Here is a 60,948-nt window from a genome sequence, read left to right on the forward strand (position 1 = left end):
TGCTGTCAGACAAAAGCAAAACTCTGAGAAATTAACATGTCATTACTGAGGGAAATAAATCGTACTACCACTCACATCACTACACCAGACATCAAACCTGAGAGATCAAGAAACAACCCCACCCCCATAATGCATGCAGCCCTTCTTCAAAAAGAAGATCTTAACCAACAAAAACTAAGCTAGTGAAAAGAACAGCATAAGAAAAGCGCCCGTCACCCAGAGATGGACAGTTCACCAGAGACAGGTCTGATATTGCTCCACGCCCTTATCCAGACCGCCCGAGACGCCCTGCCCTTCTCAAGACCCCGAATCTTCCCAACCTCACCCAGAATATCGTGCACCACCACCTCAACAGGGAGGACTTTCTTCCGCAGGGTAATCTGACACTGTGCATTCCATGTGAAGTAAAGAACATCTATACTAACTAAAAAAGTGTATCCAAATCAAAGTCCCAGTGAGCTGGGAATGCCCCGTACACCCACTCTGCATAACTCATGCGATAGAGAAAGGGGATGCCCTGAACCCTCCCCACCCTTTTATACACCTCTATGTTAAAGGGGCACTGGAGCAGAAAGTGATCCATAGACTCCACCTTACCAACACACTCTGCTCTAGGACAATCCCGATCATCCACAGGGCAGTGCTTCAGGTTCCCTCTCACATAGAGCCTTCCATGGAAGGCGAGCCAGGCTTGATCCCTAAACTTCAAAGGGATTCTCTCCAGGTTAATTAAACTCAATCCCTCCCTCATTACGGAGCCTGGGCAATCCTTTAAGGCCAGTGACACACTGAAAGAAGAAGCCAAAATCCTCTCCCCCAGAAGCTTCCTGGGAAGGGACCTGATATCATCCACTGTCAGCTGCCACTGCCGAAGTATTTTTAGACAATGGGCAACATAAGTCAGGAGCTTGCCATGTCGGACTCTCAGACTTTTCACTGGCCCGCCATCTTCCCAGCAACGCAGAAAAGGCCTAAACCAAGACTGAAAAATACCTACCCATCCCGGTGGGGTCTCTGCTAACATATTACAAAGATTGTACTTTAAAAAGAGCAAAGAAAAGAAAACTATCGGGTTGACCATTCCTAGGCCACCCTCCTGCCTGGACAGGTAAGTTACATTGCGTTTGATCAGGTTCAGCCTATTTCCCCATAACAGTTTGAAAAAACAGCTGTAGACCCTTGCATAGAGAGATAGCGGCAAGATACAGACGAAGCTGACATAAAAAGATCGGGATCAGGTAAGTTTTGATCAAGTCAACCCTCTCCTTCAAGGAAAGCCTCCATCTCTTCCAGCTTGCTACTTTGGCATTGGCATCTACCAACCTGCTTTCCCAATTTCACTGACCATAGTCACCCAGAACAAATTTGATGCCCAACACTTTAATTTCCTGCTGAGGCTCTGGGAAGGCATCCGGAAGTTCGAAGCTTTCACCCTCATCACCGATCCAGAAAACCTCACTCTTTACATGGTTGACTTTACAGCCAGAAGCCTCTATGTACTGCTCTATCACAGAGATCACCTCCTGCACCTCCTCAGTCCCAGAGACAATAACAGACACATCAAAGGCATAGGCCACAACCTTCAAAGTCGGCACACCAGCAATGCCCAAAGGCAATGGTCCACCCTCTAGCCTTCTTACCAAGGGGATGATTGCAAAAGCATATAGCAGGGGGTTCAAAGGACATCCCTGGCACACCACAGCCAGACTCAAAAGGCCATCCAACCAAACCATTAACAAGTGCAAAGCCCTTCTATATAATGTCTTCAGTCAATCTATAAACCTCCCCTACAGGACGTATCTACCAAGTAACAACCACAGATATTCATGATTCACTTGATCAAAATCTTTTGCCTGATCCAATGCCAGCAAGTACTTTCTCCATCCAGCAGCCCTGCGTCACTCCAAAGCCTACTGGATAGCCAAAACTGCTGAAAAGGTACTTCTACCTTGGACCGAACAGTGCTGATGGCTGGGCAACATATTGCTTGCTACTGACAAGCGCCAAAAAAGAATCTGCCAAGATCTTTCTATCAACATTGAGAAGACTGATGGGACGCCAGTTCTTAATCATTGAGGGGTCTTTACCTTTTGACAGAAGAATCACAGCGGATTGCCTCATGGAGGGAGGGAACGGACCATCTTCTAGACAGCTGTTAAAAACCTCCACTAAAAGGGAGCCAGAATGGTCTTAAAATATTTGTAAAATTCAGCTGTTAATCCATCTGGCACAGGCGATTTTTTTGGTAGCCATCTTGTCTATAGCACAAACTACCTCATCCACTGAAATTGTCTGTCAAATCCATCAAAAGCAATGTACTATTTCCCAATCCTGGAGAAGAATCCAGAAAGCTTTCCATCCTGTCCCAGCTAAGGTCCTTTCTTATCAGGAGGTCTGCATGATATGACCCGAAGATCTCCAAGATCCCTGATCTGGACTTCACCAGGGGACCTGTACTGTCTTTTAGGCCAATGATCATCTTAACTGCTATGCCTTACTTACAGTTCTGGTAAGGATCAGGCGAGTGATATTTCCCATAATCCCTCTCTGGAACCAAGGAAGCATGCCGGTCATATTGACACTTCCTAGGAAGAAGCTTCACTTCAGACATCCCCCCTGGATCTCCTCCATACGAGACAAGACGATCAAGCCTCCTCCGCAAATGCTGGTAGGCAATATACATACCAAGCTGCTTTTTCTTACTTATGGCCTTGAAAAGTCCAATCGCCCTTTGTTTCACAAGCTCCCACCACTCTGACTTACTGCTGCAAAAGTCCAGAATAGAAACCTGTGCCTGAAAAAAATCCTCAAAGGATTGTCTTACCTCTACATCTTCCAGGAGAACCGAGTTCAGTTTGCAGACACCCCTTCCCCTGGGTGGTGTCTGAGACATTCAGAGTCATAGACAGCATACAGTGGTCAGAGAACTCCACCGCCTTCAACTCAGGAACCAAGAAAGCTGATATCAGGTTATAAAAAAACTATCTATCCTGCTCTGACTATTCCCTCTCTGAAATGTGAACCCCTTGCTGCCAGGGCAGTGCTTAATGTGCACATCTACCAGGCCTGCCTGTCTAACTAAATCTCTGAGAAATACGCTATCATAACCCAGCCTGTCTATGATGCCTCTCCTGTCTTCAGGCCTAATTATGGTGTTAAAGTCACCTCCAAAGACAACCTGCTGGGACATAAAAAGGAAGGGCTTGATCTTTGTGAGGAAGCATTTCTTGTCCCATTTTGACTGTGGTTCATAGATATTGATCAGGCGCAGGTCCTGCCCCCTAACAGAGACATCTAAGACCATGCATCTCCCCATTTCTACCTCAATTACCCGCCGGCACGTTACCATATCGGTTTTAAAAAGGACCGCAACTCCGCTGCAAGGTTCAGCCACAAGAGACCAAAAGGAGGGACCACATCTCCACTCCCTTTTTGCTAGATGGACATCGGCCAAAGTATTGAGCCAGGTCTCTTGCAAAAATAAAATCTCAGCATCAAACTCTGTGAGCAAAAATAAGGCCGTATCACGAGCTCTTGCAGATTTAATGCTGGCGACATTAATGGTCGCCACCTTTAACGGAGCGGGAACTGCCATCAGGATGATTGGGGTAGTCGTTTCTTAACCTCTACCCAGGGGTGGACTGACAACTCATGGGGCCCCCGGGCAATAGGGGATCATTGAGCCCCTGTGTCCTTGCCCATACTCAAAAAGGCCTATAAAAAAAGGTACCAGGGGCATTTCATGGGGTCCCCTACTGACCCCGGGCCCTCGGGCAGTGCCCAAGTGCTCGAATGGTCAGTCCGCCCCTGCCTCTACCACACTCATCACCCGAAACAGATCTCTTCAAAGAATGCGACTCCCCATCATCCATAGATGATAAAGAAATGGATAAATCAGACTCCATCTCATCACCTGACAAAACTGATTAGGTGTTGCCAAGAGGGACCCCTCCTGGGTCTGATTCTGAGGAAGAGAAGACAGCTCTTCTCATCCTATTCTTTTTCTTCCACTTAACTCTCTCCCACCCCTCATCAGCTGAATCCCCTTAGCAGGAGGTCAGACATAGGACATGGACACCCCTCCCTCAGCCCCATTGGCTCCATCCCCATCCAGCATCCCCACACTCTCCTGACCACGTTTGTGCTGTCGTGGGACAGGTAACGGAGGTGGAGTAGGCCAAGAGGGAAGCAGCTTCCACTAGTCTGAAGGATCTACATACCATAGGATTAGGAACAGGAGGGATGACATTACTAGGGGAAACAGACTTTGACACAACAGACGGAACAGACATAGGAGGGACAACAATAGTTTCCTCCCTAGCATTAGCTGCCTTATTTTTATCCAGCTTCTGCAGCTCAGCCTCCAGTCTTGGCAGGTTGTGTAGTGCCTCTGGGCACTGACTATATAATTTACCCAGCTGCTGGCACAAATTGCACAAAATCTGGGTGCATTCTTTGGCCAAATGGCCTAAATTTTGGCAGAGCAAGCATTTCTTGATGGTGCAAGACGATGCAAAGTAGTGGAGGACCTCGCCATATACACACTACCAAATCAGCCTCTGGTATGGATTCATTATGGACCAGGATTGTCACCAATTTTATCAAAGGCTGCCTTGAAACCACCTCTCCACTGCTGAAGGCCCCTGCACTTCCTATACCTCTCCAAAAAAAGATCCAGACCTTCTGGTTTTACAAACGATAAATCATATTCATAATTGACAACTTGGCAGATCAAAGCAAAAACATCAGAGGCTCTAAACCCCATCTCCAAAATCATCTCAGCCACCCTCCCTCTTACTGGTGGGTTTCCCTCCCTCTCCCACTGCAACTGCACAATATTCCTCCTCCTGAACCCACCAACCATCCCACCACCAAACCTCCCCAGATTGTGACCATTAGGATTTCCAACATTCCCTCCACCCCCTTGGTGCAACTCCTCAAAACAGAGGCATAGCTCCCCACATTCCTCCCAACATCAAAAACATTTGTGTGTTTTTGAGCATCGAGTGAAACTTTAGCAGATATCAATTGTACATATTTGAGATTGGACGGTGAATCTGCTGTCTGCTGAGCAGGGGGAAAAATGTAATTTTTACTCTTGCCAGCAACATTAACCCGTTCGCCACCACCCACACATCCATTGCTTTACCAGTCTCACCAGTCATATTACTTGCTGACACATTCATAATCTCCACAGCAATGTCCCGTAATCACTGCTGCACTGATAGAAACTTCAGCTCCAGTTGACATCTCTTCCTCCAGGAAAGGGCTTTCAGCCCAGGCATGTGCATGCTGTTCAGACATACCAACAAGCGAAACATCACTGACACAGGAGACATCCATGTTTGCGGTTTGCTCTCCACATGGTGCACTGTGCTGCTCCCCTCCCCCGCCAGCATCAATTAGCTCTGGAACACACGGGAGTTCAGGTGAAGCAGACTCTTTGCAGGTGGCAGCCATCGTGCCTGTAGAGGGACTACTGGTCTCAGCAGGAACAGCAACAGTAACAACCATCTCTGGGGTGTTTGGTGCAGGCCCATCCACATTCCCCTGATGGTCTGGAGACATCTCTGCAAGGGGTTTTCCCTTCAGGTTGGCTGAGGATTCCTCCACAGCAAAAACTTCCACAGCAGGTTGTTTGCAGAGGTCCTTCTCATCAGCAGTACTCACCACAGCCGTTGGGGCAGACATGTTGGAAGCCGCCATCTTGGTGTACTGGGATTTCTCCACCAGTACTGGCTTTGCCAGTCTGTACCTCCTCTGTCCATCCTCAGGGACTTCTGAAGGGTCATCAGAAAAGGCGAACCTGTCTGCCCTCAGGGGTGACTCCATCTGCTGGATGAGGGTTAAGGTTCCATGTTCACTCTCAATCCCCTGGCTGGTTGCTGCTGACATGAGGGGAGAGACGCTGAGGTTGATGGATCCGGGTCATCCATTACCTGAGGCTGCTGATCCTCAGAACTCGCTGATGTCTGGCTGGCAAATCTCCTCTCATTGTCAAACTTTTCTTTAACTGTTCCACTTCTGGCTTTCAACTTTTACAGTAATAAAGATTGTTGCTTCACCTTTTCCTCCATATGCTGTAATTCTGGCTTCATGGCCAATCTGTTCTTACTCCAGGCCTGACAGTATTCCGCTCTGAAGGATTTATGATCAGCCTTCAAAACTTTACATTTTTCCTCATGTATTCCAATAGCCAAGAATCAATCTATAATCTTCTGTCAGAAGACATCCAGATCCTCATGAGGGCCTGGACCCACAGTCAGGTCCTCCACCTCCTCCTCACTAGGCCTTGTGTCATCAAGGAGATACCTCCCAGGGCCTCCCCCCAGATCAGGCATAGTTCCTGGGCCAAGCTAGCAGGCAAGGCTCAGGCTTAAAATCTCTGGTTTTCAGGGACAGCTCCTTCAGTGTGTCCTCCTCCTTCCCCCACTGACCACCAATGTATAGAGCATTCTTCCCACTGACCACCAATGTAAGGAGCTTTCTTCCCAATGGCCACCAACATAATGGAACACTAAAATATAAGGGAACCTTTTTCCACTGTCCCCTAATATGGTCATGTTTCTACTGATCACCAATATAGGGAGCTCTTCTGCCAGCCACAGATGCATGGGAATCCTTCTACATTGGTCACCAAGGTAAGCAGCCTCTTCTCCATGGATCACCAATGTGAAGGGACCATTTTCTACTACCACCAATAAAAAGCGGTCCTTCTACACTGTCCAGCAATGCAAGGGAGTTCTTCTCTACTAATCAATAATGTAAGTGAGCACTTCTCCACCAAGCACTAATGTAAGGGGGTCCTTCCCCACTGACCACCAACGTAAGGGAGCTCTTCAACACTGACCACCAATGTAAGCTGGGAAGTCTCCACTGACCATCAGTGTAAGTGGGCACTTTGCCACTGACCGCCAATATAAGTGGATACATCTACACTGACCACCAATGTAGGATATCCTCCTCCACTGACCACCATTGTAATGGAACTCTACACTGACCACCAATGTATGAGATCCTTCTCCACTGATCACCAATATAGGAGATCTTTCTCTACTGACCACCAATGTAATGGAACTCTACACTGACCACCAATGTATGAGATCCTTCTCCACTGACCACCAACGTAAGGGAGCTCTTTACCACTGACCACCAATGTAAGCTGGGAAGTCTCCACTGACCATCAGTGTAAGTGGGCACTTTGCCACTGACCGCCAATATAAGTGGATACATCTGCACTGACCACCAATGTAGGATATCCTCCTCCACTGACCACCAATGTAATGGAACTCTACACTGACCACCAATGTATGAGATCCTCCTCCACTGATCACCAATATAGGAGATCTTTCTCTACTGACCACCAATGTAATGGAACTCTACACTGACAACCAATGTAGGAGATCCTTCTCCACTGACCACCAATGTAGGAGATCCTTCTCCACTGACCACCAATATGGGAAATCCTTCTCTACTGACCACCAATGTAATGGAACTCTACATTGACCACCAATGTACATGGTCCTTTCTCCACCGAGTGACTGTGTGCTACTGGCAGGATCACCAGGTGAAATCAAAGGAAAGAACTGAAATATATTAAATTTTTATTAATGGGTTTTGATCTGCTTTAATTACTATTAAATAAAATGTAACTTACCAGCTGCAATGAAGAACAGTAGGATGCAGAGAGCCCCCTGGGGGTTCCCATTGGGTTCCATCATAGAGAATATTCTTCCTCTTTGGCCAGAGTTTTGAATTGCCGACGAGTGACCAGTCTGAGATCCTGAAAGGGTATGTTTCTCAGAGCATCATCCAGGAACTAAAATGACCATTGTCCTGCCATCAGACTCTTTCTCACATCTGATCAGTTATCATATACATTTCTGTCTGCAAGGAAGAATTGTAACCCTCTCCGTCCTCCTTTTGTTCCGCCCTCCAGGAAAGCCTTTCTTCTCATTCTCTGGTATGTTCCACCTCTATGATGTAGACCCGAACTCAGTGACATTTACTTAGCTCTGTGCATTGTGTGTCATAAACAATCGCTTTTATTTTAGACTAATTAAAAAATATATATCCTTTGTTGCACTTGTACTCCAGTGTTTGCTGCATGGCATTTCTCTGGGCGGGTTTCCTGGTGGTGACAACAGTGGACCATGACTGTGTAATGTGTGCTAAACGGCAACTTGTAGCCTCCGTACCCATTTGACAGGGTGACAACACAGGAGCACTGGGATAGAGTGTTGTCACCCTATAAGAGGAAACCTGAACAAAGACCTTCACGGGATAAACCCTTGAGATTTAACCATTTACCATCCAGCCGGTGTTTTACATAAACGGTTGGATGGCTGCTTTCTGCGGACAGGCGGACTTTTGAAATGTCCTTCCCTCTGTGGTGCTCATGTGTGCCCTCTAGTGTGCAAATAAGAATGCTGTGATTGCCGTGTCTATTAGATTAGGGTGCAGAGCCAATGACCAATCACAGTGATCACAATTTAAAGAGAGACTGCATTTTGCAGACACCATTCTATTTCCTCTCACACACACTGATTGGTTATGACTGGAAATAGAATGAGGCGTAACTAAAACCTTCATTGCTCCTGTGCAAGAAACCATGAAGGACCCCACATGACCCTGTCCTGGGTCTCTTTCTCATGTTCTGCAAGGGGCACTCTTCCTGCCACCTTGGGGCCACAACATGGTTGCAGAAATCCAGGGCCCAGTTGCAAATGCGACCTTTGCGACCCTGGTAGTTCCACCACTGACCTTACTATTACTATTGGGCATTTTGGAGGATGTAAGGGAGCACTCTCCTCATCCAGAGTGCCCCCTTAATTCTTTTCAGAGTGCCCCTTAATGCTTCTAGAGTGCTCCATTGGTGCCTTCAGAATGCTCCTTACATCCTCCAGAGTGCCTCCTTAGTGCCTCTAGAGAGCCTCCTTACATCCTCCAGAGTGCCCCCTTAGTGATATGAAGGTCTATATAGAGGAAACAGGACCTCCTGCCTCCTGATGGTGACCCCTCTAGTTACCCCTCTAGTTATATAAAGATTTATATAGAGGAATCAGGACCTCCTCCCTCCTGCCGGTGACCCCTCTAGTGATATAAAGATCTATATAGAGGAATCAGGACCTCCTTCCTCCTGCCGGTGACCCCTCTAGTGATATGAAGATCTAGAGGAATCAGAACCTCCTTCCTCCTGCTGGTGATCCCTCTAGTGATATAAAGATCTATAAGAGGAATCAGGACCTCCTTCCTCCTGCCGGTGACCCCTCTAGTGATATACAGATCTATATAGAGGAATCAGGACCTCCTTCCTCCTGCCGGTGACCCCTCTAGTGATATAAAGATCTATATAGAGGAATCGGGACCTCCATCCTCCTGGTGATAACCCCTCTAGTGATATAAAGATCTATATAGAGGAATCGGGACCTCCTTCCTCCTGCCAGTGACCCCTCTAGTTATATAAAGATCTATAAGAGGAATCGGGACCTCCTTCCTCCTGCCGGTGACCCCTCTGGTGATATAAAGATCTATATAGAGGAATCGGGACCTCCTTCCTCCTGCCGGTGACCCCTCTAGTGATATAAAGATCTACATAGAGGAATCGGGACCTCCTTCCTCCTGCCGGTGACCCCTCTAGTGATATGATCTATATAGAGGAATCAGGACCTCCTTCCTCCTGGTGACCCCTCTAGTGATATAAAGATCTACATAGAGGAATCGGGACCTCCTTCCTCCTGCCGGTGACCCCTCTAGTGATATGATCTATATAGAGGAATCAGGACCTCCTTCCTCCTGCCGGTGACCCCTCTAGTGATAGGATCTATATAGAGGAATCGGGACCTCCTTCCTCCTGCCGGTGACCTCTCTAGTGATATAAAGATCTATATAGAGGAATCAGGACCTCCTTCTTCCTGCTGGTGACCTCTCTAGTGATGCATCCTAGAAATCTATTGGCTTTCCCCACTGCCTGGCCACACTGTTTGCTCATTTTGCAATTATCTGAAAAAAGTACTCCCAAATCCTTTTCCTCTGTAGTGCTGGCCAACAATGTACTCCCAATGTTGCGCTCTCTCAAGGGATTCTGAACTTCAGTACGTGTGCTTTAAATTGATTGGCAGATCATGCTTATTAAATGGCTTCAGGACTTAGTAATTGGCTGTAATAACTGACGGGTGGTAAATAATGGGTTACAGCCCAATTACCCAGGTCCACCGCAGCCTGTAAATACACAACCTCCGGCCTGTCTCCATTGTGACCCGGGACATATCGTTATCAGATCTTGCAGACCTTTGTTGCAGGTAATTAGCTGTAACAAAGAGCTGGAAGATCTTATAACATGTTCAGGGTCACATTGGACCTGGGTCACGTCACGGATGGGAAAATGGCCTGTAACCCATTCTTTACCACCGGTCAATTATTACAGTTACCGACAAATTTCTGTAGCCATTGGATAAACCTGGGAACTAGTGTTTGTAGAAGGGTAGTCCAGCAATGGGGGTCTCCATACTTCCTCCAGGTTTCCTTGAAATTACAACCCCCCCCCCCCCAGCATCCTCATTACCATTTCCTGGTAAAATTTTGGTAATCGAAGGGTGGAAGAGGTGATTTCAATAAGAGTGGTGATCAGAAAGAACGCAGAACATCAAACAATGGAGGTAGAATTCCAGTACAGATGGAGCTGCAGTAATACCCTTTTCTACCCCTGAAATCTAAGCGCCAGACAAAACCACACCAATTAGGTCTTGTTTACGCTTGCAGTCGGGGGTGGTGGTAAAAATAGGGTTGTATCCAGGGGCGGACTGACAACTCATGGGGCCCCCGGGCAATAAGGGATCATGGGGCCCCTGTGTCCTCGCCCACACTCAAAAAAGCCAGAGGCATCTCATGGGGCCCCTTACTGACCCCGGGCCCTTGGGCAGTACCCGAGTTTCCAAATGGTCAGTCCGCCCCTGGTTGTACCCATGCCACAGTTGTGGCAAAAAATTATACCCCCTGTTGCGTTTGGCAGTCCAGCTTTTGAACATGACTGTCACGTACCTGATGGGAGACTGAAATGACGAGGTCGGCCTCACTTGTGTCACCAGCCCTGACCCCACTGGAGTTGAAACAGAAGGAGTCTAGGATCCAGGGGAACAAGAGCGCCAGTAGTTGTTGTTTGCAGCTCTTGCAGATGATGACTCTGGAAGACTGATGATCTTCTGATCCAGGCACAGTAGTAACAAGCAGAGCAGGTCTTGTAGACTGCCAGGCGTGCCCCAGAGCAAGGCAGGTAGTGAGGGTAAGAGACAGGAGCAGTGTCATGGGAATAGCCAGGGTCATCAATGGGTGGACAGCATGGTACAGAATCAGAAGGAAAGCCAAGGTCAAGAGCAGAGCCGAAGTTAGGAACCAGTATCAATCAGGAGAGCAATCAGAGTCAGGTGAGGAACAAGCTGGGTCAGCAACAAAGGAATCACACAGGAACAAGCAGGACATGGGGGAGCTGAAGACCAGTCAGCACTGAACATGAGCAGAGACACTTCTTAAATAGGCCGTCTGGTGCCAATCTTCGCCGTGCATGTGCGCGGTGGTGCATTTCCGATCACGATTTCTCTTGCCGGAAATCCCTTACAGTGACCCAGTCAAGTGGATTTGGTGGTGCAGATTTTTAAGGGTTAAAACAGGTGCTGGGGAGGAGATATATTGTCTCACAGCCAGCTGTCAACTGCCCTCTGAAAAGGGATCCAATGCTGAGGGGCAACAAGCTGGAAAAAAAATCAAAAGAGAATTGGAAGAATCTTTTCCATTGAGGCCTTTGTTAATCCAATTTTACATCTCATGAAGGCTAATTAGGTATAAAAAGGGGTTACTAAAGGGCTAAGTAAAAAAGACTTATAAAAACAAAAATTAAACCATTTTTCCTCCTTCCTCTGGTGACGTCATCACGCCAGCGCTGTGGTCCAGGTGTGTTCCAGCCCTCTCTTTGGATGTTGGATGGCTTCCCAGCTTGCTTCCTCCCCTCTGATAGCTGGATACATGGATCCCTTGTGGTGTGTTTCTCCCTAGAATCGAGTGATCAAGTCCCGGTTTTATTATGCTGAGCCTTCTGTTCTCTTCTACCATGTGAGTGGCCATTTGTGAGTTTTCTGTTTAAGTCTACACTTGGAGGCGCTTTCCCTTTCTCTTGTTTTAAATGGTTAAATAGCACCTACTCACTCTATTATCACACACATAATTACATACATTCATAGTTACATAGTTAGTCTGCCTGAAAAAAAAACAAAAGTCCATTCAGTTTACCATTAAAAGAAAAAGAAAAAGTTATAATCCTACACCCACAGTTGATCCAGATAAAGCAAAAGCCCAGCAAAGCACGATCCAATTTGCTCCTACAGGGGAAAAAATTCCTTCCTGATCCCCCGAGAGGCAATCGGATATTCCCTGGATCAACTTTCCCTATAAATGTTATATCCAGTTATATTCTGTGTATCCAAGAAAGAATCCAGGACTTTCCTACAGCAATCCACTGAGCTGGCCACAACCAACTCTGGAGGGAGTCTATTCCACATTTTCACAGCTCTCACTGATGTATATAAATAAGAGTCAGGCTTTACATACACCATCAAGCAGCCCACAGCCTCTCTCAGATCCCAACTGGTTCCCATGGAGCATGTGTCCCTTCTTTTATCCCTTCTTTTGAGGGGAGGTCCTGCCCCCCTGAAAAAAGCCGCCCTAGGCAAGTGCCTTGTTTGCCTTGTGGTAAATACGCCCCTGTGCTTCACTGTAAGCACACTGAGCGGGATGGCTGTGCTGTGCAGTGTGCCCGAGCTGACAGGGAGGAAGATTGTTTGTAAACAAAACAATCTTCCTCCCGTCTGAGATGCTCGGTAATCACGGGGCGGGTAATTACCGGCCAGGACCCGGTGACTGACATCCGCGGCCGTGAATGGCGGCACGGGTAGGGTGCGCATGGCGTATGCGCGCCCCCTGCCTGGAAGTGCAAAATGACGTTGTCATGTACCGCCTGACGGTATCTCTAGCGACCCACAGGACAGAATTCCCCAGGGCGCGGGGTCTAATGCAGGCCATAGATGGGTCGTTAATCGTCCGAGTTTTCGGCCGAAAGAAAAATCGGCCGATTTTCGTACCATTAGTGGATTAGTTCGTCGGCCGTTTTTCGTGTATTTTGCACTTTCAGATTATCGGTTATGTTGGGAAATTTGCGGCCGATTTGGATGATCATCCGATTTTCCCGGCAACAATGGGCAAATCGGACGATTGTTTTAACAATAAAAAATCTGCGCATGAGCTGTGACCTGAAAGGGACAGAAGTTATGGGGTGAACTTTGTGATTTAGTCAGACGATTTTTTTATTCGTTGGTGGTAACGTCAGTTGAACGAACGACTGATTTTTTGTTTGAAAAATCGGCCGATGTTCGACCCATCTATAGCCTGCATAAGTCCCAGTCTGCTTATTCACCAGGGCCCCTGATGGTGGGGATGGACTTGGAGCAGACTGTGACCAGGTCGCGGCCCCTGAGTGCACCCACCTGTGGTAGAGGGAACCGCCAGAGGTATGTACTGGAAGAGAGCCTGATGTGAAGAGGCAAATATACCTGGGCAGCAGTGACCGGATCTGTGCAGGATGGATGGATGGATGGCAGGGTAGTGTAGCGTAGTCAGACGGGCCGGGTCGGTAACAGCAGAGACAGAACGGTACAGAGCAGCAGAGAGTAGTCGGGTCACACACCAGGTCCAGTAACAGGAGGTCAGATAATCAGGGGTATGCAGGAGAGTAGTCAAACGAGCCAGGGGTCAGAGCAGGAGATGATCAGCAGAGGTCAGGATCAAGCAGGGTCGGCAACAAGGTCAATCAGCAGGCAAAACGAGCAGGAACAGATAATGAAGACCATACGGCAATTTGAGTCTGTGTGGGGCTGGTTTAAATAGTGCGCCCTGCACTGTCATTGGTGCCAGGCGTGCGTCTGTGATGGCGAGTGCGCATGCGCGGCCGCCGACCGTTGCCGCGGCTGCCTAGGTCCTAGCGCCTGCCGGTTAGAGTGTATCACCGTTCTGCGCATGCGCAGACCCACGCGCTGCCGCGATCCCTGACAGATGTATATATACGTGATTCTGCACACAGGTGCTGCCCTGTAGAAGTATGTCTGCTATAGGGTGGTCCTTCAGCGGTTAAAGCGTCCCCTATGGACAATTTTAGGTACCACAGTTTGTCGCTGTTTCACGGGCATGAGTTCTTTTAAATCTCAACATGTTTGGTATCTATTTACTCAACGCAGCAATATATTTTTTATTTTACCAGGAAACTGTGTATTATACTGTGTTTTGTCTGCACTAAAATTCATCAAAGTGTATTTTGTCCTGAAAATTTACATTTGATAAATACTGTACAAATATTGCGCAAGATAAAAACTGCAACAGCTGCCATTTTATTTTCCAGGGCTTGCAGAAAACATAATGTTTGGGGGTTCTAAATAATATTCTAGCAAAAAAAAAAGAAGAGGAAAAAAGCAGATTTTAACATGTATGTGAAAAATTTAAAAAATTTAAATCGGTAGGCAAGTGGATAAGTACTGATCCCCCAAAACAAGTGGGATCCCAATTCCTGGGAAGATTGAAACTTTTCTGACCTGAATCATCGGAAAAATGGAAACACATGCGGAGGGATAGAGACACCATGTGGCTGAATAAATGTAACACAACGGTTGGTGGCAGAACACAGATATTTATTAATTTCAGGTACTTATATACACTGTACAATTTACGCAGTGCTTTACATATGTATTGTACATTCACATCAGTCCCCGCCCCCAAGGAGCATACAATCTAAGGTCCCTAACTCACATTCATACATACACATACTAGGGACAATATAGACAGGAGCCAATTCACCTACCAGCATGTCTTTGGAGTGTGGGAGGAAGCTGGAGTTCCTAGAGGAAATCCACGCAGGTACAGGGAGAACATGCAGACTCCAGGCAGGTGGTGCTGTGGTTGGGACTCGAAGCAACAACCCGAGTGCTGCCAGGTGGAAGTGCTAACCACTTAGCCATTGTGCTGCCCCAATATACAGTGAAGGAAATGTGTATTTGTTCCCCTGCTAATTTTGAATGTTCGCCCCTCACAAAGAAATGATCGGTCTAAAAATCGAATGTTCGGTGTATTGTAACAGTGAGAGACAGAATAGCAACAACAAATTCAGCAGAAATTCGTCTAATGATGACTGATTTGCATGTTCATGAGGGACATAAGTATTCGATCCCCTATCATTCAGCAGCATTTCTGGCTACCAGGTGTCTTTCATACAGGTAACAAGCTGAGATTAGAAGCAGTCTCTTAAAGGGAGTGATGCTAAGCTCATTTTCTTACCTGTATAAAAGACACCTGCCCACAGGAGCAATCAAACCATCAGATTCCAAACCCTCCACCATGGCAAAGACCAAAGAGCTGTCCAGGGATGTCAGGGACAAGATTGTAGACCTACACAAGGCTGGACTGGGCTACCAAACTATGGCCAAGCAGCTTGGTGAGAAGGTGACAACAGTCGGTGCAATCATTCACAAATGGAAGAAACACAAAACAACTGTCAGTCTCCCTAGGACCGGTGCCCCGTGCAAGATCTCCCCGTGGAGTGTCAATGATCATGACAACAGTGAGGCATCATCCCAGAACTACGAGTGAGGATCTTGTCAATGATCTCCGGCCAGCTGGGACCGCAGTCACCAAGAGAACAATGGGTAACACACTACGCCGACGAGGATTGAAATCCCGCAGTGCCCGCAAGGTCCCTCTGCTCAAGAGAGCACATGTCCAGGCCCGTCTGAAGTTTGCCACTGAACATCTGAATGAGGCAGAGCAGGACTGGTTGAAAGTGTCGTGGTCAGATGAGACGACCAACATGGAGCTCTTTGGCATCAACTCAACTCGCCGTGTTTGGAGGAGGAGGACGAGGAATGCTGCCTATGACCCCAAGAACACCATCCCAACTGTCAAACATGGTGGTGGAAACATTCTGCTTTGGGGGTGTTTTCTTGCTAAGAGGACAGGACAACTGCCCCTCATCAGAGGGACGATGGACGGGGCAATGGAGCGGCAAATCTTGGGCGACAACCTTCTTCTCTCAGCCAGGGCACTGAAAATGAATGGCGGGTCGCTGTTCCAGCATGACAAGGAGCCAAAACACACGGCCAAGGCAACAAAGCAGCGGCTGGAGAAGAAGCACGTTAAGGTCGTGGAGTGGCCTAGCCAGTCTCCAGACCTTCATCCGGCTGACAATATCTGTGGAGGGAGCTGAAAGTTGGAGTTGCCAAACGTCAGCCGCCAAACCTTCATGATTTGGAGAGGATCTGCCAAGAGGAGTGGGCCAAAATCCCTCCTGAGATGAGATGTGTGCAAAGCTGGTGGCCAACTCCAGGTAACGCCTGACCTCTGGGATTGCCAAGAAGGGATTTGCCAGCAAGCACTAAGCCCTGTTTGGTGAAGGGGATGAGATACCTGTGTTCCCTGGTGAACGTGCAAATGAGCGCCTGATTTGTTAGCCATGCATTTCTTGTGAGTTTTTTTCTTGCTCTTCTGTCTGTGAGTGTTCCAATGCAGCTAGCATTGTATTTTGAGAGGGCTGATTTGTTTGTGAGTGGGCCGAGCTGGCAAATGAGCAGGGGATGAAAAGGTTGTTTCCTTGAGTGCAGGTGTGCAGCAGGAGGGCTTGGAGAGCGGGGAGGTAAAAGTGAATGTGAAAGAGCCATGGAGGAGAGTGACCCCTGCTGGAGGAAAAGCAAAAGCCTACAGCACCTGGTATTCCCAGGCGGTCTCCCATCCAAGTACTAACCAGGCCCGACCCTGCTTAGCTTCCGAGATCAGACGAGATCAGGGTGGTGTGGCCGTAGGCAGTACTCAGGCTCTCCTTCAAGCCTCTTCTACTTGTCACGGGCAGCCTGGCCTCCGCCTTTCCTTAGTTCTACTACCCAGGACAAGCCGCCTGCTACTGCTGTTTCCTTCTCACCCACCGGCACAACTGACACACCGCCCCGTCTCTCCTCTCTCACTCACTCTCCTCAAACCCCTGCCTCCCCCCCGCTGCTTTGCTCCCTCTTTAACCTCTTCCTGACCGCACCTCCTCAGGCACAAGCACACCACGCCAGCCTGGCCTCAACCGCTCCTCCTTCTCCTTCCCGCCTTCCCCTGGCCTGACTTCAAGCCTTTGGCTCGCAGGGCTGAGCACCACACCAGCCGCGGGGAGCAAGCTTTGGACACAGCAGCCGCAAAGCGCACCGCAAAGCAAGGGGCCTACGCTCGCTTGCCAGCCAGACTTCTCGGGGCGCCGGACAGCGCTCCCGCCTCCCTGCCCCTGACCCAAACCAAGGCTAGGGACCCTGGTGGCAGCAGGGCCTACAAACGCCATTTCCTTGCGCTCCGGCCCTCGCTCTTTTTCACCGCCCCAGTGGCCGGCTCCCCCTTGCGCACACCACAGGGCCCTGACGCTCAGGCCCCTGCCTCCAGCAGCGGGCCCAGCGCTCTAACCGCCTCAGGGCGCAGGTATCGTGGCCTTCGGCGGCTCTGTTGCTTCTGGCTGGCTTGGGGGGCCGGCGCGCGTGCCTTCCCCGCTGCTGTCCCCCAGCCTGGGGAGCGCAGCGGAATGTGGTGGCGCAAGGCGACTGGAGAGCAGGCGTGAGAGCGCCAAAGCGGCTGAGGAGAGCGCTGGCAAAGGGCTGGGCCGTGGAGCCTAAGCGGGATGCAGGACGGGGCTAGCTGGCTGGGGGTGGCGTCTGAGCCTTGCTCCGCTGCCGGAGGGGGCTGGATGCGTGGCCAGCTCCTGAGGGACACAGAGAAGAAAGCCAGCGTGTTTTGAAAAGAGCGGCCCGCAAAAGGGAAGCGGGCTCAGAAAAGCCTAGGCTGGCCTGGGGACTTTGGGGGAGCTACAGTGAAGGAAAGGAGTATTTCACCCCCTGCTGATTTTGAATCTTTGCCCGCTCACAAACAAATGATCGATCGGTCTAAAAATCCAATGCTAGGTGTATTGACTGAGAGACAGACTAGCAAGAAAACATTCAAAAGAACTGCATGTCTAACCAATGATGCGCTGATTCGCATGTTCCTGAGGGAAATAAGTATTCCATCCCCTATCATTCAGCAGCATTTCTGGCTACCAGGTGTCTTTCATACAGGTAACAAGCTGAGATTAGAAGCAGTCTCTTAAAGGGAGTGATGCTAAGCTCATTTTCTTACCTGTATAAAAGACACCTGTCCACAGGAGCAATCAAACCATCAGATTCCAAACTCTCCACCATGGCAAAGACCAAAGAGCTGTCCAGGGATGTCAGGGACAAGATTGTAGACCTACACAAGGCTGGACTGGGCTACCAAACTATGGCCAAGCAGCTTGGTGAGAAGGTGACAACAGTCGGTGCAATCATTCACAAATGGAAGAAACACAAAACAACTGTCAGTCTCCCTAGGACCGGTGCCCCGTGCAAGATCTCCCCTCGTGGAGTGTCAATGATCATGACAACAGTGAGGCATCATCCCAGAATTACGAGTGAGGATCTTGTCAATGATCTCCGGCCAGCTGGGACCGCAGTCACCAAGAGAACAATGGGTAACACACTACGCCGACGAGGATTGAAATCCCGCAGTGCCCGCAAGGTCCCTCTGCTCAAGAGAGCACATGTCCAGGCCCGTCTGAAGTTTGCCACTGAACATCTGAACGAGGCAGAGCAGGACTGGTTGAAAGTGTCGTGGTCAGATGAGACGACCAACATGGAGCTCTTTGGCATCAACTCAACTCGCCGTGTTTGGAGGAGGAGGACGAGGAATGCTGCCTATGACCCCAAAAACACCATCCCAACTGTCAAACATGGTGGTGGAAACATTCTGCTTTGGGGGTGTTTTTTTGCTAAGAGGACAGGACAACTGCCCCTCATCAGAGGGACGATGGACGGGGCAATGGAGCGGCAAATCTTGGGCGACAACCTTCTTCTCTCAGCAAGGGCATTTAAAATGAATGGCGGGTCGCTGTTCCAGCATGACAAGGAGCCAAAACACACGGCCAAGGCAACAAAGCAGCGGCTGGAGAAGAAGCACGTTAAGGTCGTGGAGTGGCCTAGCCAGTCTCCAGACCTTCATCCGGCTGACAATATCTGTGGAGGGAGCTGAAAGTTGGAGTTGCCAAACGTCAGCCACCAAACCTTCATGATTTGGAGAGGATCTGCCAAGAGGAGTGGGCCAAAATCCCTCCTGAGATGAGATGTGTGCAAAGCTGGTGGCCAACTCCAGGTAACGCCTGACCTCTGGGATTGCCAAGAAGGGATTTGCCAGCAAGCACTAAGCCCTGTTTGGTGAAGGGGATGAGATACCTGTGTTCCCCGGTGAACCTGCAAATGAGCGCCTGATTTGTTAGCCATGCATTTCTTGTGAGTTTTTTCTTGCTCTTCTGTCTGTGAGTGTTCCAATGCAGCTAGCATTGTATTTTGAGAGGGCTGATTTGTTTGTGAGTGGGCCGAGCTGGCAAATGAGCAGGGGATGAAAAGGTTGTTTCCTTGAGTGCAGGTGTGCAGCAGGAGGGCTTGGAGAGCGGGGAGGTAAAAGTGAATGTGAAAGAGCCATGGAGGAGAGTGACCCCTGCTGGAGGAAAAGCAAAAGCCTACAGCACCTGGTATTCCCAGGCGGTCTCCCATCCAAGTACTAACCAGGCCCGACCCTGCTTAGCTTCCGAGATCAGACGAGATCAGGCGCGTTCAGGGTGGTGTGGCCGTAGGCAGTACTCAGGCTCTCCTTCAAGCCTCTTCTACTTGTCACGGGCAGCCTGGCCGCCACCTTTCCTTAGTTCTACTACCCAGGACAAGCCGCCTGCTACTGCTGTTCCCTTTTCGCCCGCCGGCAGAACTGACACACCGCCCCATCTCTCCTCTCTCACTCACTCTCCTCAAACCCCTGCCTCCCCCCCGCTGCTTTGCTCCCTCTTTAACCTCTTCCTGACCGCACCTCCTCAGGCACAAGCACACCACGCCAGCCTGGCCTCAACCGCTCCTCCTTCTCCTTCCCGCCTTCCCCTGGCCTGACTTCAAGCCTTTGGCTCGCAGGGCTGAGCACCACACCAGCCGCGGGGAGCAAGCTTTGGACACAGCAGCCGCAAAGCGCACCGCAAAGCAAGGGGCCTACGCTCGCTTGCCAGCCAGACCTCTCGGGGCGCCGGACAGCGCTCCCGCCTCCCTGCCCCTGACCCAAACCAAGGCTAGGGACCCTGGTGGCAGCAGGGCCTACAAACGCCATTTCCTTGCGCTCCGGCCCTCGCTCTTTTTCACCGCCCCAGTGGCCGGCTCCCCCTTGCGCACACCACAGGGCCCTGACGCTCAGGCCCCTGCCTCCAGCAGCGGGCCCAGCGCTCTAACCGCCTCAGGGCGCAGGTATCGTGGCCTTCGGCGGCTCTGTTGCTTCTGGCTGGCTTGGGGGGCCGGCGCGCGTGCCTTCCCCGCTGCTGTCCCCCAGCCTGGGGAGCGCAGCGGAATGTGGTGGCGCAAGGCGACTGGAGAGCAGGCGTGAGAGCGCCAAAGCGGCTGAGGAGAGCGCTGGCAAAGGGCTGGGCCGTGGAGCCTAAGCGGGATGCAGGACGGGGCTAGCTGGCTGGGGGTGGCGTCTGAGCGTTGCTCCGCTGCCGGAGGGGGCTGGATGCGTGGCCAGCTCCTGAGGGACACAGAGAAGAAAGCCAGCGTGTTTTGAAAAGAGCGGCCCGCAAAAGGGAAGCGGGCTCAGAAAAGCCTAGGCTGGCCTGGGGACTTTGGGGGAGCTACAGTGAAGGAAAGGAGTATTTCACCCCCTGCTGATTTTGAATGTTTGCCCGCTCACAAACAAATGATCGATCGGTCTAAAAATCCAATGCTAGGTGTATTGACTGAGAGACAGACTAGCAAGAAAACATTCAAAAGAACTGCATGTCTAACCAATGATGCGCTGATTCGCATGTTCCTGAGGGAAATAAGTATTCCATCCCCTATCATTCAGCAGCATTTCTGGCTACCAGGTGTCTTTCATACAGGTAACAAGCTGAGATTAGAAGCAGTCTCTTAAAGGGAGTGATGCTAAGCTCATTTTCTTACCTGTATAAAAGACACCTGTCCACAGGAGCAATCAAACCATCAGATTCCAAACTCTCCACCATGGCAAAGACCAAAGAGCTGTCCAGGGATGTCAGGGACAAGATTGTAGACCTACACAAGGCTGGACTGGGCTACCAAACTATGGCCAAGCAGCTTGGTGAGAAGGTGACAACAGTCGGTGCAATCATTCACAAATGGAAGAAACACAAAACAACTGTCAGTCTCCCTAGGACCGGTGCCCCGTGCAAGATCTCCCCTCGTGGAGTGTCAATGATCATGACAACAGTGAGGCATCATCCCAGAATTACGAGTGAGGATCTTGTCAATGATCTCCGGCCAGCTGGGACCGCAGTCACCAAGAGAACAATGGGTAACACACTACGCCGACGAGGATTGAAATCCCGCAGTGCCCGCAAGGTCCCTCTGCTCAAGAGAGCACATGTCCAGGCCCGTCTGAAGTTTGCCACTGAACATCTGAACGAGGCAGAGCAGGACTGGTTGAAAGTGTCGTGGTCAGATGAGACGACCAACATGGAGCTCTTTGGCATCAACTCAACTCGCCGTGTTTGGAGGAGGAGGATGAGGAATGCTGCCTATGACCCCAAGAACACCATCCCAACTGTCAAACATGGTGGTGGAAACATTCTGCTTTGGGGGTGTTTTTTTGCTAAGAGGACAGGACAACTGCCCCTCATCAGAGGGACGATGGACGGGGCAATGGAGCGGCAAATCTTGGGCGACAACCTTCTTCTCTCAGCCAGGGCATTGAAAATGAATGGCGGGTCGCTGTTCCAGCATGACAAGGAGCCAAAACACACGGCCAAGGCAACAAAGCAGCGGCTGGAGAAGAAGCACGTTAAGGTCGTGGAGTGGCCTAGCCAGTCTCCAGACCTTCATCCGGCTGACAATATCTGTGGAGGGAGCTGAAAGTTGGAGTTGCCAAACGTCAGCCACCAAACCTTCATGATTTGGAGAGGATCTGTCAAGAGGAGTGGGCCAAAATCCCTCCTGAGATGAGATGTGTGCAAAGCTGGTGGCCAACTCCAGGTAACGCCTGACCTCTGGGATTGCCAAGAAGGGATTTGCCAGCAAGCACTAAGCCCTGTTTGGTGAAGGGGATGAGATACCTGTGTTCCCCGGTGAACCTGCAAATGAGCGCCTGATTTGTTAGCCATGCATTTCTTGTGAGTTTTTTCTTGCTCTTCTGTCTGTGAGTGTTCCAATGCAGCTAGCATTGTATTTTGAGAGGGCTGATTTGTTTGTGAGTGGGCCGAGCTGGCAAATGAGCAGGGGATGAAAAGGTTGTTTCCTTGAGTGCAGGTGTGCAGCAGGAGGGCTTGGAGAGCGGGGAGGTAAAAGTGAATGTGAAAGAGCCATGGAGGAGAGTGACCCCTGCTGGAGGAAAAGCAAAAGCCTACAGCACCTGGTATTCCCAGGCGGTCTCCCATCCAAGTACTAACCAGGCCCGACCCTGCTTAGCTTCTGAGATCAGACGAGATCGGGCGCGTTCAGGGTGGTGTGGCTGTAGGCAGTACTCAGGCTCTCCTTCAAGCCTCTTCTACTTGTCACGGGCAGCCTGGCCGCCACCTTTCCTTAGTTCTACTACCCAGGACAAGCCGCCTGCTACTGCTGTTCCCTTTTCGCCCGCCGGCAGAACTGACACACCGCCCCATCTCTCCTCTCTCACTCACTCTCCTCAAACCCCTGCCTCCCCCCCGCTGCTTTGCTCCCTCTTTAACCTCTTCCTGACCGCACCTCCTCAGGCACAAGCACACCACGCCAGCCTGGCCTCAACCGCTCCTCCTTCTCCTTCCCGCCTTCCCCTGGCCTGACTTCAAGCCTTTGGCTCGCAGGGCTGAGCACCACACCAGCCGCGGGGAGCAAGCTTTGGACACAGCAGCCGCAAAGCGCACCGCAAAGCAAGGGGCCTACGCTCGCTTGCCAGCCAGACCTCTCGGGGCGCCGGACAGCGCTCCCGCCTCCCTGCCCCTGACCCAAACCAAGGCTAGGGACCCTGGTGGCAGCAGGGCCTACAAACGCCATTTCCTTGCGCTCCGGCCCTCGCTCTTTTTCACCGCCCCAGTGGCCGGCTCCCCCTTGCGCACACCACAGGGCCCTGACGCTCAGGCCCCTGCCTCCAGCAGCGGGCCCAGCGCTCTAACCGCCTCAGGGCGCAGGTATCGTGGCCTTCGGCGGCTCTGTTGCTTCTGGCTGGCTTGGGGGGCCGGCGCGCGTGCCTTCCCCGCTGCTGTCCCCCAGCCTGGGGAGCGCAGCGGAATGTGGTGGCGCAAGGCGACTGGAGAGCAGGCGTGAGAGCGCCAAAGCGGCTGAGGAGAGCGCTGGCAAAGGGCTGGGCCGTGGAGCCTAAGCGGGATGCAGGACGGGGCTAGCTGGCTGGGGGTGGCGTCTGAGCCTTGCTCCGCTGCCGGAGGGGGCTGGATGCGTGGCCAGCTCCTGAGGGACACAGAGAAGAAAGCCAGCGTGTTTTGAAAAGAGCGGCCCGCAAAAGGGAAGCGGGCTCAGAAAAGCCTAGGCTGGCCTGGGGACTTTGGGGGAGCTACAGTGAAGGAAAGGAGTATTTCATCCCCTGCTGATTTTGAATCTTTGCCCGCTCACAAACAAATGATCGATCGGTCTAAAAATCCAATGCTAGGTGTATTGACTGAGAGACAGACTAGCAAGAAAACATTCAAAAGAACTGCATGTCTAACCAATGATGCGCTGATTCGCATGTTCCTGAGGGAAATAAGTATTCCATCCCCTATCATTCAGCAGCATTTCTGGCTACCAGGTGTCTTTCATACAGGTAACAAGCTGAGATTAGAAGCAGTCTCTTAAAGGGAGTGATGCTAAGCTCATTTTCTTACCTGTATAAAAGACACCTGTCCACAGGAGCAATCAAACCATCAGATTCCAAACTCTCCACCATGGCAAAGACCAAAGAGCTGTCCAGGGATGTCAGGGACAAGATTGTAGACCTACACAAGGCTGGACTGGGCTACCAAACTATGGCCAAGCAGCTTGGTGAGAAGGTGACAACAGTCGGTGCAATCATTCACAAATGGAAGAAACACAAAACAACTGTCAGTCTCCCTAGGACCGGTGCCCCGTGCAAGATCTCCCCTCGTGGAGTGTCAATGATCATGACAACAGTGAGGCATCATCCCAGAATTACGAGTGAGGATCTTGTCAATGATCTCCGGCCAGCTGGGACCGCAGTCACCAAGAGAACAATGGGTAACACACTACGCCGACGAGGATTGAAATCCCGCAGTGCCCGCAAGGTCCCTCTGCTCAAGAGAGCACATGTCCAGGCCCGTCTGAAGTTTGCCACTGAACATCTGAACGAGGCAGAGCAGGACTGGTTGAAAGTGTCGTGGTCAGATGAGACGACCAACATGGAGCTCTTTGGCATCAACTCAACTCGCCGTGTTTGGAGGAGGAGGACGAGGAATGCTGCCTATGACCCCAAGAACACCATCCCAACTGTCAAACATGGTGGTGGAAACATTCTGCTTTGGGGGTGTTTTTTTGCTAAGAGGACAGGACAACTGCCCCTCATCAGAGGGACGATGGACGGGGCAATGGAGCGGCAAATCTTGGGCGACAACCTTCTTCTCTCAGCCAGGGCATTGAAAATGAATGGCGGGTCGCTGTTCCAGCATGACAAGGAGCCAAAACACACGGCCAAGGCAACAAAGCAGCGGCTGGAGAAGAAGCACGTTAAGGTCGTGGAGTGGCCTAGCCAGTCTCCAGACCTTCATCCGGCTGACAATATCTGTGGAGGGAGCTGAAAGTTGGAGTTGCCAAACGTCAGCCACCAAACCTTCATGATTTGGAGAGGATCTGCCAAGAGGAGTGGGCCAAAATCCCTCCTGAGATGAGATGTGTGCAAAGCTGGTGGCCAACTCCAGGTAACGCCTGACCTCTGGGATTGCCAAGAAGGGATTTGCCAGCAAGCACTAAGCCCTGTTTGGTGAAGGGGATGAGATACCTGTGTTCCCCGGTGAACCTGCAAATGAGCGCCTGATTTGTTAGCCATGCATTTCTTGTGAGTTTTTTCTTGCTCTTCTGTCTGTGAGTGTTCCAATGCAGCTAGCATTGTATTTTGAGAGGGCTGATTTGTTTGTGAGTGGGCCGAGCTGGCAAATGAGCAGGGGATGAAAAGGTTGTTTCCTTGAGTGCAGGTGTGCAGCAGGAGGGCTTGGAGAGCGGGGAGGTAAAAGTGAATGTGAAAGAGCCATGGAGGAGAGTGACCCCTGCTGGAGGAAAAGCAAAAGCCTACAGCACCTGGTATTCCCAGGCGGTCTCCCATCCAAGTACTAACCAGGCCCGACCCTGCTTAGCTTCCGAGATCAGACGAGATCGGGCGCGTTCAGGGTGGTGTGGCCGTAGGCAGTACTCAGGCTCTCCTTCAAGCCTCTTCTACTTGTCACGGGCAGCCTGGCCGCCACCTTTCCTTAGTTCTACTACCCAGGACAAGCCGCCTGCTACTGCTGTTCCCTTTTCGCCCGCCGGCAGAACTGACACACCGCCCCATCTCTCCTCTCTCACTCACTCTCCTCAAACCCCTGCCTCCCCCCCGCTGCTTTGCTCCCTCTTTAACCTCTTCCTGACCGCACCTCCTCAGGCACAAGCACACCACGCCAGCCTGGCCTCAACCGCTCCTCCTTCTCCTTCCCGCCTTCCCCTGGCCTGACTTCAAGCCTTTGGCTCGCAGGGCTGAGCACCACACCAGCCGCGGGGAGCAAGCTTTGGACACAGCAGCCGCAAAGCGCACCGCAAAGCAAGGGGCCTACGCTCGCTTGCCAGCCAGACCTCTCGGGGCGCCGGACAGCACTCCCGCCTCCCTGCCCCTGACCCAAACCAAGGCTAGGGACCCTGGTGGCAGCAGGGCCTACAAACGCCATTTCCTTGCGCTCCGGCCCTCGCTCTTTTTCACCGCCCCAGTGGCTGGCTCCCCCTTGCGCACACCACAGGGCCCTGACGCTCAGGCCCCTGCCTCCAGCAGCGGTCCCAGCGCTCTAACCGCCTCAGGGCGCAGGTATCGTGGCCTTCGGCGGCTCTGTTGCTTCTGGCTGGCTTGGGGGGCCGGCGCGCGTGCCTTCCCCGCTGCTGTCCCCCAGCCTGGGGAGCGCAGCGGAATGTGGTGGCGCAAGGCGACTGGAGAGCAGGCGTGAGAGCGCCAAAGCGGCTGAGGAGAGCGCTGGCAAAGGGCTGGGCCGTGGAGCCTAAGCGGGATGCAGGACGGGGCTAGCTGGCTGGGGGTGGCGTCTGAGCCTTGCTCCGCTGCCGGAGGGGGCTGGATGCGTGGCCAGCTCCTGAGGGACACAGAGAAGAAAGCCAGCGTGTTTTGAAAAGAGCGGCCCGCAAAAGGGAAGCGGGCTCAGAAAAGCCTAGGCTGGCCTGGGGACTTTGGGGGAGCTACAGTGAAGGAAAGGAGTATTTCACCCCCTGCTGATTTTGAATCTTTGCCCGCTCACAAACAAATGATCGATCGGTCTAAAAATCCAATGCTAGGTGTATTGACTGAGAGACAGACTAGCAAGAAAACATTCAAAAGAACTGCATGTCTAACCAATGATGCGCTGATTCGCATGTTCCTGAGGGAAATAAGTATTCCATCCCCTATCATTCAGCAGCATTTCTGGCTACCAGGTGTCTTTCATACAGGTAACAAGCTGAGATTAGAAGCAGTCTCTTAAAGGGAGTGATGCTAAGCTCATTTTCTTACCTGTATAAAAGACACCTGTCCACAGGAGCAATCAAACCATCAGATTCCAAACTCTCCACCATGGCAAAGACCAAAGAGCTGTCCAGGGATGTCAGGGACAAGATTGTAGACCTACACAAGGCTGGACTGGGCTACCAAACTATGGCCAAGCAGCTTGGTGAGAAGGTGACAACAGTCGGTGCAATCATTCACAAATGGAAGAAACACAAAACAACTGTCAGTCTCCCTAGGACCGGTGCCCCGTGCAAGATCTCCCCTCGTGGAGTGTCAATGATCATGACAACAGTGAGGCATCATCCCAGAATTACGAGTGAGGATCTTGTCAATGATCTCCGGCCAGCTGGGACCGCAGTCACCAAGAGAACAATGGGTAACACACTACGCCGACGAGGATTGAAATCCCGCAGTGCCCGCAAGGTCCCTCTGCTCAAGAGAGCACATGTCCAGGCCCGTCTGAAGTTTGCCACTGAACATCTGAACGAGGCAGAGCAGGACTGGTTGAAAGTGTCGTGGTCAGATGAGACGACCAACATGGAGCTCTTTGGCATCAACTCAACTCGCCGTGTTTGGAGGAGGAGGACGAGGAATGCTGCCTATGACCCCAAGAACACCATCCCAACTGTCAAACATGGTGGTGGAAACATTCTGCTTTGGGGGTGTTTTTTTGCTAAGAGGACAGGACAACTGCCCCTCATCAGAGGGACGATGGACGGGGCAATGGAGCTGCAAATCTTGGGCGACAACCTTCTTCTCTCAGCCAGGGCATTGAAAATGAATGGCGGGTCGCTGTTCCAGCATGACAAGGAGCCAAAACACACGGCCAAGGCAACAAAGCAGCGGCTGGAGAAGAAGCACGTTAAGGTCGTGGAGTGGCCTAGCCAGTCTCCAGACCTTCATCCAGCTGACAATATCTGTGGAGGGAGCTGAAAGTTGGAGTTGCCAAACGTCAGCCACCAAACCTTCATGATTTGGAGAGGATCTGCCAAGAGGAGTGGGCCAAAATCCCTCCTGAGATGAGATGTGTGCAAAGCTGGTGGCCAACTCCAGGTAACGCCTGACCTCTGGGATTGCCAAGAAGGGATTTGCCAGCAAGCACTAAGCCCTGTTTGGTGAAGGGGATGAGATACCTGTGTTCCCCGGTGAACCTGCAAATGAGCGCCTGATTTGTTAGCCATGCATTTCTTGTGAGTTTTTTCTTGCTCTTCTGTCTGTGAGTGTTCCAATGCAGCTAGCATTGTATTTTGAGAGGGCTGATTTGTTTGTGAGTGGGCCGAGCTGGCAAATGAGCAGGGGATGAAAAGGTTGTTTCCTTGAGTGCAGGTGTGCAGCAGGAGGGCTTGGAGAGCGGGGAGGTAAAAGTGAATGTGAAAGAGCCATGGAGGAGAGTGACCCCTGCTGGAGGAAAAGCAAAAGCCTACAGCACCTGGTATTCCCAGGCGGTCTCCCATCCAAGTACTAACCAGGCCCAACCCTGCTTAGCTTCTGAGATCAGACGAGATCGGGCGCGTTCAGGGTGGTGTGGCTGTAGGCAGTACTCAGGCTCTCCTTCAAGCCTCTTCTACTTGTCACGGGCAGCCTGGCCGCCACCTTTCCTTAGTTCTACTACCCAGGACAAGCCGCCTGCTACTGCTGTTCCCTTTTCGCCCGCCGGCAGAACTGACACACCGCCCCATCTCTCCTCTCTCACTCACTCTCCTCAAACCCCTGCCTCCCCCCCCGCTGCTTTGCTCCCTCTTTAACCTCTTCCTGACCGCACCTCCTCAGGCACAAGCACACCACGCCAGCCTGGCCTCAACCGCTCCTCCTTCTCCTTCCCGCCTTCCCCTGGCCTGACTTCAAGCCTTTGGCTCGCAGGGCTGAGCACCACACCAGCCGCGGGGAGCAAGCTTTGGACACAGCAGCCGCAAAGCGCACCGCAAAGCAAGGGGCCTACGCTCGCTTGCCAGCCAGACCTCTCGGGGCGCCGGACAGCGCTCCCGCCTCCCTGCCCCTGACCCAAACCAAGGCTAGGGACCCTGGTGGCAGCAGGGCCTACAAACGCCATTTCCTTGCGCTCCGGCCCTCGCTCTTTTTCACCGCCCCAGTGGCCGGCTCCCCCTTGCGCACACCACAGGGCCCTGACGCTCAGGCCCCTGCCTCCAGCAGCGGGCCCAGCGCTCTAACCGCCTCAGGGCGCAGGTATCGTGGCCTTCGGCGGCTCTGTTGCTTCTGGCTGGCTTGGGGGGCCGGCGCGCGTGCCTTCCCCGCTGCTGTCCCCCAGCCTGGGGAGCGCAGCGGAATGTGGTGGCGCAAGGCGACTGGAGAGCAGGCGTGAGAGCGCCAAAGCGGCTGAGGAGAGCGCTGGCAAAGGGCTGGGCCGTGGAGCCTAAGCGGGATGCAGGACGGGGCTAGCTGGCTGGGGGTGGCGTCTGAGCCTTGCTCCGCTGCCGGAGGGGGCTGGATGCGTGGCCAGCTCCTGAGGGACACAGAGAAGAAAGCCAGCGTGTTTTGAAAAGAGCGGCCCGCAAAAGGGAAGCGGGCTCAGAAAAGCCTAGGCTGGCCTGGGGACTTTGGGGGAGCTACAGTGAAGGAAAGGAGTATTTCACCCCCTGCTGATTTTGAATCTTTGCCCGCTCACAAACAAATGATCGATCGGTCTAAAAATCCAATGCTAGGTGTATTGACTGAGAGACAGACTAGCAAGAAAACATTCAAAAGAACTGCATGTCTAACCAATGATGCGCTGATTCGCATGTTCCTGAGGGAAATAAGTATTCCATCCCCTATCATTCAGCAGCATTTCTGGCTACCAGGTGTCTTTCATACAGGTAACAAGCTGAGATTAGAAGCAGTCTCTTAAAGGGAGTGATGCTAAGCTCATTTTCTTACCTGTATAAAAGACACCTGTCCACAGGAGCAATCAAACCATCAGATTCCAAACTCTCCACCATGGCAAAGACCAAAGAGCTGTCCAGGGATGTCAGGGACAAGATTGTAGACCTACACAAGGCTGGACTGGGCTACCAAACTATGGCCAAGCAGCTTGGTGAGAAGGTGACAACAGTCGGTGCAATCATTCACAAATGGAAGATACACAAAACAACTGTCAGTCTCCCTAGGACCGGTGCCCCGTGCAAGATCTCCCCTCGTGGAGTGTCAATGATCATGACAACAGTGAGGCATCATCCCAGAATTACGAGTGAGGATCTTGTCAATGATCTCCGGCCAGCTGGGACCGCAGTCACCAAGAGAACAATGGGTAACACACTACGCCGACGAGGATTGAAATCCCGCAGTGCCCGCAAGGTCCCTCTGCTCAAGAGAGCACATGTCCAGGCCCGTCTGAAGTTTGCCACTGAACATCTGAACGAGGCAGAGCAGGACTGGTTGAAAGTGTCGTGGTCAGATGAGACGACCAACATGGAGCTCTTTGGCATCAACTCAACTCGCCGTGTTTGGAGGAGGAGGACGAGGAATGCTGCCTATGACCCCAAGAACACCATCCCAACTGTCAAACATGGTGGTGGAAACATTCTGCTTTGGGGGTGTTTTTTTGCTAAGAGGACAGGACAACTGCCCCTCATCAGAGGGACGATGGACGGGGCAATGGAGCGGCAAATCTTGGGCGACAACCTTCTTCTCTCAGCCAGGGCATTGAAAATGAATGGCGGGTCGCTGTTCCAGCATGACAAGGAGCCAAAACACACGGCCAAGGCAACAAAGCAGCGGCTGGAGAAGAAGCACGTTAAGGTCGTGGAGTGGCCTAGCCAGTCTCCAGACCTTCATCCGGCTGACAATATCTGTGGAGGGAGCTGAAAGTTGGAGTTGCCAAACGTCAGCCACCAAACCTTCATGATTTGGAGAGGATCTGCCAAGAGGAGTGGGCCAAAATCCCTCCTGAGATGAGATGTGTGCAAAGCTGGTGGCCAACTCCAGGTAACGCCTGACCTCTGGGATTGCCAAGAAGGGATTTGCCAGCAAGCACTAAGCCCTGTTTGGTGAAGGGGATGAGATACCTGTGTTCCCCGGTGAACCTGCAAATGAGCGCCTGATTTGTTAGCCATGCATTTCTTGTGAGTTTTTTCTTGCTCTTCTGTCTGTGAGTGTTCCAATGCAGCTAGCATTGTATTTTGAGAGGGCTGATTTGTTTGTGAGTGGGCCGAGCTGGCAAATGAGCAGGGGATGAAAAGGTTGTTTCCTTGAGTGCAGGTGTGCAGCAGGAGGGCTTGGAGAGCGGGGAGGTAAAAGTGAATGTGAAAGAGCCATGGAGGAGAGTGACCCCTGCTGGAGGAAAAGCAAAAGCCTACAGCACCTGGTATTCCCAGGCGGTCTCCCATCCAAGTACTAACCAGGCCCGACCCTGCTTAGCTTCCGAGATCAGACGAGATCGGGCGCGTTCAGGGTGGTGTGGCTGTAGGCAGTACTCAGGCTCTCCTTCAAGCCTCTTTTACTTGTCACGGGCAGCCTGGCCGCCACCTTTCCTTAGTTCTACTACCCAGGACAAGCCGCCTGCTACTGCTGTTCCCTTTTCGCCCGCCGGCAGAACTGACACACCGCCCCGTCTCTCCTCTCTCACTCACTCTCCTCAAACCCCTGCCTCCCCCCCGCTGCTTTGCTCCCTCTTTAACCTCTTCCTGACCGCACCTCCTCAGGCACAAGCACACCACGCCAGCCTGGCCTCAACCGCTCCTCCTTCTCCTTCCCGCCTTCCCCTGGCCTGACTTCAAGCCTTTGGCTCGCAGGGCTGAGCACCACACCAGCCGCGGGGAGCAAGCTTTGGACACAGCAGCCGCAAAGAGCACCGCAAAGCAAGGGGCCTACGCTCGCTTGCCAGCCAGACCTCTCGGGGCGCCGGACAGCGCTCCCGCCTCCCTGCCCCTGACCCAAACCAAGGCTAGGGACCCTGGTGGCAGCAGGGCCTACAAACGCCATTTCCTTGCGCTCCGGCCCTCGCTCTTTTTCACCGCCCCAGTGGCCGGCTCCCCCTTGCGCACACCACAGGGCCCTGACGCTCAGGCCCCTGCCTCCAGCAGCGGGCCCAGCGCTCTAACCGCCTCAGGGCGCAGGTATCGTGGCCTTCGGCGGCTCTGTTGCTTCTGGCTGGCTTGGGGGGCCGGCGCGCGTGCCTTCCCCGCTGCTGTCCCCCAGCCTGGGGAGCGCAGCGGAATGTGGTGGCGCAAGGCGACTGGAGAGCAGGCGTGAGAGTGCCAAAGCGGCTGAGGAGAGCGCTGGCAAAGGGCTGGGCCGTGGAGCCTAAGCGGGATGCAGGACGGGGCTAGCTGGCTGGGGGTGGCGTCTGAGCGTTGCTCCGCTGCCGGAGGGGGCTGGATGCGTGGCCAGCTGCTGAGGGACACAGAGAAGAAAGCCAGCGTGTTTTGAAAAGAGCGGCCCGCAAAAGGGAAGCGGGCTCAGAAAAGCCTAGGCTGGCCTGGGGACTTTGGGGGAGCTACAGTGAAGGAAAGGAGTATTTCACACCCTGCTGATTTTGAATCTTTGCCCGCTCACAAACAAATGATCGATCGGTCTAAAAATCCAATGCTAGGTGTATTGACTGAGAGACAGACTAGCAAGAAAACATTCAAAAGAACTGCATGTCTAACCAATGATGCGCTGATTCGCATGTTCCTGAGGGAAATAAGTATTCCATCCCCTATCATTCAGCAGCATTTCTGGCTACCAGGTGTCTTTCATACAGGTAACAAGCTGAGATTAGAAGCAGTCTCTTAAAGGGAGTGATGCTAAGCTCATTTTCTTACCTGTATAAAAGACACCTGTCCACAGGAGCAATCAAACCATCAGATTCCAAACTCTCCACCATGGCAAAGACCAAAGAGCTGTCCAGGGATGTCAGGGACAAGATTGTAGACCTACACAAGGCTGGACTGGGCTACCAAACTATGGCCAAGCAGCTTGGTGAGAAGGTGACAACAGTCGGTGCAATCATTCACAAATGGAAGAAACACAAAACAACTGTCAGTCTCCCTAGGACCGGTGCCCCGTGCAAGATCTCCCCTCGTGGAGTGTCAATGATCATGACAACAGTGAGGCATCATCCCAGAATTACGAGTGAGGATCTTGTCAATGATCTCCGGCCAGCTGGGACCGCAGTCACCAAGAGAACAATGGGTAACACACTACGCCGACGAGGATTGAAATCCCGCAGTGCCCGCAAGGTCCCTCTGCTCAAGAGAGCACATGTCCAGGCCCGTCTGAAGTTTGCCACTGAACATCTGAACGAGGCAGAGCAGGACTGGTTGAAAGTGTCGTGGTCAGATGAGACGACCAACATGGAGCTCTTTGGCATCAACTCAACTCGCCGTGTTTGGAGGAGGAGGACGAGGAATGCTGCCTATGACCCCAAGAACACCATCCCAACTGTCAAACATGGTGGTGGAAACATTCTGCTTTGGGGGTGTTTTTTTGCTAAGAGGACAGGACAACTGCCCCTCATCAGAGGGACGATGGACGGGGCAATGGAGCGGCAAATCTTGGGCGACAACCTTCTTCTCTCAGCCAGGGCATTGAAAATGAATGGCGGGTCGCTGTTCCAGCATGACAAGGAGCCAAAACACACGGCCAAGGCAACAAAGCAGCGGCTGGAGAAGAAGCACGTTAAGGTCGTGGAGTGGCCTAGCCAGTCTCCAGACCTTCATCCGGCTGACAATATCTGTGGAGGGAGCTGAAAGTTGGAGTTGCCAAACGTCAGCCACCAAACCTTCATGATTTGGAGAGGATCTGCCAAGAGGAGTGGGCCAAAATCCCTCCTGAGATGAGATGTGTGCAAAGCTGGTGGCCAACTCCAGGTAACGCCTGACCTCTGGGATTGCCAAGAAGGGATTTGCCAGCAAGCACTAAGCCCTGTTTGGTGAAGGGGATGAGATACCTGTGTTCCCCGGTGAACCTGCAAATGAGCGCCTGATTTGTTAGCCATGCATTTCTTGTGAGTTTTTTCTTGCTCTTCTGTCTGTGAGTGTTCCAATGCAGCTAGCATTGTATTTTGAGAGGGCTGATTTGTTTGTGAGTGGGCCGAGCTGGCAAATGAGCAGGGGATGAAAAGGTTGTTTCCTTGAGTGCAGGTGTGCAGCAGGAGGGCTTGGAGAGCGGGGAGGTAAAAGTGAATGTGAAAGAGCCATGGAGGAGAGTGACCCCTGCTGGAGGAAAAGCAAAAGCCTACAGCACCTGGTATTCCCAGGCGGTCTCCCATCCAAGTACTAACCAGGCCCGACCCTGCTTAGCTTCTGAGATCAGACGAGATCGGGCGCGTTCAGGGTGGTGTGGCTGTAGGCAGTACTCAGGCTCTCCTTCAAGCCTCTTCTACTTGTCACGGGCAGCCTGGCCGCCACCTTTCCTTAGTTCTACTACCCAGGACAAGCCGCCTGCTACTGCTGTTCCCTTTTCGCCCGCCGGCAGAACTGACACACCGCCCCATCTCTCCTCTCTCACTCACTCTCCTCAAACCCCTGCCTCCCCCCCGCTGCTTTGCTCCCTCTTTAACCTCTTCCTGACCGCACCTCCTCAGGCACAAGCACACCACGCCAGCCTGGCCTCAACCGCTCCTCCTTCTCCTTCCCGCCTTCCCCTGGCCTGACTTCAAGCCTTTGGCTCGCAGGGCTGAGCACCACACCAGCCGCGGGGAGCAAGCTTTGGACACAGCAGCCGCAAAGCGCACCGCAAAGCAAGGGGCCTACGCTCGCTTGCCAGCCAGACCTCTCGGGGCGCCGGACAGCGCTCCCGCCTCCCTGCCCCTGACCCAAACCAAGGCTAGGGACCCTGGTGGCAGCAGGGCCTACAAACGCCATTTCCTTGCGCTCCGGCCCTCGCTCTTTTTCACCGCCCCAGTGGCCGGCTCCCCCTTGCGCACACCACAGGGCCCTGACGCTCAGGCCCCTGCCTCCAGCAGCGGGCCCAGCGCTCTAACCGCCTCAGGGCGCAGGTATCGTGGCCTTCGGCGGCTCTGTTGCTTCTGGCTGGCTTGGGGGGCCGGCGCGCGTGCCTTCCCCGCTGCTGTCCCCCAGCCTGGGGAGCGCAGCGGAATGTGGTGGCGCAAGGCGACTGGAGAGCAGGCGTGAGAGCGCCAAAGCGGCTGAGGAGAGCGCTGGCAAAGGGCTGGGCCGTGGAGCCTAAGCGGGATGCAGGACGGGGCTAGCTGGCTGGGGGTGGCGTCTGAGCCTTGCTCCGCTGCCGGAGGGGGCTGGATGCGTGGCCAGCTCCTGAGGGACACAGAGAAGAAAGCCAGCGTGTTTTGAAAAGAGCGGCCCGCAAAAGGGAAGCGGGCTCAGAAAAGCCTAGGCTGGCCTGGGGACTTTGGGGGAGCTACAGTGAAGGAAAGGAGTATTTCACCCCCTGCTGATTTTGAATCTTTGCCCGCTCACAAACAAATGATCGATCGGTCTAAAAATCCAATGCTAGGTGTATTGACTGAGAGACAGACTAGCAAGAAAACATTCAAAAGAACTGCATGTCTAACCAATGATGCGCTGATTCGCATGTTCCTGAGGGAAATAAGTATTCCATCCCCTATCATTCAGCAGCATTTCTGGCTACCAGGTGTCTTTCATACAGGTAACAAGCTGAGATTAGAAGCAGTCTCTTAAAGGGAGTGATGCTAAGCTCATTTTCTTACCTGTATAAAAGACACCTGTCCACAGGAGCAATCAAACCATCAGATTCCAAACTCTCCACCATGGCAAAGACCAAAGAGCTGTCCAGGGATGTCAGGGACAAGATTGTAGACCTACACAAGGCTGGACTGGGCTACCAAACTATGGCCAAGCAGCTTGGTGAGAAGGTGACAACAGTCGGTGCAATCATTCACAAATGGAAGAAACACAAAACAACTGTCAGTCTCCCTAGGACCGGTGCCCCGTGCAAGATCTCCCCTCGTGGAGTGTCAATGATCATGACAACAGTGAGGCATCATCCCAGAATTACGAGTGAGGATCTTGTCAATGATCTCCGGCCAGCTGGGACCGCAGTCACCAAGAGAACAATGGGTAACACACTACGCCGACGAGGATTGAAATCCCGCAGTGCCCGCAAGGTCCCTCTGCTCAAGAGAGCACATGTCCAGGCCCGTCTGAAGTTTGCCACTGAACATCTGAACGAGGCAGAGCAGGACTGGTTGAAAGTGTCGTGGTCAGATGAGACGACCAACATGGAGCTCTTTGGCATCAACTCAACTCGCCGTGTTTGGAGGAGGAGGACGAGGAATGCTGCCTATGACCCCAAGAACACCATCCCAACTGTCAAACATGGTGGTGGAAACATTCTGCTTTGGGGGTGTTTTTTTGCTAAGAGGACAGGACAACTGCCCCTCATCAGAGGGACGATGGACGGGGCAATGGAGCGGCAAATCTTGGGCGACAACCTTCTTCTCTCAGCCAGGGCATTGAAAATGAATGGCGGGTCGCTGTTCCAGCATGACAAGGAGCCAAAACACACGGCCAAGGCAACAAAGCAGCGGCTGGAGAAGAAGCACGTTAAGGTCGTGGAGTGGCCTAGCCAGTCTCCAGACCTTCATCCGGCTGACAATATCTGTGGAGGGAGCTGAAAGTTGGAGTTGCCAAACGTCAGCCACCAAACCTTCATGATTTGGAGAGGATCTGCCAAGAGGAGTGGGCCAAAATCCCTCCTGAGATGAGATGTGTGCAAAGCTGGTGGCCAACTCCAGGTAACGCCTGACCTCTGGGATTGCCAAGAAGGGATTTGCCAGCAAGCACTAAGCCCTGTTTGGTGAAGGGGATGAGATACCTGTGTTCCCCGGTGAACCTGCAAATGAGCGCCTGATTTGTTAGCCATGCATTTCTTGTGAGTTTTTTCTTGCTCTTCTGTCTGTGAGTGTTCCAATGCAGCTAGCATTGTATTTTGAGAGGGCTGATTTGTTTGTGAGTGGGCCGAGCTGGCAAATGAGCAGGGGATGAAAAGGTTGTTTCCTTGAGTGCAGGTGTGCAGCAGGAGGGCTTGGAGAGCGGGGAGGTAAAAGTGAATGTGAAAGAGCCATGGAGGAGAGTGACCCCTGCTGGAGGAAAAGCAAAAGCCTACAGCACCTGGTATTCCCAGGCGGTCTCCCATCCAAGTACTAACCAGGCCCAACCCTGCTTAGCTTCTGAGATCAGACGAGATCGGGCGCGTTCAGGGTGGTGTGGCTGTAGGCAGTACTCAGGCTCTCCTTCAAGCCTCTTCTACTTGTCACGGGCAGCCTGGCCGCCACCTTTCCTTAGTTCTACTACCCAGGACAAGCCGCCTGCTACTGCTGTTCCCTTTTCGCCCGCCGGCAGAACTGACACACCGCCCCATCTCTCCTCTCTCACTCACTCTCCTCAAACCCCTGCCTCCCCCCCGCTGCTTTGCTCCCTCTTTAACCTCTTCCTGACCGCACCTCCTCAGGCACAAGCACACCACGCCAGCCTGGCCTCAACCGCTCCTCCTTCTCCTTCCCGCCTTCCCCTGGCCTGACTTCAAGCCTTTGGCTCGCAGGGCTGAGCACCACACCAGCCGCGGGGAGCAAGCTTTGGACACAGCAGCCGCAAAGCGCACCGCAAAGCAAGGGGCCTACGCTCGCTTGCCAGCCAGACCTCTCGGGGCGCCGGACAGCGCTCCCGCCTCCCTGCCCCTGACCCAAACCAAGGCTAGGGACCCTGGTGGCAGCAGGGCCTACAAACGCCATTTCCTTGCGCTCCGGCCCTCGCTCTTTTTCACCGCCCCAGTGGCCGGCTCCCCCTTGCGCACACCACAGGGCCCTGACGCTCAGGCCCCTGCCTCCAGCAGCGGGCCCAGCGCTCTAACCGCCTCAGGGCGCAGGTATCGTGGCCTTCGGCGGCTCTGTTGCTTCTGGCTGGCTTGGGGGGCCGGCGCGCGTGCCTTCCCCGCTGCTGTCCCCCAGCCTGGGGAGCGCAGCGGAATGTGGTGGCGCAAGGCGACTGGAGAGCAGGCGTGAGAGCGCCAAAGCGGCTGAGGAGAGCGCTGGCAAAGGGCTGGGCCGTGGAGCCTAAGCGGGATGCAGGACGGGGCTAGCTGGCTGGGGGTGGCGTCTGAGCGTTGCTCCGCTGCCGGAGGGGGCTGGATGCGTGGCCAGCTGCTGAGGGACACAGAGAAGAAAGCCAGCGTGTTTTGAAAAGAGCGGCCCGCAAAAGGGAAGCGGGCTCAGAAAAGCCTAGGCTGGCCTGGGGACTTTGGGGGAGCTACAGTGAAGGAAAGGAGTATTTCACCCCCTGCTGATTTTGAATCTTTGCCCGCTCACAAACAAATGATCGATCGGTCTAAAAATCCAATGCTAGGTGTATTGACTGAGAGACAGACTAGCAAGAAAACATTCAAAAGAACTGCATGTCTAACCAATGATGCGCTGATTCGCATGTTCCTGAGGGAAATAAGTATTCCATCCCCTATCATTCAGCAGCATTTCTGGCTACCAGGTGTCTTTCATACAGGTAACAAGCTGAGATTAGAAGCAGTCTCTTAAAGGGAGTGATGCTAAGCTCATTTTCTTACCTGTATAAAAGACACCTGTCCACAGGAGCAATCAAACCATCAGATTCCAAACTCTCCACCATGGCAAAGACCAAAGAGCTGTCCAGGGATGTCAGGGACAAGATTGTAGACCTACACAAGGCTGGACTGGGCTACCAAACTATGGCCAAGCAGCTTGGTGAGAAGGTGACAACAGTCGGTGCAATCATTCACAAATGGAAGAAACACAAAACAACTGTCAGTCTCCCTAGGACCGGTGCCCCGTGCAAGATCTCCCCTCGTGGAGTGTCAATGATCATGACAACAGTGAGGCATCATCCCAGAATTACGAGTGAGGATCTTGTCAATGATCTCCGGCCAGCTGGGACCGCAGTCACCAAGAGAACAATGGGTAACACACTACGCCGACGCGGATTGAAATCCCGCAGTGCCCGCAAGGTCTCTCTGCTCAAGAGAGCACATGTCCAGGCCCGTCTGAAGTTTGCCACTGAACATCTGAACGAGGCAGAGCAGGACTGGTTGAAAGTGTCGTGGTCAGATGAGACGACCAACATGGAGCTCTTTGGCATCAACTCAACTCGCCGTGTTTGGAGGAGGAGGACGAGGAATGCTGCCTATGACCCCAAGAACACCATCCCAACTGTCAAACATGGTGGTGGAAACATTCTGCTTTGGGGGTGTTTTTTTGCTAAGAGGACAGGACAACTGCCCCTCATCAGAGGGACGATGGACGGGGCAATGGAGCGGCAAATCTTGGGCGACAACCTTCTTCTCTCAGCCAGGGCATTGAAAATGAATGGCGGGTCGCTGTTCCAGCATGACAAGGAGCCAAAACACACGGCCAAGGCAACAAAGCAGCGGCTGGAGAAGAAGCACGTTAAGGTCGTGGAGTGGCCTAGCCAGTCTCCAGACCTTCATCCGGCTGACAATATCTGTGGAGGGAGCTGAAAGTTGGAGTTGCCAAACGTCAGCCACCAAACCTTCATGATTTGGAGAGGATCTGCCAAGAGGAGTGGGCCAAAATCCCTCCTGAGATGAGATGTGTGCAAAGCTGGTGGCCAACTCCAGGTAACGCCTGACCTCTGGGATTGCCAAGAAGGGATTTGCCAGCAAGCACTAAGCCCTGTTTGGTGAAGGGGATGAGATACCTGTGTTCCCCGGTGAACCTGCAAATGAGCGCCTGATTTGTTAGCCATGCATTTCTTGTGAGTTTTTTCTTGCTCTTCTGTCTGTGAGTGTTCCAATGCAGCTAGCATTGTATTTTGAGAGGGCTGATTTGTTTGTGAGTGGGCCGAGCTGGCAAATGAGCAGGGGATGAAAAGGTTGTTTCCTTGAGTGCAGGTGTGCAGCAGGAGGGCTTGGAGAGCGGGGAGGTAAAAGTGAATGTGAAAGAGCCATGGAGGAGAGTGACCCCTGCTGGAGGAAAAGCAAAAGCCTACAGCACCTGGTATTCCCAGGCGGTCTCCCATCCAAGTACTAACCAGGCCCGACCCTGCTTAGCTTCTGAGATCAGACGAGATCGGGCGCGTTCAGGGTGGTGTGGCTGTAGGCAGTACTCAGGCTCTCCTTCAAGCCTCTTCTACTTGTCACGGGCAGCCTGGCCGCCACCTTTCCTTAGTTCTACTACCCAGGACAAGCCGCCTGCTACTGCTGTTCCCTTTTCGCCCGCCGGCAGAACTGACACACCGCCCCATCTCTCCTCTCTCACTCACTCTCCTCAAACCCCTGCCTCCCCCCCGCTGCTTTGCTCCCTCTTTAACCTCTTCCTGACCGCACCTCCTCAGGCACAAGCACACCACGCCAGCCTGGCCTCAACCGCTCCTCCTTCTCCTTCCCGCCTTCCCCTGGCCTGACTTCAAGCCTTTGGCTCGCAGGGCTGAGCACCACACCAGCCGCGGGGAGCAAGCTTTGGACACAGCAGCCGCAAAGCGCACCGCAAAGCAAGGGGCCTACGCTCGCTTGCCAGCCAGACCTCTCGGGGCGCCGGACAGCGCTCCCGCCTCCCTGCCCCTGACCCAAACCAAGGCTAGGGACCCTGGTGGCAGCAGGGCCTACAAACGCCATTTCCTTGCGCTCCGGCCCTCGCTCTTTTTCACCGCCCCAGTGGCCGGCTCCCCCTTGCGCACACCACAGGGCCCTGACGCTCAGGCCCCTGCCTCCAGCAGCGGGCCCAGCGCTCTAACCGCCTCAGGGCGCAGGTATCGTGGCCTTCGGCGGCTCTGTTGCTTCTGGCTGGCTTGGGGGGCCGGCGCGCGTGCCTTCCCCGCTGCTGTCCCCCAGCCTGGGGAGCGCAGCGGAATGTGGTGGCGCAAGGCGACTGGAGAGCAGGCGTGAGAGCGCCAAAGCGGCTGAGGAGAGCGCTGGCAAAGGGCTGGGCCGTGGAGCCTAAGCGGGATGCAGGACGGGGCTAGCTGGCTGGGGGTGGCGTCTGAGCCTTGCTCCGCTGCCGGAGGGGGCTGGATGCGTGGCCAGCTGCTGAGGGACACAGAGAAGAAAGCCAGCGTGTTTTGAAAAGAGCGGCCCGCAAAAGGGAAGCGGGCTCAGAAAAGCCTAGGCTGGCCTGGGGACTTTGGGGGAGCTACAGTGAAGGAAAGGAGTATTTCACCCCCTGCTGATTTTGAATCTTTGCCCGCTCACAAACAAATGATCGATCGGTCTAAAAATCCAATGCTAGGTGTATTGACTGAGAGACAGACTAGCAAGAAAACATTCAAAAGAACTGCATGTCTAACCAATGATGCGCTGATTCGCATGTTCCTGAGGGAAATAAGTATTCCATCCCCTATCATTCAGCAGCATTTCTGGCTACCAGGTGTCTTTCATACAGGTAACAAGCTGAGATTAGAAGCAGTCTCTTAAAGGGAGTGATGCTAAGCTCATTTTCTTACCTGTATAAAAGACACCTGTCCACAGGAGCAATCAAACCATCAGATTCCAAACTCTCCACCATGGCAAAGACCAAAGAGCTGTCCAGGGATGTCAGGGACAAGATTGTAGACCTACACAAGGCTGGACTGGGCTACCAAACTATGGCCAAGCAGCTTGGTGAGAAGGTGACAACAGTCGGTGCAATCATTCACAAATGGAAGAAACACAAAACAACTGTCAGTCTCCCTAGGACCGGTGCCCCGTGCAAGATCTCCCCTCGTGGAGTGTCAATGATCATGACAACAGTGAGGCATCATCCCAGAATTACGAGTGAGGATCTTGTCAATGATCTCTGGCCAGCTGGGACCGCAGTCACCAAGAGAACAATGGGTAACACACTACGCCGACGAGGATTGAAATCCCGCAGTGCCCGCAAGGTCCCTCTGCTCAAGAGAGCACATGTCCAGGCCCGTCTGAAGTTTGCCACTGAACATCTGAACGAGGCAGAGCAGGACTGGTTGAAAGTGTCGTGGTCAGATGAGACGACCAACATGGAGCTCTTTGGCATCAACTCAACTCGCCGTGTTTGGAGGAGGAGGACGAGGAATGCTGCCTATGACCCCAAGAACACCATCCCAACTGTCAAACATGGTGGTGGAAACATTCTGCTTTGGGGGTGTTTTTTTGCTAAGAGGACAGGACAACTGCCCCTCATCAGAGGGACGATGGACGGGGCAATGGAGCGGCAAATCTTGGGCGACAACCTTCTTCTCTCAGCCAGGGCATTGAAAATGAATGGCGGGTCGCTGTTCCAGCATGACAAGGAGCCAAAACACACGGCCAAGGCAACAAAGCAGCGGCTGGAGAAGAAGCACGTTAAGGTCGTGGAGTGGCCTAGCCAGTCTCCAGACCTTCATCCGGCTGACAATATCTGTGGAGGGAGCTGAAAGTTGGAGTTGCCAAACGTCAGCCACCAAACCTTCATGATTTGGAGAGGATCTGCCAAGAGGAGTGGGCCAAAATCCCTCCTGAGATGAGATGTGTGCAAAGCTGGTGGCCAACTCCAGGTAACGCCTGACCTCTGGGATTGCCAAGAAGGGATTTGCCAGCAAGCACTAAGCCCTGTTTGGTGAAGGGGATGAGATACCTGTGTTCCCCGGTGAACCTGCAAATGAGCGCCTGATTTGTTAGCCATGCATTTCTTGTGAGTTTTTTCTTGCTCTTCTGTCTGTGAGTGTTCCAATGCAGCTAGCATTGTATTTTGAGAGGGCTGATTTGTTTGTGAGTGGGCCGAGCTGGCAAATGAGCAGGGGATGAAAAGGTTGTTTCCTTGAGTGCAGGTGTGCAGCAGGAGGGCTTGGAGAGCGGGGAGGTAAAAGTGAATGTGAAAGAGCCATGGAGGAGAGTGACCCCTGCTGGAGGAAAAGCAAAAGCCTACAGCACCTGGTATTCCCAGGCGGTCTCCCATCCAAGTACTAACCAGGCCCGACCCTGCTTAGCTTCTGAGATCAGACGAGATCGGGCGCGTTCAGGGTGGTGTGGCTGTAGGCAGTACTCAGGCTCTCCTTCAAGCCTCTTCTACTTGTCACGGGCAGCCTGGCCGCCACCTTTCCTTAGTTCTACTACCCAGGACAAGCCGCCTGCTACTGCTGTTCCCTTTTCGCCCGCCGGCAGAACTGACACACCGCCCCATCTCTCCTCTCTCACTCACTCTCCTCAAACCCCTGCCTCCCCCCCGCTGCTTTGCTCCCTCTTTAACCTCTTCCTGACCGCACCTCCTCAGGCACAAGCACACCACGCCAGCCTGGCCTCAACCGCTCCTCCTTCTCCTTCCCGCCTTCCCCTGGCCTGACTTCAAGCCTTTGGCTCGCAGGGCTGAGCACCACACCAGCCGCGGGGAGCAAGCTTTGGACACAGCAGCCGCAAAGCGCACCGCAAAGCAAGGGGCCTACGCTCGCTTGCCAGCCAGACCTCTCGGGGCGCCGGACAGCGCTCCCGCCTCCCTGCCCCTGACCCAAACCAAGGCTAGGGACCCTGGTGGCAGCAGGGCCTACAAACGCCATTTCCTTGCGCTCCGGCCCTCGCTCTTTTTCACCGCCCCAGTGGCCGGCTCCCCCTTGCGCACACCACAGGGCCCTGACGCTCAGGCCCCTGCCTCCAGCAGCGGGCCCAGCGCTCTAACCGCCTCAGGGCGCAGGTATCGTGGCCTTCGGCGGCTCTGTTGCTTCTGGCTGGCTTGGGGGGCCGGCGCGCGTGCCTTCCCCGCTGCTGTCCCCCAGCCTGGGGAGCGCAGCGGAATGTGGTGGCGCAAGGCGACTGGAGAGCAGGCGTGAGAGCGCCAAAGCGGCTGAGGAGAGCGCTGGCAAAGGGCTGGGCCGTGGAGCTTAAGCGGGATGCAGGACGGGGCTAGCTGGCTGGGGGTGGCGTCTGAGCCTTGCTCCGCTGCCGGAGGGGGCTGGATGCGTGGCCAGCTCCTGAGGGACACAGAGAAGAAAGCCAGCGTGTTTTGAAAAGAGCGGCCCGCAAAAGGGAAGCGGGCTCAGAAAAGCCTAGGCTGGCCTGGGGACTTTGGGGGAGCTACAGTGAAGGAAAGGAGTATTTCACCCCCTGCTGATTTTGAATCTTTGCCCGCTCACAAACAAATGATCGATCGGTCTAAAAATCCAATGCTAGGTGTATTGACTGAGAGACAGACTAGCAAGAAAACATTCAAAAGAACTGCATGTCTAACCAATGATGCGCTGATTCGCATGTTCCTGAGGGAAATAAGTATTCCATCCCCTATCATTCAGCAGCATTTCTGGCTACCAGGTGTCTTTCATACAGGTAACAAGCTGAGATTAGAAGCAGTCTCTTAAAGGGAGTGATGCTAAGCTCATTTTCTTACCTGTATAAAAGACACCTGTCCACAGGAGCAATCAAACCATCAGATTCCAAACTCTCCACCATGGCAAAGACCAAAGAGCTGTCCAGGGATGTCAGGGACAAGATTGTAGACCTACACAAGGCTGGACTGGGCTACCAAACTATGGCCAAGCAGCTTGGTGAGAAGGTGACAACAGTCGGTGCAATCATTCACAAATGGAAGAAACACAAAACAACTGTCAGTCTCCCTAGGACCGGTGCCCCGTGCAAGATCTCCCCTCGTGGAGTGTCAATGATCATGACAACAGTGAGGCATCATCCCAGAATTACGAGTGAGGATCTTGTCAATGATCTCCGGCCAGCTGGGACCGCAGTCACCAAGAGAACAATGGGTAACACACTACGCCGACGAGGATTGAAATCCCGCAGTGCCCGCAAGGTCCCTCTGCTCAAGAGAGCACATGTCCAGGCCCGTCTGAAGTTTGCCACTGAACATCTGAACGAGGCAGAGCAGGACTGGTTGAAAGTGTCGTGGTCAGATGAGACGACCAACATGGAGCTCTTTGGCATCAACTCAACTCGCCGTGTTTGGAGGAGGAGGACGAGGAATGCTGCCTATGACCCCAAGAACACCATCCCAACTGTCAAACATGGTGGTGGAAACATTCTGCTTTGGGGGTGTTTTTTTGCTAAGAGGACAGGACAACTGCCCCTCATCAGAGGGACGATGGACGGGGCAATGGAGCGGCAAATCTTGGGCGACAACCTTCTTCTCTCAGCCAGGGCATTGAAAATGAATGGCGGGTCGCTGTTCCAGCATGACAAGGAGCCAAAACACACGGCCAAGGCAACAAAGCAGCGGCTGGAGAAGAAGCACGTTAAGGTCGTGGAGTGGCCTAGCCAGTCTCCAGACCTTCATCCGGCTGACAATATCTGTGGAGGGAGCTGAAAGTTGGAGTTGCCAAACGTCAGCCACCAAACCTTCATGATTTGGAGAGGATCTGCCAAGAGGAGTGGGCCAAAATCCCTCCTGAGATGAGATGTGTGCAAAGCTGGTGGCCAACTCCAGGTAACGCCTGACCTCTGGGATTGCCAAGAAGGGATTTGCCAGCAAGCACTAAGCCCTGTTTGGTGAAGGGGATGAGATACCTGTGTTCCCCGGTGAACCTGCAAATGAGCGCCTGATTTGTTAGCCATGCATTTCTTGTGAGTTTTTTCTTGCTCTTCTGTCTGTGAGTGTTCCAATGCAGCTAGCATTGTATTTTGAGAGGGCTGATTTGTTTGTGAGTGGGCCGAGCTGGCAAATGAGCAGGGGATGAAAAGGTTGTTTCCTTGAGTGCAGGTGTGCAGCAGGAGGGCTTGGAGAGCGGGGAGGTAAAAGTGAATGTGAAAGAGCCATGGAGGAGAGTGACCCCTGCTGGAGGAAAAGCAAAAGCCTACAGCACCTGGTATTCCCAGGCGGTCTCCCATCCAAGTACTAACCAGGCCCGACCCTGCTTAGCTTCTGAGATCAGACGAGATCGGGCGCGTTCAGGGTGGTGTGGCTGTAGGCAGTACTCAGGCTCTCCTTCAAGCCTCTTCTACTTGTCACGGGCAGCCTGGCCGCCACCTTTCCTTAGTTCTACTACCCAGGACAAGCCGCCTGCTACTGCTGTTCCCTTTTCGCCCGCCGGCAGAACTGACACACCGCCCCATCTCTCCTCTCTCACTCACTCTCCTCAAACCCCTGCCTCCCCCCCGCTGCTTTGCTCCCTCTTTAACCTCTTCCTGACCGCACCTCCTCAGGCACAAGCACACCACGCCAGCCTGGCCTCAACCGCTCCTCCTTCTCCTTCCCGCCTTCCCCTGGCCTGACTTCAAGCCTTTGGCTCGCAGGGCTGAGCACCACACCAGCCGCGGGGAGCAAGCTTTGGACACAGCAGCCGCAAAGCGCACCGCAAAGCAAGGGGCCTACGCTCGCTTGCCAGCCAGACCTCTCGGGGCGCCGGACAGCGCTCCCGCCTCCCTGCCCCTGACCCAAACCAAGGCTAGGGACCCTGGTGGCAGCAGGGCCTACAAACGCCATTTCCTTGCGCTCCGGCCCTCGCTCTTTTTCACCGCCCCAGTGGCCGGCTCCCCCTTGCGCACACCACAGGGCCCTGACGCTCAGGCCCCTGCCTCCAGCAGCGGGCCCAGCGCTCTAACCGCCTCAGGGCGCAGGTATCGTGGCCTTCGGCGGCTCTGTTGCTTCTGGCTGGCTTGGGGGGCCGGCGCGCGTGCCTTCCCCGCTGCTGTCCCCCAGCCTGGGGAGCGCAGCGGAATGTGGTGGCGCAAGGCGACTGGAGAGCAGGCGTGAGAGCGCCAAAGCGGCTGAGGAGAGCGCTGGCAAAGGGCTGGGCCGTGGAGCCTAAGCGGGATGCAGGACGGGGCTAGCTGGCTGGGGGTGGCGTCTGAGCCTTGCTCCGCTGCCGGAGGGGGCTGGATGCGTGGCCAGCTCCTGAGGGACACAGAGAAGAAAGCCAGCGTGTTTTGAAAAGAGCGGCCCGCAAAAGGGAAGCGGGCTCAGAAAAGCCTAGGCTGGCCTGGGGACTTTGGGGGAGCTACAGTGAAGGAAAGGAGTATTTCACCCCCTGCTGATTTTGAATCTTTGCCCGCTCACAAACAAATGATCGATCGGTCTAAAAATCCAATGCTAGGTGTATTGACTGAGAGACAGACTAGCAAGAAAACATTCAAAAGAACTGCATGTCTAACCAATGATGCGCTGATTCGCATGTTCCTGAGGGAAATAAGTATTCCATCCCCTATCATTCAGCAGCATTTCTGGCTACCAGGTGTCTTTCATACAGGTAACAAGCTGAGATTAGAAGCAGTCTCTTAAAGGGAGTGATGCTAAGCTCATTTTCTTACCTGTATAAAAGACACCTGTCCACAGGAGCAATCAAACCATCAGATTCCAAACTCTCCACCATGGCAAAGACCAAAGAGCTGTCCAGGGATGTCAGGGACAAGATTGTAGACCTACACAAGGCTGGACTGGGCTACCAAACTATGGCCAAGCAGCTTGGTGAGAAGGTGACAACAGTCGGTGCAATCATTCACAAATGGAAGAAACACAAAACAACTGTCAGTCTCCCTAGGACCGGTGCCCCGTGCAAGATCTCCCCTCGTGGAGTGTCAATGATCATGACAACAGTGAGGCATCATCCCAGAATTACGAGTGAGGATCTTGTCAATGATCTCCGGCCAGCTGGGACCGCAGTCACCAAGAGAACAATGGGTAACACACTACGCCGACGAGGATTGAAATCCCGCAGTGCCCGCAAGGTCCCTCTGCTCAAGAGAGCACATGTCCAGGCCCGTCTGAAGTTTGCCACTGAACATCTGAACGAGGCAGAGCAGGACTGGTTGAAAGTGTCGTGGTCAGATGAGACGACCAACATGGAGCTCTTTGGCATCAACTCAACTCGCCGTGTTTGGAGGAGGAGGACGAGGAATGCTGCCTATGACCCCAAGAACACCATCCCAACTGTCAAACATGGTGGTGGAAACATTCTGCTTTGGGGGTGTTTTTTTGCTAAGAGGACAGGACAACTGCCCCTCATCAGAGGGACGATGGACGGGGCAATGGAGCGGCAAATCTTGGGCGACAACCTTCTTCTCTCAGCCAGGGCATTGAAAATGAATGGCGGGTCGCTGTTCCAGCATGACAAGGAGCCAAAACACACGGCCAAGGCAACAAAGCAGCGGCTGGAGAAGAAGCACGTTAAGGTCGTGGAGTGGCCTAGCCAGTCTCCAGACCTTCATCCGGCTGACAATATCTGTGGAGGGAGCTGAAAGTTGGAGTTGCCAAACGTCAGCCACCAAACCTTCATGATTTGGAGAGGATCTGCCAAGAGGAGTGGGCCAAAATCCCTCCTGAGATGAGATGTGTGCAAAGCTGGTGGCCAACTCCAGGTAACGCCTGACCTCTGGGATTGCCAAGAAGGGATTTGCCAGCAAGCACTAAGCCCTGTTTGGTGAAGGGGATGAGATACCTGTGTTCCCCGGTGAACCTGCAAATGAGCGCCTGATTTGTTAGCCATGCATTTCTTGTGAGTTTTTTCTTGCTCTTCTGTCTGTGAGTGTTCCAATGCAGCTAGCATTGTATTTTGAGAGGGCTGATTTGTTTGTGAGTGGGCCGAGCTGGCAAATGAGCAGGGGATGAAAAGGTTGTTTCCTTGAGTGCAGGTGTGCAGCAGGAGGGCTTGGAGAGCGGGGAGGTAAAAGTGAATGTGAAAGAGCCATGGAGGAGAGTGACCCCTGCTGGAGGAAAAGCAAAAGCCTACAGCACCTGGTATTCCCAGGCGGTCTCCCATCCAAGTACTAACCAGGCCCAACCCTGCTTAGCTTCTGAGATCAGACGAGATCGGGCGCGTTCAGGGTGGTGTGGCTGTAGGCAGTACTCAGGCTCTCCTTCAAGCCTCTTCTACTTGTCACGGGCAGCCTGGCCGCCACCTTTCCTTAGTTCTACTACCCAGGACAAGCCGCCTGCTACTGCTGTTCCCTTTTCGCCCGCCGGCAGAACTGACACACCGCCCCATCTCTCCTCTCTCACTCACTCTCCTCAAACCCCTGCCTCCCCCCCGCTGCTTTGCTCCCTCTTTAACCTCTTCCTGACCGCACCTCCTCAGGCACAAGCACACCACGCCAGCCTGGCCTCAACCGCTCCTCCTTCTCCTTCCCGCCTTCCCCTGGCCTGACTTCAAGCCTTTGGCTCGCAGGGCTGAGCACCACACCAGCCGCGGGGAGCAAGCTTTGGACACAGCAGCCGCAAAGCGCACCGCAAAGCAAGGGGCCTACGCTCGCTTGCCAGCCAGACCTCTCGGGGCGCCGGACAGCGCTCCCGCCTCCCTGCCCCTGACCCAAACCAAGGCTAGGGACCCTGGTGGCAGCAGGGCCTACAAACGCCATTTCCTTGCGCTCCGGCCCTCGCTCTTTTTCACCGCCCCAGTGGCCGGCTCCCCCTTGCGCACACCACAGGGCCCTGACGCTCAGGCCCCTGCCTCCAGCAGCGGGCCCAGCGCTCTAACCGCCTCAGGGCGCAGGTATCGTGGCCTTCGGCGGCTCTGTTGCTTCTGGCTGGCTTGGGGGGCCGGCGCGCGTGCCTTCCCCGCTGCTGTCCCCCAGCCTGGGGAGCGCAGCGGAATGTGGTGGCGCAAGGCGACTGGAGAGCAGGCGTGAGAGCGCCAAAGCGGCTGAGGAGAGCGCTGGCAAAGGGCTGGGCCGTGGAGCCTAAGCGGGATGCAGGACGGGGCTAGCTGGCTGGGGGTGGCGTCTGAGCGTTGCTCCGCTGCCGGAGGGGGCTGGATGCGTGGCCAGCTGCTGAGGGACACAGAGAAGAAAGCCAGCGTGTTTTGAAAAGAGCGGCCCGCAAAAGGGAAGCGGGCTCAGAAAAGCCTAGGCTGGCCTGGGGACTTTGGGGGAGCTACAGTGAAGGAAAGGAGTATTTCACCCCCTGCTGATTTTGAATCTTTGCCCGCTCACAAACAAATGATCGATCGGTCTAAAAATCCAATGCTAGGTGTATTGACTGAGAGACAGACTAGCAAGAAAACATTCAAAAGAACTGCATGTCTAACCAATGATGCGCTGATTCGCATGTTCCTGAGGGAAATAAGTATTCCATCCCCTATCATTCAGCAGCATTTCTGGCTACCAGGTGTCTTTCATACAGGTAACAAGCTGAGATTAGAAGCAGTCTCTTAAAGGGAGTGATGCTAAGCTCATTTTCTTACCTGTATAAAAGACACCTGTCCACAGGAGCAATCAAACCATCAGATTCCAAACTCTCCACCATGGCAAAGACCAAAGAGCTGTCCAGGGATGTCAGGGACAAGATTGTAGACCTACACAAGGCTGGACTGGGCTACCAAACTATGGCCAAGCAGCTTGGTGAGAAGGTGACAACAGTCGGTGCAATCATTCACAAATGGAAGAAACACAAAACAACTGTCAGTCTCCCTAGGACCGGTGCCCCGTGCAAGATCTCCCCTCGTGGAGTGTCAATGATCATGACAACAGTGAGGCATCATCCCAGAATTACGAGTGAGGATCTTGTCAATGATCTCCGGCCAGCTGGGACCGCAGTCACCAAGAGAACAATGGGTAACACACTACGCCGACGCGGATTGAAATCCCGCAGTGCCCGCAAGGTCTCTCTGCTCAAGAGAGCACATGTCCAGGCCCGTCTGAAGTTTGCCACTGAACATCTGAACGAGGCAGAGCAGGACTGGTTGAAAGTGTCGTGGTCAGATGAGACGACCAACATGGAGCTCTTTGGCATCAACTCAACTCGCCGTGTTTGGAGGAGGAGGACGAGGAATGCTGCCTATGACCCCAAGAACACCATCCCAACTGTCAAACATGGTGGTGGAAACATTCTGCTTTGGGGGTGTTTTTTTGCTAAGAGGACAGGACAACTGCCCCTCATCAGAGGGACGATGGACGGGGCAATGGAGCGGCAAATCTTGGGCGACAACCTTCTTCTCTCAGCCAGGGCATTGAAAATGAATGGCGGGTCGCTGTTCCAGCATGACAAGGAGCCAAAACACACGGCCAAGGCAACAAAGCAGCGGCTGGAGAAGAAGCACGTTAAGGTCGTGGAGTGGCCTAGCCAGTCTCCAGACCTTCATCCGGCTGACAATATCTGTGGAGGGAGCTGAAAGTTGGAGTTGCCAAACGTCAGCCACCAAACCTTCATGATTTGGAGAGGATCTGCCAAGAGGAGTGGGCCAAAATCCCTCCTGAGATGAGATGTGTGCAAAGCTGGTGGCCAACTCCAGGTAACGCCTGACCTCTGGGATTGCCAAGAAGGGATTTGCCAGCAAGCACTAAGCCCTGTTTGGTGAAGGGGATGAGATACCTGTGTTCCCCGGTGAACCTGCAAATGAGCGCCTGATTTGTTAGCCATGCATTTCTTGTGAGTTTTTTCTTGCTCTTCTGTCTGTGAGTGTTCCAATGCAGCTAGCATTGTATTTTGAGAGGGCTGATTTGTTTGTGAGTGGGCCGAGCTGGCAAATGAGCAGGGGATGAAAAGGTTGTTTCCTTGAGTGCAGGTGTGCAGCAGGAGGGCTTGGAGAGCGGGGAGGTAAAAGTGAATGTGAAAGAGCCATGGAGGAGAGTGACCCCTGCTGGAGGAAAAGCAAAAGCCTACAGCACCTGGTATTCCCAGGCGGTCTCCCATCCAAGTACTAACCAGGCCCGACCCTGCTTAGCTTCTGAGATCAGACGAGATCGGGCGCGTTCAGGGTGGTGTGGCTGTAGGCAGTACTCAGGCTCTCCTTCAAGCCTCTTCTACTTGTCACGGGCAGCCTGGCCGCCACCTTTCCTTAGTTCTACTACCCAGGACAAGCCGCCTGCTACTGCTGTTCCCTTTTCGCCCGCCGGCAGAACTGACACACCGCCCCATCTCTCCTCTCTCACTCACTCTCCTCAAACCCCTGCCTCCCCCCCGCTGCTTTGCTCCCTCTTTAACCTCTTCCTGACCGCACCTCCTCAGGCACAAGCACACCACGCCAGCCTGGCCTCAACCGCTCCTCCTTCTCCTTCCCGCCTTCCCCTGGCCTGACTTCAAGCCTTTGGCTCGCAGGGCTGAGCACCACACCAGCCGCGGGGAGCAAGCTTTGGACACAGCAGCCGCAAAGCGCACCGCAAAGCAAGGGGCCTACGCTCGCTTGCCAGCCAGACCTCTCGGGGCGCCGGACAGCGCTCCCGCCTCCCTGCCCCTGACCCAAACCAAGGCTAGGGACCCTGGTGGCAGCAGGGCCTACAAACGCCATTTCCTTGCGCTCCGGCCCTCGCTCTTTTTCACCGCCCCAGTGGCCGGCTCCCCCTTGCGCACACCACAGGGCCCTGACGCTCAGGCCCCTGCCTCCAGCAGCGGGCCCAGCGCTCTAACCGCCTCAGGGCGCAGGTATCGTGGCCTTCGGCGGCTCTGTTGCTTCTGGCTGGCTTGGGGGGCCGGCGCGCGTGCCTTCCCCGCTGCTGTCCCCCAGCCTGGGGAGCGCAGCGGAATGTGGTGGCGCAAGGCGACTGGAGAGCAGGCGTGAGAGCGCCAAAGCGGCTGAGGAGAGCGCTGGCAAAGGGCTGGGCCGTGGAGCCTAAGCGGGATGCAGGACGGGGCTAGCTGGCTGGGGGTGGCGTCTGAGCCTTGCTCCGCTGCCGGAGGGGGCTGGATGCGTGGCCAGCTGCTGAGGGACACAGAGAAGAAAGCCAGCGTGTTTTGAAAAGAGCGGCCCGCAAAAGGGAAGCGGGCTCAGAAAAGCCTAGGCTGGCCTGGGGACTTTGGGGGAGCTACAGTGAAGGAAAGGAGTATTTCACCCCCTGCTGATTTTGAATCTTTGCCCGCTCACAAACAAATGATCGATCGGTCTAAAAATCCAATGCTAGGTGTATTGACTGAGAGACAGACTAGCAAGAAAACATTCAAAAGAACTGCATGTCTAACCAATGATGCGCTGATTCGCATGTTCCTGAGGGAAATAAGTATTCCATCCCCTATCATTCAGCAGCATTTCTGGCTACCAGGTGTCTTTCATACAGGTAACAAGCTGAGATTAGAAGCAGTCTCTTAAAGGGAGTGATGCTAAGCTCATTTTCTTACCTGTATAAAAGACACCTGTCCACAGGAGCAATCAAACCATCAGATTCCAAACTCTCCACCATGGCAAAGACCAAAGAGCTGTCCAGGGATGTCAGGGACAAGATTGTAGACCTACACAAGGCTGGACTGGGCTACCAAACTATGGCCAAGCAGCTTGGTGAGAAGGTGACAACAGTCGGTGCAATCATTCACAAATGGAAGAAACACAAAACAACTGTCAGTCTCCCTAGGACCGGTGCCCCGTGCAAGATCTCCCCTCGTGGAGTGTCAATGATCATGACAACAGTGAGGCATCATCCCAGAATTACGAGTGAGGATCTTGTCAATGATCTCTGGCCAGCTGGGACCGCAGTCACCAAGAGAACAATGGGTAACACACTACGCCGACGAGGATTGAAATCCCGCAGTGCCCGCAAGGTCCCTCTGCTCAAGAGAGCACATGTCCAGGCCCGTCTGAAGTTTGCCACTGAACATCTGAACGAGGCAGAGCAGGACTGGTTGAAAGTGTCGTGGTCAGATGAGACGACCAACATGGAGCTCTTTGGCATCAACTCAACTCGCCGTGTTTGGAGGAGGAGGACGAGGAATGCTGCCTATGACCCCAAGAACACCATCCCAACTGTCAAACATGGTGGTGGAAACATTCTGCTTTGGGGGTGTTTTTTTGCTAAGAGGACAGGACAACTGCCCCTCATCAGAGGGACGATGGACGGGGCAATGGAGCGGCAAATCTTGGGCGACAACCTTCTTCTCTCAGCCAGGGCATTGAAAATGAATGGCGGGTCGCTGTTCCAGCATGACAAGGAGCCAAAACACACGGCCAAGGCAACAAAGCAGCGGCTGGAGAAGAAGCACGTTAAGGTCGTGGAGTGGCCTAGCCAGTCTCCAGACCTTCATCCGGCTGACAATATCTGTGGAGGGAGCTGAAAGTTGGAGTTGCCAAACGTCAGCCACCAAACCTTCATGATTTGGAGAGGATCTGCCAAGAGGAGTGGGCCAAAATCCCTCCTGAGATGAGATGTGTGCAAAGCTGGTGGCCAACTCCAGGTAACGCCTGACCTCTGGGATTGCCAAGAAGGGATTTGCCAGCAAGCACTAAGCCCTGTTTGGTGAAGGGGATGAGATACCTGTGTTCCCCGGTGAACCTGCAAATGAGCGCCTGATTTGTTAGCCATGCATTTCTTGTGAGTTTTTTCTTGCTCTTCTGTCTGTGAGTGTTCCAATGCAGCTAGCATTGTATTTTGAGAGGGCTGATTTGTTTGTGAGTGGGCCGAGCTGGCAAATGAGCAGGGGATGAAAAGGTTGTTTCCTTGAGTGCAGGTGTGCAGCAGGAGGGCTTGGAGAGCGGGGAGGTAAAAGTGAATGTGAAAGAGCCATGGAGGAGAGTGACCCCTGCTGGAGGAAAAGCAAAAGCCTACAGCACCTGGTATTCCCAGGCGGTCTCCCATCCAAGTACTAACCAGGCCCGACCCTGCTTAGCTTCTGAGATCAGACGAGATCGGGCGCGTTCAGGGTGGTGTGGCTGTAGGCAGTACTCAGGCTCTCCTTCAAGCCTCTTCTACTTGTCACGGGCAGCCTGGCCGCCACCTTTCCTTAGTTCTACTACCCAGGACAAGCCGCCTGCTACTGCTGTTCCCTTTTCGCCCGCCGGCAGAACTGACACACCGCCCCATCTCTCCTCTCTCACTCACTCTCCTCAAACCCCTGCCTCCCCCCCGCTGCTTTGCTCCCTCTTTAACCTCTTCCTGACCGCACCTCCTCAGGCACAAGCACACCACGCCAGCCTGGCCTCAACCGCTCCTCCTTCTCCTTCCCGCCTTCCCCTGGCCTGACTTCAAGCCTTTGGCTCGCAGGGCTGAGCACCACACCAGCCGCGGGGAGCAAGCTTTGGACACAGCAGCCGCAAAGCGCACCGCAAAGCAAGGGGCCTACGCTCGCTTGCCAGCCAGACCTCTCGGGGCGCCGGACAGCGCTCCCGCCTCCCTGCCCCTGACCCAAACCAAGGCTAGGGACCCTGGTGGCAGCAGGGCCTACAAACGCCATTTCCTTGCGCTCCGGCCCTCGCTCTTTTTCACCGCCCCAGTGGCCGGCTCCCCCTTGCGCACACCACAGGGCCCTGACGCTCAGGCCCCTGCCTCCAGCAGCGGGCCCAGCGCTCTAACCGCCTCAGGGCGCAGGTATCGTGGCCTTCGGCGGCTCTGTTGCTTCTGGCTGGCTTGGGGGGCCGGCGCGCGTGCCTTCCCCGCTGCTGTCCCCCAGCCTGGGGAGCGCAGCGGAATGTGGTGGCGCAAGGCGACTGGAGAGCAGGCGTGAGAGCGCCAAAGCGGCTGAGGAGAGCGCTGGCAAAGGGCTGGGCCGTGGAGCTTAAGCGGGATGCAGGACGGGGCTAGCTGGCTGGGGGTGGCGTCTGAGCCTTGCTCCGCTGCCGGAGGGGGCTGGATGCGTGGCCAGCTCCTGAGGGACACAGAGAAGAAAGCCAGCGTGTTTTGAAAAGAGCGGCCCGCAAAAGGGAAGCGGGCTCAGAAAAGCCTAGGCTGGCCTGGGGACTTTGGGGGAGCTACAGTGAAGGAAAGGAGTATTTCACCCCCTGCTGATTTTGAATCTTTGCCCGCTCACAAACAAATGATCGATCGGTCTAAAAATCCAATGCTAGGTGTATTGACTGAGAGACAGACTAGCAAGAAAACATTCAAAAGAACTGCATGTCTAACCAATGATGCGCTGATTCGCATGTTCCTGAGGGAAATAAGTATTCCATCCCCTATCATTCAGCAGCATTTCTGGCTACCAGGTGTCTTTCATACAGGTAACAAGCTGAGATTAGAAGCAGTCTCTTAAAGGGAGTGATGCTAAGCTCATTTTCTTACCTGTATAAAAGACACCTGTCCACAGGAGCAATCAAACCATCAGATTCCAAACTCTCCACCATGGCAAAGACCAAAGAGCTGTCCAGGGATGTCAGGGACAAGATTGTAGACCTACACAAGGCTGGACTGGGCTACCAAACTATGGCCAAGCAGCTTGGTGAGAAGGTGACAACAGTCGGTGCAATCATTCACAAATGGAAGAAACACAAAACAACTGTCAGTCTCCCTAGGACCGGTGCCCCGTGCAAGATCTCCCCTCGTGGAGTGTCAATGATCATGACAACAGTGAGGCATCATCCCAGAATTACGAGTGAGGATCTTGTCAATGATCTCCGGCCAGCTGGGACCGCAGTCACCAAGAGAACAATGGGTAACACACTACGCCGACGAGGATTGAAATCCCGCAGTGCCCGCAAGGTCCCTCTGCTCAAGAGAGCACATGTCCAGGCCCGTCTGAAGTTTGCCACTGAACATCTGAACGAGGCAGAGCAGGACTGGTTGAAAGTGTCGTGGTCAGATGAGACGACCAACATGGAGCTCTTTGGCATCAACTCAACTCGCCGTGTTTGGAGGAGGAGGACGAGGAATGCTGCCTATGACCCCAAGAACACCATCCCAACTGTCAAACATGGTGGTGGAAACATTCTGCTTTGGGGGTGTTTTTTTGCTAAGAGGACAGGACAACTGCCCCTCATCAGAGGGACGATGGACGGGGCAATGGAGCGGCAAATCTTGGGCGACAACCTTCTTCTCTCAGCCAGGGCATTGAAAATGAATGGCGGGTCCCTGTTCCAGCATGACAAGGAGCCAAAACACACGGCCAAGGCAACAAAGCAGCGGCTGGAGAAGAAGCACGTTAAGGTCGTGGAGTGGCCTAGCCAGTCTCCAGACCTTCATCCGGCTGACAATATCTGTGGAGGGAGCTGAAAGTTGGAGTTGCCAAACGTCAGCCACCAAACCTTCATGATTTGGAGAGGATCTGCCAAGAGGAGTGGGCCAAAATCCCTCCTAAGATGAGATGTGTGCAAAGCTGGTGGCCAACTCCAGGTAACGCCTGACCTCTGGGATTGCCAAGAAGGGATTTGCCAGCAAGCACTAAGCCCTGTTTGGTGAAGGGGATGAGATACCTGTGTTCCCCGGTGAACCTGCAAATGAGCGCCTGATTTGTTAGCCATGCATTTCTTGTGAGTTTTTTCTTGCTCTTCTGTCTGTGAGTGTTCCAATGCAGCTAGCATTGTATTTTGAGAGGGCTGATTTGTTTGTGAGTGGGCCGAGCTGGCAAATGAGCAGGGGATGAAAAGGTTGTTTCCTTGAGTGCAGGTGTGCAGCAGGAGGGCTTGGAGAGCGGGGAGGTAAAAGTGAATGTGAAAGAGCCATGGAGGAGAGTGACCCCTGCTGGAGGAAAAGCAAAAGCCTACAGCACCTGGTATTCCCAGGCGGTCTCCCATCCAAGTACTAACCAGGCCCGACCCTGCTTAGCTTCCGAGATCAGACGAGATCGGGCGCGTTCAGGGTGGTGTGGCCGTAGGCAGTACTCAGGCTCTCCTTCAAGCCTCTTCTACTTGTCACGGACAGCCTGGCCTCCACCTTTCCTTAGTTCTACTACCCAGGACAAGCCGCCTGCTACTGCTGTTTCCTTCTCACCCACCGGCACAACTGACACACCGCCCCGTCTCTCCTCTCTCACTCACTCTCCTCAAACCCCTGCCTCCCCCCCGCTGCTTTGCTCCCTCTTTAACCTCTTCCTGACCGCACCTCCTCAGGCACAAGCACACCACGCCAGCCTGGCCTCAACCGCTCCTCCTTCTCCTTCCCGCCTTCCCCTGGCCTGACTTCAAGCCTTTGGCTCGCAGGGCTGAGCACCACACCAGCCGCGGGGAGCAAGCTTTGGACACAGCAGCCGCAAAGCGCACCGCAAAGCAAGGGGCCTACGCTCGCTTGCCAGCCAGACCTCTCGGGGCGCCGGACAGCGCTCCCGCCTCCCTGCCCCTGACCCAAACCAAGGCTAGGGACCCTGGTGGCAGCAGGGCCTACAAACGCCATTTCCTTGCGCTCCGGCCCTCGCTCTTTTTCACCGCCCCAGTGGCCGGCTCCCCCTTGCGCACACCACAGGGCCCTGACGCTCAGGCCCCTGCCTCCAGCAGCGGGCCCAGCGCTCTAACCGCCTCAGGGCGCAGGTATCGTGGCCTTCGGCGGCTCTGTTGCTTCTGGCTGGCTTGGGGGGCCGGCGCGCGTGCCTTCCCCGCTGCTGTCCCCCAGCCTGGGGAGCGCAGCGGAATGTGGTGGCGCAAGGCGACTGGAGAGCAGGCGTGAGAGCGCCAAAGCGGCTGAGGAGAGCGCTGGCAAAGGGCTGGGCCGTGGAGCCTAAGCGGGATGCAGGACGGGGCTAGCTGGCTGGGGGTGGCGTCTGAGCCTTGCTCCGCTGCCGGAGGGGGCTGGATGCGTGGCCAGCTCCTGAGGGACACAGAGAAGAAAGCCAGCGTGTTTTGAAAAGAGCGGCCCGCAAAAGGGAAGCGGGCTCAGAAAAGCCTAGGCTGGCCTGGGGACTTTGGGGGAGCTACAGTGAAGGAAAGGAGTATTTCACCCCCTGCTGATTTTGAATCTTTGCCCGCTCACAAACAAATGATCGATCGGTCTAAAAATCCAATGCTAGGTGTATTGACTGAGAGACAGACTAGCAAGAAAACATTCAAAAGAACTGCATGTCTAACCAATGATGCGCTGATTCGCATGTTCCTGAGGGAAATAAGTATTCCATCCCCTATCATTCAGCAGCATTTCTGGCTACCAGGTGTCTTTCATACAGGTAACAAGCTGAGATTAGAAGCAGTCTCTTAAAGGGAGTGATGCTAAGCTCATTTTCTTACCTGTTGTTGTGGGCTTTTGAATCATGTCTCAAAAATATGACTTTTATCAAGACATAATATTATATGGCAAACAGCTCAGCATAGCCGAATGCTAAGAGTTAATTTTGTCTTGGTTGAACCATCTAGCTAGAGAAATGTAATGGGTGAAGAGATTGTTTTTCTTTCCTCCTAGAGACAATACTATTTTAAAGTTCTACAGGTGATCAAACACCATTATTCAGACTTCAATAAGCAGGTAAACATATACAAGGTCTGGACATGACAATAGAGGAACCAAACTGATTGTCTGAGAGCTTACCCAAACCTTGTAGAGTGTGATGAACCAACAGACCTCTGAAACTATTACCATATACTATTGTTCACCAAGGGTGAAAGCATTAACAATTGTTTACCATGAGCCCAATACAAGGGCCATGCAAATAGAGAGTTTTTTCCCTACACAGAGAAAATGTTGATTCTGAAACAAAGGGGTGAAATTCAGGACATTTAAGTTTAAAAGTTCACTGTATATCATGACAAAAATGTACTAAAAACAGATTATAAATAAGATGTCAGAGACTTTAAACACCACTAAATACTCAGCAATGGGAACTATATATCACTAACTTGAGTATTGAGATGATGGGAAGTAAGATGTATTATAAACTAGCATTAGTTACATGTCTTATCAGGAAACAAACAGGATGATATTTCAAGTAGGAATAACTGAATATACACCTATATTCCATGGTCCCTATTTAGAATATCATAGGTATGATCACTGCTATATCTGGAAAGAGCCGTATATTTTATTCCTGAAATTACCTGAAGATTCCACCCAAGGTATGAGTCATCTCAAATACTCACATTGTTCTGTGATACATGACCGCCACCTGGCGGGCAGGTGAGAAACAGCTTATGTACACACATTTCTCAACTAGCCAATCAGGAAGCCTGGTGGGAAGGTATCTTAGAACAATGGACTAGTGGATATAAAAGCCCATGTGCTTTAAGAAAAAAAGAAGAACCCTCATAAAGACCTCATGGAAAGACCTGACATCTGAAGAAGATCTCTGCTGAAATAATTACTCTTCCATCTTTTCAACTTCTTAAAACTTTAAACCTCTAATCTTATAACTTCCTACATTCTCCCCTACTGAGAATCTTTCACTTGCCCTATATATCAGTCTAAAGGCGTTCCACTGCCAGCTAAATCCACGGGAGAGTTGCCTAGTCTGACGTCCGGGTGTGGTGAGATGTTTATTTGATTTTGTATTAATTACTTTCTCTGTTGTGTAGAATCATAAAATTACCTTAGTGTATTACAACAATATTGGGTAGTTAGATATCTGTAGTCAGATACTGTGTTACTGTTAAAAAAAATTGTTTATTGCCATATTATAAATTTTTCCATATTTCATAATTTATTGAATATTAATAACCAGAGTATCACATATCAAGGGCTTACTTCTTGCAATCCTATGGCCACGGCGTGCGAGAATATAACCTTTGAGATATTCGAAATTATTAATTATTAATAAATTTAATAAATAATCATATCATTGAAAATTTGTGATTGATGAAATTAGTTAGAGACCTTATTAGTGTGTCTTACATTGGTAGGATATATTTTTGATTGTGTGTACCAATGTTCATTTATCACCAGTCTTTTGCGTTTTGTGTTAATATATATATAATTTTTGTACATAAATAAATTTTTATATTTATCTATTATAAGGCAAATTTTGTGTGTATGGTACGAAATCATATTGGCTAAAAGAATTCAAGGTATAATAATAAGTGGTAATCAAATTATCAAAGTGTCCAAATTATTGGTTTATTAAATATTTGCCGTATTTTAACGGCTGGAGGCACTGTAATATTTCATCTAAGGGAAAGGGACACGCCCTTTATAAATAATATATATCCTTACATAAACCACCACGACATAAATTTGGAGGCACTGCTGAGATCCATAGAAATCGTACCATAACACAAAACGCACTGGTGATTGTATATTTGTACACGTTATCAAACATATATTTTATATCAAAATGGCATCCAGTAATCACGGATCCACCTCTTCCAAGCATAACGAGGAAAATATGGCGGCTCAAGGCATTGAGCAAGAAGCTATGAAGCCAGCTCGGAAAGCTGCCGGTGCTTGGCAGAAGTATGTTGAAAATGAAGTAATAGATTATCTCCGCAAGAGATTAAGTTTGGGGGATAGCAATAAGGAATTTGTGGATGAAGAGAAAAAGCAGGCTATTAGCACTTTTGAGGACCTGTTCAACCAAAAGGGCCAGGTTGTTGGGTTTTTAATAGCATTTGCTGGAGCAGAAAGTGATAGAAGCCGTGACAGACTTCTCCTAGAAGCTTGGCCCATGTTATGGTTCATGACCGCTGGAGCTGCCCAGCAGACCATGACTCTAAGGGAAGAGTTGTCAGAGGCCCGTCTCTTGTTAGAAAGCAAAAATCAGGACATTGAGTCTTTGAAAGGGAAGCTTGGTCATGCCGGTGTTCGTTTAGACGAATCCGAGAAACATTATGATAGATTGGTCGGAGACTTTCGAAGTGCTCAAGACCTATATGAAAGAAACTTTCA

General features: G+C 53.0%; 14 non-coding genes and 1 pseudogene across 14 annotated transcripts; all 15 read right to left on the reverse strand.

The window, feature by feature from the left end:
• Positions 1 to 16,779: 16,779 nt before the first annotated feature.
• On the reverse strand, positions 16,780 to 16,888 carry LOC149429183 (5S ribosomal RNA; annotated as a pseudogene).
• A 2,748-nt stretch (positions 16,889 to 19,636) lies between these two features.
• Positions 19,637 to 19,755, reverse strand: LOC149429184 (5S ribosomal RNA). Its single transcript, XR_016310512.1, has one exon. It is a non-coding gene; the product is annotated as a 5S ribosomal RNA (ribosomal RNA).
• A 2,748-nt stretch (positions 19,756 to 22,503) lies between these two features.
• On the reverse strand, positions 22,504 to 22,622 carry LOC149429185 (5S ribosomal RNA). The gene has a single exon (XR_016310525.1). It is a non-coding gene; the product is annotated as a 5S ribosomal RNA (ribosomal RNA).
• A 2,748-nt stretch (positions 22,623 to 25,370) lies between these two features.
• On the reverse strand, positions 25,371 to 25,489 carry LOC149429186 (5S ribosomal RNA). The gene has a single exon (XR_016310569.1). It is a non-coding gene; the product is annotated as a 5S ribosomal RNA (ribosomal RNA).
• A 2,748-nt stretch (positions 25,490 to 28,237) lies between these two features.
• Positions 28,238 to 28,356, reverse strand: LOC149429187 (5S ribosomal RNA). The gene has a single exon (XR_016310520.1). It is a non-coding gene; the product is annotated as a 5S ribosomal RNA (ribosomal RNA).
• A 2,749-nt stretch (positions 28,357 to 31,105) lies between these two features.
• Positions 31,106 to 31,224, reverse strand: LOC149429188 (5S ribosomal RNA). The gene has a single exon (XR_016310506.1). It is a non-coding gene; the product is annotated as a 5S ribosomal RNA (ribosomal RNA).
• Positions 31,225 to 33,972: 2,748 nt separating this feature from the next.
• On the reverse strand, positions 33,973 to 34,091 carry LOC149429189 (5S ribosomal RNA). Its single transcript, XR_016310526.1, has one exon. It is a non-coding gene; the product is annotated as a 5S ribosomal RNA (ribosomal RNA).
• A 2,748-nt stretch (positions 34,092 to 36,839) lies between these two features.
• Positions 36,840 to 36,958, reverse strand: LOC149429190 (5S ribosomal RNA). Its single transcript, XR_016310521.1, has one exon. It is a non-coding gene; the product is annotated as a 5S ribosomal RNA (ribosomal RNA).
• Positions 36,959 to 39,706: 2,748 nt separating this feature from the next.
• Positions 39,707 to 39,825, reverse strand: LOC149429191 (5S ribosomal RNA). The gene has a single exon (XR_016310527.1). It is a non-coding gene; the product is annotated as a 5S ribosomal RNA (ribosomal RNA).
• A 2,748-nt stretch (positions 39,826 to 42,573) lies between these two features.
• On the reverse strand, positions 42,574 to 42,692 carry LOC149429192 (5S ribosomal RNA). Its single transcript, XR_016310528.1, has one exon. It is a non-coding gene; the product is annotated as a 5S ribosomal RNA (ribosomal RNA).
• A 2,748-nt stretch (positions 42,693 to 45,440) lies between these two features.
• Positions 45,441 to 45,559, reverse strand: LOC149429193 (5S ribosomal RNA). The gene has a single exon (XR_016310529.1). It is a non-coding gene; the product is annotated as a 5S ribosomal RNA (ribosomal RNA).
• Positions 45,560 to 48,307: 2,748 nt separating this feature from the next.
• On the reverse strand, positions 48,308 to 48,426 carry LOC149429194 (5S ribosomal RNA). Its single transcript, XR_016310523.1, has one exon. It is a non-coding gene; the product is annotated as a 5S ribosomal RNA (ribosomal RNA).
• A 2,748-nt stretch (positions 48,427 to 51,174) lies between these two features.
• Positions 51,175 to 51,293, reverse strand: LOC149429195 (5S ribosomal RNA). Its single transcript, XR_016310530.1, has one exon. It is a non-coding gene; the product is annotated as a 5S ribosomal RNA (ribosomal RNA).
• Positions 51,294 to 54,041: 2,748 nt separating this feature from the next.
• Positions 54,042 to 54,160, reverse strand: LOC149429196 (5S ribosomal RNA). The gene has a single exon (XR_016310531.1). It is a non-coding gene; the product is annotated as a 5S ribosomal RNA (ribosomal RNA).
• Positions 54,161 to 56,908: 2,748 nt separating this feature from the next.
• On the reverse strand, positions 56,909 to 57,027 carry LOC149429197 (5S ribosomal RNA). The gene has a single exon (XR_016310580.1). It is a non-coding gene; the product is annotated as a 5S ribosomal RNA (ribosomal RNA).
• Between the last annotated feature and the right edge of the window lie 3,921 nt (positions 57,028 to 60,948).

This window comes from Staurois parvus, unplaced genomic scaffold (assembly GCF_062004578.1).
Source record: "Staurois parvus isolate SC_StPar_1 unplaced genomic scaffold, SC_StPar_1.0 ptg002756l, whole genome shotgun sequence".
Classification (NCBI taxonomy): domain Eukaryota; kingdom Metazoa; phylum Chordata; class Amphibia; order Anura; family Ranidae; genus Staurois; species Staurois parvus.